Source organism: Crotalus tigris, unplaced genomic scaffold (genome assembly GCF_016545835.1).
Source record: "Crotalus tigris isolate CLP2741 ecotype Arizona unplaced genomic scaffold, ASM1654583v1 scf7180000017639.5415321, whole genome shotgun sequence".
NCBI lineage: Eukaryota > Metazoa > Chordata > Lepidosauria > Squamata > Viperidae > Crotalus > Crotalus tigris.
In genome coordinates this window covers 2,850,587-2,922,675 of record NW_024096532.1, presented here as the reverse complement: position 1 = coordinate 2,922,675, position 72,089 = coordinate 2,850,587, and the positions used below count along the sequence as shown (strand labels likewise).

Below are 72,089 nucleotides of genomic sequence, written 5' to 3'. Positions count from 1 at the left end.
TTAGGATACTGTTGCATAGACACAGGATTCGGGGGCTGTTGGTCTGATTTTCAGTGAACTGTGGTTTATTTCAGCATAAGAAACTTCATCAGGTGTTTCCTCTATGGGAAAGTTTAAGAACTGCAGAGGAGAAAAGAAAGAAACGGAGAGTGCAGTGTTTCTGCTAATGTTTCAATAGAAGCCTTTAAGTATACTCTAAAAAACATTAAGTGTGGCCTCTCCTGAACAGCTAACTAATGCTGGGGTATCCATACTTAACCAAGAGCCAATTAGGTCTAGTGGTTAAGGCACTGGACTAGAAAGCAAGAGACTCTGAGTTCAAGTCCCATCTGGCCATGAAAGCCAGCTGGGTGACCTTGGGCCAGACACTCCCTCTCAGACCAGACACCCTTATGTTCTTTGGTGTCCCCACATGCCAAAAGAGGTGGTTTTATGTTATGATATCATGTCACACGTTTTGTCACTTGCCTTCATGTTCTTCCAATAGAAACCTATGGCTGGCTTGGCTATTCAAAGTAAGCAACAATTTAAAATATTATGAATCAACAACATTCATTCAATATTCATTGACAGCCTGTTTGGTATGGTAGTTGGGATGCTGGTGTATAGATGCATGTATGTGTGTGTATGTGTGTAATTATGTATAATTATACTCACACACATACACACACATATACACACATATAATCTCCTTCAAGAGCTTTACTGATGGCTAATTTTCTCAAAATGCTACATGAGGACTCTTGATCACATGGTTTCTCCCAGTCATCCTCCTAATTATATGATCTGGAGTTATACAGGAACTCATTTTGATTTCATCTTACAAAGGACAGTGTAGAAAGCAGAAGTGGCCACATGCTTTGTTCTGAGTTAGCAAATTTAGTTGCACATTCTCATCACTAGGCAGAATTTTACCCCCCCCCCCAATAATGAATGCTTAAAAAAAACCTTCCAGGGCTGAGCTCATTAGAACTTTAGCAGATTAATCATGTACCTTGAGGTGGCTTGAATATTGAAAACCATTATTTGGTGATGTGTTGGAGAAGCAGATTTGGAAATTAAGTATGTCTTTCAGTAGCCATTTTTGGCCCTGTGATTGATTAAATGCCATCAACTCTTAGTGACCACATGGTGCACCATCACTGCTGCAGTTAAGTCCATCCAAAGTGCTGATAGAGATCCTTTTTTCTTTCCTTCCACTTTTCCCAGGATTTCTCAGTAAGGTTGGGTTTTTGCATAATATGTTCCAAACATGACAGTTTGAACATGATTATTTTGTGATTTAAGGCTCTGGATTGATTTATTCTATGATCCTTTTGTTTTTTTGTTTTTTGGGGGGGCTGTCTTTGATATCTTCAAGAGACTTCTTCAACTCCAACTTTTGACCAAAGTTGTTGTTGTTGTTAATTGCGAAGTCATGTCAGACCCATCACGACCCCATGGACAATGTTCCTCCAGGTCTTCCTGTCCTCTACCATCTTCTGGAGTCCATTTAAGTTCACGCCTACTGCTTCAGTGACTACTGCTGGAGTCTAGCTTGTAGGATTTTAAGCATAACTTTACTAGCATGTGAAATGAGTGTAATGGTGCGATAGTTTGGACATTCTTTGGCATTGCCTTTCTTTGGAATTGGAATGTAAACTGACCTTTTCCCATCCTGTGGCCACTTTGAGTTTTCCAAATTTGCTGGCAAATTGAGTGTAGCACTTTTACTGCATCGTCTTTTAAGATTTTGAATAGCTCAGCTAGAATGCTGTCACCTCCACTAGCTTTGTTGTTGCTCAGATTTCCTAAGGCCCGTTTCACTTCACATTCTAGGATGTCTGGCTCGAGGTCAGTGATCACCCCATTGTGGTTATCTGGGATATTAAGCTCATTCTTGTATAGTGTTTCTGTGTAGTTTTGCCACCTCTTCTAAATCTCTTCTGCCTCTGTTAGGGCCCTGCCATTTTGGTCCTTTATCATGTCCATCTTTGCATGAAACATTCCCTTCATATCTCCAATTTTCTTGAAGAGATCTCTGGTCCTCCCTATTCTGTTGTTTTCTTCTATTTCTTTGCACTGTTCATTTAAGAAGGTATTCTTATCTCTTCTAGCTATTCTCTGGAATTCTGCATTCAATTGGGTGTATCTTTTTCTTTCTCCTTTGCCTTTCGCTTCCCTTCTTTCCTCAGCTATTTGCAAAGATTCCTCAGACAGCCATTTTGCTTTCTTGATTTTTTTTCCCTTTGGGATGGTTTTAGTTGCTACCTATTATACAATGTTGTGAATCTCTGTCCATAATTCTTCAGGTACTCTGTCTATCAGATCTAATTCCTTAAATCTATTTGTCACCTCTACTGTATATTCATCAGGAATATGATTTAGTTCATACCTGAGTGGCTTAGTGCTTTTCCCTACTTTCTTCAATTTAAGCCTAGATTTTGCAATGAGAAGCTCATGATCTGAGCCACAGTCAGCTCCTGGTCTTGTTTTTACTGACTATATAGAGAAGTGGTTCTCAACCTGTGGGTCGGGACCCCATTTGGGGTCGAACGACCATTTCACGGGGGTCACCAAACAATGCAGTCTGCCATTTCCCCCCCCTTTTCCTTAGCTGTGCTACTCCCTTTTATTCTATTGGTTTTTGAAAGCCAATAGAATAGACTCTCTTGACTAGAGTCTAATTCTACTGGCTTTCAAAAGCCAATAGGAATTGTCCAGGCTGTCTCTGCCCTGCTGAGCCCACCAAAAGTCCCATTCTGCAAACGGTACTGCACCAGTTGAGTAGTCCTCGACTTACGACTGGTTGAGTAGTCCTCGACTTACGACCGGTTGGGGGTCGTGGCATTAAAAAGGTTGAGAACCACTGATATAGAGCTTCTCCATCTTTGGCTGCAGAGCACATAGTCAATCTGATTTCTGTGTTGACCGTCTGGTGATGTCCATGTGTAGAGCCGTCTCTTGGGTTGTTGGAAAAGAGTGTGTGTTATGACCATCGTATTCTCTTGACAAAATTCTATCAGCCTGTGCCCTGCTTCATTTTATACCCCAAGGCCAAACTTGCCTGTTATTCTGGTTATCTTTTGGCTTCCTACTTTAGCATTTCAATCTCCCATGATGATAAGAACATCATTTTTTGGTGTTAATTCTATAAAGTGCTGTAGGGCTTCATAGAACCAGTCAATTTCATCCTCTTCAGCACCAGTGGTTGGGGCATAGATTTGGACTACTGTGATATTGAATAGTTTGCCTTGGATTCGAACTGAGATCATTCTGTCATTTTGAGGATTGTATCCCAGTATTGTTTTCCTATTCTTTTATTGACTATGAAGACTACTCCATTTCTTCTGAGGGATTCTTGCCAGCAGTAGTATACCTGATGGTCATCTGAGTTAAATTTACCAATTCCTGTCCATTTTAGTTCGCTGATTCCGAAGATGTCGATGTTCAGTCTTGTCATCTCTTGTTTGACTACGTCTAACTTGTCTTGATTCATGGATCTTACATTCCAGGTTCCTATGGAGAAAAGATCTTTACAGCATCGGACTTTCCTTTCACCACCAGATATATCCACAGCTGAGCGTCCTTTCAGCTTTGGCCCAGCCACTTCATTCTTTCTGGTGCTACTAGTACTAGCCCTCTGCTCTTCCCCAGTAGCCTACTGGATACCTTCCGACTTGAGGGGCTCATCTTCCAGTGTCATATTTTTTTGCCTTTTAGTGCTGTCCATGGGGTTTTCATGGCAAAGATACTGGAGTGGTTTGCCATTTCCTTCTCCAGTGGATCACATTTTGTCAGAACTCTCTGCTATGACCTGTTCGTCTTGGGTGGCCCTGCACGGCATAACTCATAGCTTCATTGAATTACGCAAGCCCCTTCGCCACGACAAGGCAGTAATCCATAAAGGGGACCAAAGTTAAGAAGCATAAATACCCTTCCTATTTCTTCAAAGTCCAAAATTTACTTCCATAGAATATCAAAGAAAAACATTGCCTGCACAATACTAGATACATCAAGGACCAGGATAACCTTTTTCTAAGGCTTTCGTTGCTCCCCTACCAAGTGCTGGTCTGTGGGATATTTCTTGACCGCTGGTTCCTTTATTGCTAATAGTTGATTCTAAAAGGCAGAAGCTATCCACCACTTCAATATATTTCTTGCAAATCTTAAATCATTTTTTTTCATTGTACTCCTTGCCTTTCATTATTACAGCTTGCAGATCATTTGCATTCTCAGTTACCAGAAATAAGGTTGCCAGCATAACACAGGTTATTGATGTTTCTTCTTCTAGTTTTAAAAACATCTTCTTCCAATCCAACCTCCTTCAATGTTTATTCAGCACATAGGTTTAATAAATAAGGAGATGCTATACAGCCTTGTCTCATTCCTTTGCTGACATTCAAACTTACCTCGAAACTTGCACACTGCTTGTGATCAGTTAATACAGGAGTCCCCAACCCCTGGGCCATAGTCCACAACTGGGCCGTGAGCTGGCGCACAAACATGCGTGTGCAGCTTGGCTTGCACGAGCGGCGAGCCGACACACATATGCAGCTGAGCTTACAGTTGAGCTGCATGTACATGTGTGTACATGCCAGCCCGCTGCTCATGCAGCTTGGTTCCCTTCTCCCCGCCCCCAGCTGGGCCGTCCAACTGCAAAGGTTGGGGACTGCTGATTTAGGAGACCCAGTAAAAATATTGGCCTAATATGAAATGCGAAGGTTTTCTTAAGGCCAAGATACTTTCCTTTGCCTTTTGTGAACCCTCATTTTAAAAATGAAAATTAGCCCTGCCATATTGATTTACGACTGATACATTGACATGTTGACAGTTACAGGACTAGTGTGCCGATAATGTTTCTTACCGTCTTCGGTAGTGCATTGCTTTCTTTGGTAACAGCGTCTGTAAGTTAAAGAGATCTTGTGAAAAATCCTTCTTTGGCCTATTTTCAATGCTGGCTTATTTTCTACACCCAAGCTCCTGGTCTTAACTGTTTTGGCTGCATATATTCTGTATTAGGAGAATTCTGCAATCAAGCAGGTACATTTTACATTGGTTCCTGTACTCCACAGAAATGCAGTGAATTTTCCACACCATTCTGTTCCCAACCTTTTATACCTCCTGCAACCTGAAAAGTGGACCAAACTCACATTACAGGCAATTCAGTATCAAAATATAGATAGTTCATTTAGTGATGATTCAAAGTTATAATGGCACTTAAAAAAGGGACTATGACCATTGTGCCCACTTAATGGCCACTGTAGCATCCCCATGGTCACGTGATCAAAATTCAGATGCTGGGCAACTGGCATGTATTTATGACGGTTGCAGTGTCCCAGAGTCACATGATCCCCTTTTGCGACCTTCTGAGAAGCAGTCAATGGGGAAGCCAAATTCATTTAACAACCGTCTTACTATCTTAACAACTGCAGTGATTTAGTTAACAGCTGTGACAAGAAAGATCGTAAAATGGGACAAAACTCACTTAACAAATTTTAGGCTTAATTGTGACTAAGTTCAGGACCACCTGTACTGATTCACCCAAAAATGTTCAGTAAGGGGGTTCCTTAGATTTTCTTTTACAGCGATTTAAAGTATTTGTAATATCTATAGACTAATCCAAGCTATAACAGCAAACAATAGCTGCAAAATACAATAATTAGATGATAATAGCAATCATGTTAAACTACCCGGGATGGTTACCTGCACAAACTTCCTTCCCAAATCAAGTCAGTTTGGAGCCACTTCTACTTCTCATCCCAAGCTTTTCCAAAGAGGCCAAATGGAACTGTCCATATGCGTTCTGCAACCTATTTCCTTGCTGTTATAAGGACTAGAATTTTATTTCATTTTTAAATTTGTCTTTCTCACACAAACTGCACCTTTGTATAGGTAGTCCTTGACTTACAACAGTTCATTTAGTGACTGTTTAAAGTTATAATGGCACTGAAAAAAGTGACATGACCCTTTTTCACATTTAGGACCATTGCAGCCTCCCCAGGGTCATGTGATCAAAATTTGGATGCTTGGAGACTTCCGGTGGCGTAGTCTCAGCAGTGCGGGGGAAGGTGAACGGTCTCCGTTCCCAGAACCCGATTATTTCTCGTTTTGGGGACCTTTCAGAGCGTGAAGAGCCTGGAGGGCTTAGCGGACTAGAGGGAAAGTCCAGAGTGCAGCGAAGTGAAAGGCGATCACTGGCTGCAAAGAAGGACACCCCTATCAAACTAACGTGAAAGTGTCTGCCATCGCGCTATGGCGGACCCGAGGCTGCGACGATCCAGAGAGCACAGGGAAGAGAAGATCTTTACAGCAGATTGTGACATTGGCGGATTATCCTGAAAACTGCAAGGCTGATGTTCGTTTGGAAAAGTGAGTCCTGACTTTTTGGCTAAAAGGGATCTCCAGCAGGGGAGCGGGCGGCGACTCGGCGGAAGGAGCAGTGATTCAGCAGAATTTGTTCAAACGCTAAAGTGGCAAAGGGGGAAGGGCAAAAGTGTTTGAGCTAGCGGTGTGGTGGTGAGACAGGCAGACATTTGGTCAAAATCTGAAGGAAAGGAGAAAGCAAAGAAGGAGAGAGATCAGGTATACAAGAGCGACAGGAAAAGAAAGGAGAAGAAGAGAAGCGATGAGAGCAGACGATGGCAAACCATGATGGCAAGATTGGTTTGAGTGGACAAAAAACATAGGACACAATATAGAATTAGAAGATTGGGAAAGAATTTAGAACAAAAACTACACCGTAACTAAATCTGATGCATATAAGAAAAATCAGTATAAAATGCTATACTGCTGGCACTTAGCCCCAGCAAGCCTGGCGAAAATGTACCCGAATCAAAGCCCAAAATGTTGGAAATGTAACCATCATCAAGGTATCTTCTTTCATACTTGGTGGCCATGTCCCGAAGCGAAAAAATACTGGACTAAGATACAAGGGTGGCTACACGAGCTAACAAAATGCCAAATAGAACTAAACCCAGAAACATTTCTCCTGGGAATTCTTAAAAAGAAATTTGATAGGGAAATAAGATATTTGATTCTACACATATTAACTGTGGCAAGAATTATGTTTGCGCAATACTGGAAAGAACGCAATATATCACCAGAGGGACTGATCATTCAGAAGATATATGAATGTGCCGAAATGGATAAACTCACTTTAGAACTAAAAGAAAAAGATGATTCGGAATTTTATGCGGTTTAGGAAAAATGGTATACATGGATAGATAATAGAAACAAAAATTGGAAATACACATAAGGTTACTGTGAGTTAGATATTGAATGTATATAGTGTATATATTGTATAGAATGTTGATCCGAAGTATATAAAAATGACACAGTCTGCTGAATATGTACTAGAGTTGTATAAAGGAAAATAGTAATAAAAACTATTTAAAAAAATGTGGATGCTTGGCAACTGGTTCATACTTATGACAGGTGCAGCATCCTGGGGTCATGTGAACAGCTTTTGCAAGCTTAAGACAAGCAAAGTCAATGGGGAAGCCAGATTTACTTAACAACCATATACTAACTTAACAGTTGCAGAGATTCACTTAACAACAGTGGCAAGAAAGGTCATAAACTGGGGCAAAATTCACTTAACAAATGTTTCATTTAACAATAGAAATTTGGGGCTCAGTTGTAGTCATAAATTGAGGACTACCTGTACTATGAATAGGTTTTTAATCAAATGAGACTCTTAAGCAACCAGAGAAGTGTAGCCTTAATCTCAACTGCTGTAAAGCAGTCCATATCCAAGGGAGTCCTTGGTGCTCCTTTTGCTGGCACTGATGATGTTACCTAGTCTGAATAATGAAACGTCTGCCAGAAAACAACCAAGTTCATTTCAAACTTAAGCGACAAATATTCACCTCTACCAACCCACCTTGCTTACCTTTTCTTCTTCTTTTGTATAAAATGAGGATAAGTACCAATAGGAGGACAGCCAGAAGGAAAAGGAATACAGCAGTGCTTGTCCATAGAGTTATTAAGGATGCAGCTGTAAAGCCATAGACATCTTGATTAGAAGGCTAATAATGCTATCTAAGAAATGCATAGTTGTCAATGAATGACTACCTATTGTGATCTTTTTACCAGTCCAGCCCACCCGTTGGTTCATCTTCTCAACTTAACAGCCCCTTAAAGATTCCAGGCAGATAGCAAGGAAAACAAAGATGGCCTTTTCCAGTTTATTCATTTTATTTAAATCCTGCCTTTATTTTGTACAATTCAAGGCAGAGTACACATTGCTCTCTCTTTCCATTTTCCCATAAGAACAATCCTAAGAAGTGGGTTGGGTTAAGACAGATGGACTGGTGCAAAGTTACCTAGTTGGCTTCTGTAGCTAAAGAACTAGAACTCATAACCAGTTTAGTTTCTAATCCACTATCTTAACCACTACAACAAAATAGCATTTGAACTTCTCCACTCATCAGCTCATTACCATCAATCATCTACTGGGAAGAATACTAGAACTGCCTGTTGGTTTTGAAATCCATTTTATTCTACTTTACAGACAATGTGACTTTTAACAATTTATACAAGTTGCACAGCTGTGTTTTTCTTAATGTGGGGTTGAATTGTGGAGTCCTAGGTGCTCTCTGAGTTTGGTTGTTTGATTCAAGATAAGAAGGATTATGAATTCTATTCTATTCTATTCTATTCTATTCTATTCTATTCTATTCTATTCTATTCTATTCTATTCTATTCTATTCTATTCTATTCCAGAACACATCCTCTCCAGCAGCCAACACTGAGATAAGCAGGGATTAACCCCAGACAAACCATCAAGCAAAGCAGAAAACAATACTCTAATTAAAAAAAAAACTATTAAGAAGAAAATCACCCACCCACCAAAATAGGCAGGGCAAGCTACTGAAGCAATCCTTACATTCACTCATGCTGATGATGTTACCTATAGAAGTTGGGTAATGTGACATCTAAACAACCAGCCTCAGAGAAGGACTCCGAGGACTCCATTTATGTTTCTTTCTGCATTATTTTTCAACTAGAAAAACTTTTTCTGCTCTTGGCACTCTTTCATGCCTGGAGGTCCATCTGAAGCTGGTCATGTGATCAACTTCAGGGGTCAGGTAGAGCCTGCAGCTAAAGCTATTGCAGGTCCTACTGTGACCAAATCCCTTCTCCTTCACCCTCCCTGCAAAAGGGAATACACACCTCAATCTCTACCACATTTTCTTGAGAGCATTTTCTTGTCATTGGTAAAATAATTTGAACAGGTGCTGTCAAGGGATAACTCCTCCTCCTCCTCCTCCTCCTCCTCCTCCTCCTGCTCCACCACCACCACCACCACCACCACCACTATCATTAACTAAACCTTTTCATTTTAGGTTAACCCAAGCAATCGTTGCAAGCTGTGCACTATTTCATTAATAGCCTATAATATGTACAATTTTTATGATCTGTTATAATCTGGTGATGGAATAACTCAGCAATGCAGATAAGCCTCTGGTCTTTGTCTACTCTTTCTTCTGCGTTTCTAGCTCTTTTTCAGTCTCTTATGTTTATTAATTTAATTTCCATTAGCCTAATAAAAAAAGTAGAAAGTCTAGCTGTCAGCCTATATGTCGATATTTCTGTCTCTCTACCTCTGCTTGATGGCACCCACAAAACATTTCAAAAGTCCCAAGGTAGACACAGGGCCACCTACTCCTGCTCATATTCAGATGTGTGTGACCTCCGTGTTGTGCAGACAGTGTGTCCGATATCCCATTGCTAAGAGATCTGTTCAAGGTCTTCCAGAAATCCAGTCTGTCTCTGATTCACTGACAGGGCAAATGGGGAAAATGAAATATGCTATGTTGACATCCTACCTTTCCAAGGCCTCTCCAGTGGATCACTTGGCACTGACCAGACAAAGGAGCTGCTTTTGCGATGGTACTGGCAGGTATAATTTTGTGCCTCTTCCGACCTCATCCAGTGGAGAGAAAAATTCACCGCCTTTTCCCCTGACTCTGCAGCCTTGTAATCTATCTGCTGCCTTGATTTCAGAAGAGCAAAAATCAGATCTGGTTCTGTCCCCTCACACCGTATGGAGATGTTTGCTTCTGCAGCATCTTGTTCTACATTTATAATCTGCATGGAAGGCTTGGTCAGGCTGGGATCTAGGAGGGGGAACGATTCAGTGGAACCTCAGAGACCCTTGTAGATCAGTATCTCCACTTTCATTCAACCACAAATAACATTTCTCCCTTTTCACTCTTTTGGCAATGAAAGGATCCTCCTCTCCATTCTCACATACATATTTTTTTTTCCAAATATTTATAAGAAAGCCTATTTATTTCTTCCCCACTCTGTTATTCTAGCCAGGTGCCCAAATATGCCTTATATTACATTCTGTGTCTTCAAAGTGATATGCTAAACAATTGAGCTTATAGAGAAGAATGGCATCTGTAAAAGCAAGAAGATGTTAAAATGAAGCTATAGATGCTCAGTGCACCTTCTTCTATCAGACAATCAAAGTAGGGTTAAGGCTAGAGCAGCAGTGGGCAATTAATTTTCCTGGAGGGCCATGTGAAAAACTGGGACTGTTGTGGAGGGCTGAACCAATAGGGCTGTGAAGGTGTATAGGCACACATGCGTGAACATAAACTCACTTTTTATGACTCTGTAATATTACATCCTTTCCTGGACCAACAATCCCTATTCATGGTCACTCATGCCCTAATCCAGTGGTTCTCAACCTGTGGGTCGGGACCCCATTTGGGGTCGAACGACCATTTCACGGGGGTCGCCAAACAAGGCTGTCCGCCATTTTTCCCCCCTTTTCTTTGGCCAAGCCCCTGGCACCCGGTGATGTATAAGTGGTTGGGGGTCACCACAACATGGGGAACTGTATTATGGGGTCGCGGCATTAGAAAGGTTGAGAACCACTGCCCTAATCACCTCCCGTCTTGACTATTGCAATGGACTCTACGTGGGGCTGCCCTTGGAAGAATCTGGAAGCTCCAGTTGGTGCAAAATGCAGCGTCCTCAGTGTGCACCTGTATTACCTCTCCTGTGGGAGCTGAATTGATTGCCAATTTGCTTCCGGGTGCAATTCAAGGTGATGGTTGTCACCTTAAAGCCCTTCACGACTTGGGATCAAGTTATCTGAGGGACTGTCTCTTGCCAGTCACATCTACCTGACCAACTAGAGTGGCCTTCACAATAAAAGCCATGCAGTTGTATTGTATGCAGGGCATACATTTACATTTAATTTCTAATTTCCAATTGGCCTCATGTAGGCTGGACAGAGACAGCTAAAGGGCCGGATGTGGCGTAGGATGACACATACATATCCCTGCCACTCCAACTGAATTTTTGTGCATCTAATAACCTAATTACGACCATGATCCATGAATGCATGTTTGACCCAATTAAAGTGGCTTGAGCTGACACTACATGCTAAGAATACAAATATTAAAAATAATCAAGCTTCATTCATTGAGTTAAAACTTTTTGCGTAAACTCAACTATCCAATCACAGCATTTCCAAGAAGGACTGGGAGATAATTAAGATGATTAATTAGAAAAGAAGCTTTATATTGATGTTGTGGTTATTTGTAGAAATACTAGAAAAATGTTTATATTTAATATCTATCAAAATATCAAGAAATGTATTAATTTAAGGTTGGCAAAAGAGAACATCGTTGAAAGAAGAAAAAAATCAAGGAAAGCTGCTATGTAGAATAGATTATGGAATTATAGAAATTAATTGTTATTGATTGTTTTTAAATATAAATCCAGACAATACACTGTTTACCAAATATTAAGGTGACTATGTTAAAAATAATAAAATATATTTTAAAAAAGAAATAAATTTGCAAAGAATCCAAGCTCAGGGAAGCACCAAGGACTCTATTTATGTCTCTTTCTCCACATATGTGGCTTAGCAGACAAATGTCCCAAAGATGCTTTTTCACAAGGCAACTGGACTTTCTTGTTTTTCTTTGAAGACGTTTCGCTTCTCATCCATCTTCAGTTCTGATTGGATGGTGGGGAATGGAATGATTTATATTCCTTGCAGACAGCTGGTCATTTGCCTTCTTTTAGAGAGACGTTGAGGCCACCTGGAGGTTTATCTGTGTTGCATGGCACAACATGGGAGAACAAACACATCAGGACAAGATTCAACCGTCCATCTGCATCTAAAAGACAAGGACCATTCTTTCGAAGAGAGCAAAGTCCACATTTTGGATACAGAGGACTGCTGGTTTGAAAGAGGGGTCAAAGAGGCCATCTGTGTCAAAACTGAACAGCCCTCTCTCCACAGAGGGGGAGGGATCTGACATCATCTACCTCCAGTCTACAACACAGTCTTTTCAGCAGTTCCAAGAAGGCTCTGCACCTGATGAAAGTTAGCCCAGAAGGAAATATTAAAAAGGGCAGAAAAATATATTTTTCCTCAAAAGGACTTTTTAAAACCAAACCTGGCCCCAAATCTATCTCTCTGCCCCAAGCAAGACTTTATCCCTAAACAAATGCAGATGTAAAACCATCAGAAAGTTGGAGCCAGAGCAATCAAGAAGACAAAAGAGAAGATCTGCATACCCCACCCAAACTCTAGGAGTCAACCCCATCACCTGGGAAGCAGGATATGATAATAGAATTAAACCACAGATATCAAGGCCTAGACAAACACTCAGAAACAGCCTCAAGGTTCATGCCACAGGAACAGGAAACTATTCCAAACAAGGCTAGAGGGGGTATAAAAGCCTACTGCCCCATGTGCTCACTCTTCTTCGCCCTTCCTCCTCTGTTCCTCTCTGTTCTTCTCTCCTCTGCACTTTCCTGAAGAACCATCTTTCTGCGATAAACTGTAACCTTCTTCCCAAAGCAGTCACCATGTTTGCTTATTTATTCCCGGCTTGGATGAACCAGGATGAAGACTTTACTTCTAACAATTTGGCACCCCGAGATGGGACTCCAAGCTAACCTCTCCAATGGACTGAGACTGGTAAGCCCCATCTTGCCGGCAGCAGACCCCCTTGTGTCTGTGGATGGGTTTCCCAGGCCTTGCCCATGTGGAGCTAGGGTAGTAAAGGGAGTTTTGAGAGTTTGAGCTCAAGGGCTGCTTTGGAAAGAAGATGAAGGTGAGTACCTCTAAATTTTAAGTTTAAAGCCCAGGGGAACAAAGAAAATGTGTGCATTTCTGTTTGGGTGAGTGAGAAGACTTTTTTTCCCAATCACAGTTGGATTTTGCTGCTTCTGGTCTTTCCTAGCCGCAGAAAGGATCTGTTTAATTGGCAGAACCTGGAAAGCATGGGGGTTGGCCAGAGCACAGAACCTTTTGTTAGGGAAAAGGGAGAGGCTGTGTGAAAATGAAATGGAATGAGTGAATGAAAGAATTGGATTTGGGCAACTAGCTGGTAAGGCCCTGTAAGCAAAGCAAAGTTAGGAAATTAAGCCTCAGGAAGGGAGCGGCCACTTACCTCCGAGAGCAAGTGGAGGTGCCCACGGACATTAGAGGCGTCCGTAAACAGTGGTGTGAAGCCGGCCGGTCGAAGAGTAGCCAGTACCTTCTAACGAGGAAACCAGAAGTGTCTCTGCAGACCCCTTTTTGGTCTGAAAACGTGGCAGGATCCCTCAGAGGAGCTGTCCCACGAACTCTGTGAGGGATCCAGAGTGCTCCGTGAGTCCCATTTTTACCGGACTCACAAAGAATCGTGGTGGAAGAAAGAAGTCTCAAAAGGAGGCTTTGACTGTGTAGTGCCCTTTAGCGTCAAGGGAAAATCTCGTCAAATAAGAATGGGAGATTCCAATTCAAGGGCTAAGGTAGGTTTCCCAGTTGAAAGCTTGCTCGTAGCCTGGGACAGGAATCAGCTTCCTGTCCAGGCCGGAATGGAAAAGAGGTAGGTAAAGAAACTATATGAAAAAAAAGAAAAATAGACTTCGACTGTGTTAGGAAAGAAGTCTCACAAGGAGACTTCGACTGTGTAGCGTATGAAAGAAAAATAGACTTTGCTTAGGGCCTTGCTGGGAAACCAATTTGGCTAAATAAAGGTACTTAAAAGGGAAAATAAGAAATAGTGATTCTCTCTCTCTCTCTCTATCACTCTCTCTCTTCTCTATGCAACCACGTGGTATGCTTAAAATATGTGCCTTCCCTAACTTGAGTTATCTGAAATTTATGGTGGGAATGACTAGGATGAGTAAAACTAAGACTTCTGTTCTCTTGTCTTTGTGTATATATGTTTGTCAAAGTCTGTGCGTGAGAGGTAAATGTGACTGTTAACTGTTTCAAATCCAAAGGAAAAAGAATTTTAAAGTCTGCTAGAAATTCTGCTTAAAAATAAGCCACAAAAAGGAAATACCTCACTCTGTTTGTCTGGCCAACAAACAGAGTGAAGAAAAAAAAATGTGTTTGTTTGTTTGTTTGTTTGTTTTCCTCTTTCTCTCTGTGTACGCTAAAGAATAGCCTTAAGTTACCAGGAGGGATTGTTTTAAATTTATCTGTTGGAAAAGTTTCACTTGCATTTACTGTATGTGTTTTATCTATCCTTTTCCTGAAAAATGTGTGTCTATCTACAAGAGCATTTTGAAGTTCAAGTCTGATTGTGTGGGGAAATAATTTTCTTAAGTTACTTTTCTTATCCTATCACTTACTGGTGAAACTACTTTGAAGCTTTCTGAAACATAAGCATTTCTCAATCTCTAAAATGATGTGGTCTATTTTAGAATAAATGTGCACATATTAAAATATTAGGCTTTTAAAATTATTTGGAGTTTTCAGCATTCTCAAGCTGCCTAGCATTTTTTTTCTCCTCTTCCTTTCAAGTTGCAAGTTCTTGTCCATAATATGTTGCAAATGGTCAAGTTCAAAGGTGAAACCTTTCATTTTGTTGTTCCCCATTTGTCTATGTTTAATAACTGCAGTATTAATGCCCTTTTCAAACTGCCTGCAAGCTACCCCCCTTCCAATTCTTTTCCTGCCCTTTGTTCTCCATACCTTTTGTCTGCCTCTCCTGGTAGAGTCCACCCAGAAAGCAGGGGGGGGGGGAAGACCTTGTTCTTGTATCTTTCAGCCCTGAAAACCTCTCGCAAGCCTTTGGAAGCAGAACACACAGACCCAGATGCTGCCTCCATCCATTTGAGCCATGGAATTGAGTTTTGAATCCAGCCATCCACTAAAAAGCCACCATGCAATCTGAGTGGGGAACATCTTCCCAAGTCCTACCATTTACCCAGATGCCTGTGAGAGCTGCAGAAGGAAGGTGGTGCCATGTGAAGCCTCAGAAGAGAAAATTAGACTGTGGGGGGAGGGTGGAAACTCATTGTAAACTTTTCTTTCTTGCCCCATTTGTATTGTAACAAGCCAGTCGAATGTATTAGTGGAGAGATGGCATTTAGGAATAAGTGGTAGAACAAGTACTGAACACCTTGGACTTCTATCTGGTGGGAGGGAAAACTTTTCCAGAATGTTTGTATTGCCTGTTTTGTAGAAATAGCTGCATATGCACACATACACCATTCACACCATTCAGAGTCTATCCCCTCCACCTACCTTTAGTAAAGTTCCTCAGGCTGATTTTTGCTCTATTGCACCAAAGCTTTGTGGGACCAACTTCCAACAGATTCCAAGGGGAGGGAACCAAGCCCCCTCAGGTAATTTGCAATTCATATGCCCTGACTAAGGAAGCAACAGGAAAAATCCCAAACTTCAGCCCTGAATATCTTGCACTGTTGGGCTCAGATTGGGATTCCTAGAGCTCAGTATGTGCAATTTAAAGAAAAATTTAATAGCCTGGCATATTAGACATTACAAACCTGGATGCACTGAACTAAGAGCTAACCCCTGAAAACGGGCAACCATGTACTAAGGAAAACCATGGCTGTGAAGAATTTTGGGAGGTATGCAAACCTGACTGGAAGCTAAAGGTGATATCCAACATTTGAAAATGATTGGCACAGAATATTGGATACTATAAATTTCTTTTCCACCTAACAAAATTTTGCCCTGACTTTTAGAACTTTATGGGTGCAAGCTCCCCTTTTGGGAGCCACTAAAGGGATCTTTTTCTGCTGCCTCCATTAATGTCTTATTATTATTATTATTTTGCTTAACAGTTTAAAAGCTTGCCTACCAAGTTTAAAAGCTTCCCTGACCAGATCAATTTTAATGTTGTGCCAATAAGTGTGTCATAAATTTACACACTTAAGGCACAAAGCGGGGGATTGATGAAAGTTAGCCCAGAAGGAAATATTAAAAAGGGCAGAAAAATATATTTTTCCTCAAAAGGACTTTTTAAAACCAAACCTGGCCCCAAATCTATCTCTCTGCCCCAAGCAAGACTTTAGCCCTATACAAATGCAGATGTAAAACCATCAGAAAGTTGAAGCCAGAGCAATCAAGAAGACAAAAGAGAAGATCTGCATACCCCACCCAAACTCTAGGAGTCAGCCCCATCACCTGGGAAGCAGGATATGATAATAGAATTAAACCACAGATATCAAGGCCTAGACAAACACTCAGAAACAGCCTCAAGATTCATGCCACAGGAACAGGAAACTATTCCAAACAAGGCTAGAGGGGGTATAAAAGCCTACTGCCCCATGTGCTCACTCTTCTTCGCCCTTCCTCCTCTGTTCCTCTCTGTTCTTCTCTCCTCTGCACTTTCCTGAAGAACCATCTTTCTGCGATAAACTGTAACCTTCTTCCCAAAGCAGTCACCATGTTTGCTTATTTATTCCTGGCTTGGATGAACCAGGATGAAGACTTTACTTCTAACACACCCATTTGCACCACTCAGGTGAAGACATCATCATCATCATCATCATCATCATCAAGTTGGAAGGGACCTTGGAGGTCATCAAGTCCAACCCCCTGCTCAGGCAGGAAACTGGTTGTCCAGTTTCTTCTTTCTTCTTAAAAATTTCCAGTGTTGGAACATTCACTACTTCTGGAGGCAGGTTGTTCCACTGGTTAATTGTTCTATCAGGAAGTTTCTCTTTAGTTCTAGGTTGCTTCTCTCTTTGGTTAGTTTCCATCTGTTGCTTCTTGTCCTGCCTTCAGGTGCTTTGGAAAATAGCTTGACTCCCTCTTTGTGGCAGCCCCTGAGATATTGGAACACTGCTATCATGTCCCTCCTCACCCTTCTCTTCATTAAACTAGACATACACAATTCCAGCAACTGTTCCTTATGTTTTAGCCTCCAGTCCCTTGATCATCTTTGTTGCTCTTCTCTGCACTCTTTCTAGAGTCTCAACATCTTTTTTACATCATGGTGACCAAAACTGGATGTAGTATTCCAAGTGTGGCCTTACTAGGCATTGTAAAGTGGTATTAACACTTCACGTGATCTTGATTCTATCCCTCTGTTAATGCAGCCTAGCGTTGTGTTGGCTTTTTTGGGTAGCTGCAGCACACTGCTGGCTCATATTTAAGTGATTGTCCACTGGAACTCCGAGGTCCCTCTCACAGTTACTACTATTGAGCAAGGTACCCCCTATACTATACCTATACATTTGGTTTTTCTTGACATTTAGTTGCCTAAATGTAGAGCCCTTTTTCACCATTGAATTTCATTTTGTTAGATAGCGCCCAATGTTCAAGTCTGTCCAGATAAGCCTCCAGGCAGCTTTAATGACTCAGTAAAAGAATGCAAATGACCAGCTGTCTGCAAGGAATATAAATCCTTCTATTCCCCACCATCCAGTCAGAGCTGAAGAAGCTTCTTGGATGAGAAGCAAAACGTCTTCAAAGGAAAAACAAGAAAGTCCAGTTGCCTCCTTTGGGACAACCATGACCTGGATGACTGAGAATCTCCATAAACACTTAGCAGACTAGTCTTCACACTTCCATAGTAGAAGTGATGGACACATGCACATATTACACTGGTGTTGCATCAGACGCCCCTTTCTTTTGACTCTACACAGGCTGCTTTTCACACCTATTTGTATAGTGCAAATGACATTGGCGGCAATTCTTTCTCATTCTGATTTTTCTTTCTTTTTTTTTTAACTTTGCTCATTTCAGCATCTCATCCTCTGGTTGCCTCAAATGGTTCAGGATAAATGCTCCCCAGTGTTACTTATGGTTCTTATTCGGGGACTTGGGGTTTGGAAGATAGCAGGGATAGGGGGAGAGCAAATTCCTTACCTATTACTTGCAGCTGCAGAGGATCACTTAACTTTGAATACATAAAGGGATTTTTTTTAAGCTGATAACAACAACTGTAGTTCCCAATGTCTTCCAATTTGACTCCCGAGATGGAAAACTCAGCCAAGGAACTGTTTGGTTTTGCCCTTTGGGATGTTACAAAGACTGTTGACTTATAGAGGAAATAGTTCAGATCATCTTCTGGCCCCTGGCAGTAGATCTGGACATTTGTACCAAGCATTTGCTGTCTCTTTGGTTCCAGGTAGATGGAAGGCTTGTGGGCCATGGGATCTGAAGGCAAGAAAATATCAGATAAAGAGCAAAAGCATTAGAAGCACCAAACGGTAAGCCTTAAAAATGGCAAGGACCTACAATTTCCTCCTCTTTTAGATTTAAGCAAAATCTCTAGTAAGACTCGTATAGCTGGGGAGGAATTTGCTGAATAGGAAAATAAAAACAGAGAAATAAGGATGACTAAACGAACAGCTTTCCTGAATCTGGACAAGGCTTCAAGTTCATTGTTAGCTTGAAAATAATTTTGGATTTCCTCTGAAATTTTATCTTTAACCTCAGCATTCCATAACAAACTCATCAACTCCAGTTAGACATAATTTCTCAGACTTTCACTCAACCCACTCACTCTTTCCAAGCTTTGTTTTGCCATATGTTCATTCCCTCTGTATGACCAAACCACCTATTTCTTTCATAATGGTCTCTCAATTGTGCAATCCACATCTTTTCAGTGTTCATTCATGCATGCATGCAGGGTACCTTGGGCCAATCACTGGGAGACTGTGAGTTCTAGTCCCTCCTTACCCATGAAACCAACAGGGTATCTTGGGCCAACCACCAGGAGATTGTGAGTTCTAGTCCCTCAGGTATGAAACCAAAAGGGTATCTTAGGCCAATCACAAGGAGCCTGGGAGTTCTAGTCCCTCCTTAGGCATGAAACCAACAGGGGATCTTGGGCCAATCACCATGAGACTGTGAGTTCTAGTCCCTCCTTAGGCATGAAACCAACAGGGGTTTTGGGCCAATCACAAGGAGCCTGGGAGTTCTAGTCCCTCCTTAGGCACAAAACCAACAGGGGATCTTGGGCCAATCACCGGGAGACTGTGAATCTTAGTCCCTCCTTGGGCATAAAACTAACAGGGGATCTTGGGCCAATCATTCACTCTCAGCCCCAGGAAGAAGGCAATGGAAAATCACTTCTTAAAATCTTTTCAGAAAAATTGCAGGAACTAGTCCAAGCAGTCATCTGGAGTCACAAACTTACCTGAGGGCCTTCATTCTACAGCATGAGCTGTTGCCATACAACACGGGAAGATCACACTATGATTATTACATTTGTATATTCTTAGATGTTCAAGCAAATAATAAAACATTAACTGAATTGCAGATGCATGAAGAGATGGAAGAAAAAGAAAATTCAAGTGCTAATATTATTTGTATTCTAAGTACAGAAAATGCAAAACACTGAACTCTCTTTTGTAAAGCAATTATGAAGAATAGGAATCCATTTCTTACCTGTTATATTGATATATATTTTATTACTGAACTCTGAGTATGTGTCGTAAGAGTATATTCGATAGTCACAAAAATAGATCCCTCCGTTTGATTCTAGGGCACTGAGAATAAGGGATCCAGTCCCTCGGTTCCATGCAATTGGGATTGCTAGTTGTTCTAAAGCCCCTTTTTTGAAGAAGGTAAAGAGTACATCTTGGTAATCTTCCCGTTTGCACTGGATGGTGACTTGTTTTCCTAGGTCAACCAGGCCACTGGGGATCGCTGAAATAGAGGGGCTGGGATAGAATTGTGCTGAATAAGAGGGGGGAAAATGAGATTTTAATATTGCAATATTTGCAACAGCCTGAGTCTTTAAAGTGGCAGATATTTGCATTCCAAGAGGAAATAAACAACTATGGTTCAGTCAAAGCCCACCTGGGGAGGGAGGCAAAGAATCAGGGTAACAACTGTGACTATCAGCTGATCTAAATTTCTCCCCTTTTTACCTGTACCAATGAAATGTTGTAGCTCAGGGTTGAAATGAAGGGTCCTTAGTGTTCTCTGAGTTTGCTTGTTTTCCTGTAGACATTTCATTACCCTAACTAGGTAGCATCATCAGTGTTAGTAAGGAGAGCTGTTTGCTGTCAGTTTATATTCTGGTGTCTTGCCTGCCTGTAAGGGTGGGTGGTCTTGAGGATTTCTTGATTGGGCTGTTTACTAATAGCTCTTTGGCAGTTTCTTGATTGTGGTATTGTTTATTTGATTGTTGACCTGAAGTTGGCCTTGGAGTTAATCTATGCTGATCTGAGTGCTGATAACTGGTGGAGAGGTGCTGGAGTCTTTTTTCTCTTTTGGGCTGGTTGATTGTCTCTTTTGCATAGTCTATAGATGTTATCAATGTCTATGTGTTTATTGATGGCTGATTTGTCAGAATGCAGGCTTCTAGAAATTCCCTGACAGTTTTGGACTTGGCCTGGTCACATTTTCCCAATTGAAACTATGGTTAAATCTGTCTATATGTTGTGAAATTAAAGAATTTTCATCGTACATCAAGAATATCTCAGAAATTGCAAGTAGACTACTACAGCCACATGGAATCAGCACAGCACACAAGCCAACTAAAACCCTTCAAAACTTCCTAAGCAAACCAAAAGACCCAGCAACTCCAGAAGGAAAAAACAGGAATCCTCCACAACATACAATGTAAGAACTGCAACAACCACTATAGAGGACAAACAGGCAGAAGACTGGCAGAAAGCATCCATGAACACCAGCTGGCAGTCAAAAGACATGATGAAAATTCTTTAATTTCACAACATATAGATAGATTTAACATCTATAGACTATGTAAGAAACAATCAACCAGCCCCAAAGAGAAAAAGACTCCAAAGAGCCATTAGTAAACAGCCCCACCAAGGAATCCCTAAGACCTCCCCCACCCACCCAGACAGACAAGACACCAGAATATAAACCAGGGGTAAGCAACCTTGGCTCTTTTATGACTCATGGACTTCATCTCCCAGAATTCCTGAGCCAACTGGCTAGGAATTCTGGGAGTTGAAGTCCATGAGTCATAAAAGAGCCAAGGTTGCCTACCCCTGATATAAACTGACAGCAACAGTGCTCCTTACTAGCCCTGATGATGTTACCTAGTTAGGGTAATGAAATGTCTGCAAGAAAACCAGTAAGCTCAGAGTAATACCCAGGACCCCTTTTTACCTGTGTTGAGCATGAAATGAATGTAGAAATATTATCACAGCTGCCAAGTTGCCTTAATGATCCTACCCTGGAGACTGCAATTCATTCAAAAGACTTTGATCAGGCAAGGGTTAAATGAGCACCTTCTCAATTTTTTTTTTTAATTTTTTTAAAACTCACTTTTTGCTCTCAGTAATGGAATGGATGGCGATCAAGAAATGAAGCTCGATCAGTGATCACTTGGCCAGTGATCCTCTCCTTTCTGGGCAGAAGAAGAGACAAAAACAGGACCACCACTACTTCCTAGCATAGTTCTTGGTGTCTTGAAGCTTATCTCATCTTAGATAATGCCGCCCCCCCCCCCTTTGCATCTAACCATGGCAAAATCCTTCCTCAACAATGGCCATTGCCTATTTGTCTCCAGGATACTGACTTCAGTTGGTGAAAGCTACAAGTCACCTGTTGCAATAGTAAATTGATGGTTTCCCCCTTATTCTGATCCCAGCCACGGACAGCCTGTAAAGACATAAAGTCAGTTTGGCTTTGTTTGTTTTTATTTTATTTATTAAACAAATTTATATAGCCACGCAACTGTCTCTGGGCAGCTTACAAAATGTAATCACCCGCTACCTTTGGAGGACGTCGAATGACAGGGAGCAAAGAGCAGTAAGGTAGATTAGACACCAGCAATAGGATAGCAAATTCATGCCAGTATAATTTCCTGCTGGCTTAAAGACAGGCGGAGAGTTCTAAAGTATAATACATTCCCTTAAACTTTCAGGGATGAACAAATCCATGAAAATTTGTGTTTTCTTTTCTCACTTTGTGGGGACTGAGGCATGGGAGGGGCCAATATAGCAGCAGCCACCTTGAGAAAGCTTCTTAATTTATCAGTTGATACTCATGGCTAAATTGGGTGCTAAAAGGTAGTGGGGCTTGCACTGATGATGTTAGTTTGGTAATGAAGCATCTGCAAGAAGCCCACCAAGCTCAGAGAGCAGCAAGGATCTCATAGTTTAACCTTGAGCTATAAGTATTTTTTTCTATTAATAATTCTATTTTCCTTTATTTGTATGAAAAACATGTCTTTCATACATTGTCCTGTCTTGAGCCTGAAATTTTGAAGGCATTATTTCTGAGTCTCCCTCCCCACCCACACATGGAGGTATTGAGGTGGTTGGAAAAATAAGGAGGAATAAAAGTACAAAGAAGAGCAACAAAGATGATTAGGGGACTGGAGGCTAAAACATATAAGGTACTGTTGCTGGAATTGGGTATGTCTAATTTAATGAAGAGAAGGATGAGGGGGGACATGATAGCTATTCTCCAAAGCACCTGAAGGCAGGACAAGAAGCAATGGATGGAAACTAACCAAGGAGAGAAGCAACCTAGAACTAAGGAGAAACTTCCTGACAGAACAATTAACCAGTGGAACAACCTGCCTCCAGAAGCGGCGAATGCTCCAACACTGGAAGCTTTAAAGAAGAGACTGGACAGCCATTTGTCTGAAATGGTACAGGGTTTCCTGCCTGAGCAGGGGGTTGGACTCAATGACCTCCAAGGTCCCTTCCAACTTTATTATTATTATAAATGGATTACAGCTGAGGGGAGGATATTAGCTGATAAATAGCAGACCCTCAGCCTGCTTCAGTTTGGAATGATCTCTTGAGACCTTGGCAGGAATCAGCCTTGGGGAGAAAATGGCATTTTCCATCCTTCCCGCATTTTGGAGAATGCAGACTTTGGTTCCCTTTTTTACATCTAGAAAAACAAAGGAAGTCCTTCACATCCCCTCACAACTGAGCCCAAAATTTCTGTGCTAAGTGAGATATTTGTTAACTGAGTTTTGCCCCATTTTAAGATCTTTCTTTCCAAGTTGTTAAGTGAATCACTGGAGTTGTTCAATTAGTAACATGGTTGTTAAGTGAATCTGGCTTTCCCATTGACTTTGCTTGTCCAAAGGTTGCAAAAGGGGATCACGTGACCCCGGGACGCTGCAACCGCCGTAAATATGAGTCAGTTGCCAAGCATCTAAATTTTGATTACATGATCATGGGGACACTGCAGCGGTCATAAGTGTGAAAAATGATCATGTCACTTTTTCAATTCTGTTTCAACTTCAGGCAGTCACTAAACGAACTGTTGTAAGTCAAGGACTACCTGTAACTAATTTAATCTCATTGACGAAAGCAGCACGGAAGCACTCTTACCTCGCACATAGATATCAACTGTCTGGCTGAAGTATGACCACATCGAATCTGATCGATATATACAACGGTATTGCCCCTGGTGTGATTTTTGGGCATCGATAATATGAAATTCATACTCATCGTGGTCTGTATGTTCACAATTTATTTTCGCATTTCCTTTGTATAGACAGAAAATGAACGTCCTTTTTACGTTCCCTTCCTTCTTGCAACTGATGATTATATTCTGCCCCACAGCAACTACGTTACTGGGATTCACTGAGATGGAAGGTGGGCGATAAGTTTGTCCTGGATAAGAGGAGAAGACAAGAGAGGTTGTAACATGGAGATCCTGAAAGCAGTTGTTTGTGGAATCTGGAAGAAATCCGTAGGTTATACTTTTAGCCAACAAATAATATTTCATGTGGTGTGTGAGGGCTATATATGAAATTGTGCAAAACTTGAAAAAGCAGCAACATGTCCCTTACTCAGTAACTCACAGCACATGAGTTGCCAGAGAGAGAGAGAGAGAGAGAGAGAGAGAGAAGGGGAGGGAGGGAGGGAGGGAGGGAGGGAGAGAAAGAGGGAAAGAGGGAGAGAGGGAGGGGGAGAGAGAAAATGAGAAAGGAAGGGAGAGAGAGAGAAAGGGAGAGAAAGAGAGAAAAAGGAAGAGAGAGAGAAAGAGGGAGGGAGGGAGAGAGGGAGGGGAGAGAGAATGAGAAAGAGGGAGGGAGAGAGGTAGGAAGGGAGAGAGAGAAAGAGGGAGGGAGAGAGAGAGGGAGAGAGACAAAATGGTTGCACTAATGTAAGATACTGTAGCTGTCTGGAAAAAAAAATGGGGTCCCTTTGGTTCAAAGAGTAAATCCCAATGGACTGGGGCGATCTCCCCCCCCCATATTTTGGAAGAGAGACTATCTTCCATCTTGGTTTTGGGTGCACAGGATGAACACAGCCCTCTCTCCTCTAATACCTTGTTTTGATTTTAGACATCTGCCTCCTGAGAAAAATTCCACTCAACCAAATCTTAGGACAAGTAAGTCTAAAGAAGGAACAAATCTTAGGACAAGATTGAGTAATGAGTTTTGGAAACTCCATCCACACAACTCCTTTGGAATTGAGGTGACAGGGATACCCAGAGTTCTCCCTTTAAGGAACTTGGCTCTGATCATCTCTCTGCATTCATGCAGTGTCATTAGATGCCTCCTTGCAGAAAACAAGACCCAGGAAAGGTGAACCCACCATGAATATGCATGACAGAAGGGAAGACCACAACATGTATTTCTCATTTTGCATACATCCAATAGTTGTGTGTCTAATGAGACTCACCTTCAGCCATCCACCTATGCTGGGTCAGCCACCATCCTGAAAAAAAGATGATTCCATTAGTGTCAAAATATCTGAGCAGCAGAAATTGATACTGGATCTTTGATCTTGGCACCATGTTGCCATCCCTACTTCTATCAACTGGCAATACCAACCCAGGAACAGATTGAAAATCAGCCTCATGCTAAGATTTTTGTAGGCAACAGATCTTCCGGTTTCCTAGGTCTTCTGTCTTGTCCCATCCAGTTGCTCAAAGGAACCTCTCCAGTTGATGCTGAAATATCACAAGAATCCCTGGAAAAGATTTTGTCCTGCACACACAGTCCTCCAAAAGCAGTTTAATTCAGACAACAGCCTCCTTATTCTGCCTGATGATTCTCTAAACTTCCACACTTATGAGAGGAAAAAGAAAGAAAATAGAGGAAGTGACAACAATCTATGGGCGTGTTGAAATGGAGGAACTGAAGCATCATTTTGCATCAGACTCAGAGCTTTACGGCTCTGTGACATTCCCTTTGAATTGGGGAAACAAGGGGGAAAAAACCTTAAGGTCCAAAAGTGGAATATCAAGTTTTCCTCCCATTGCCAGCAGATGGAAAAAAATAGACCTAGAATCATAGGGCTGGAAGGGACTTTGAAGGTCTTCTAGTCAAACACCCTGCCCAAGGTAGGACCATCCTGTACAAGTCGATGTCCTCCAGCAATGGAGCACCCACAACTCCAGGAGGTAAGCTGGAGATCATCCAAGGAATGTTGACTGGTGGGAACCAAGAGATGTGCCTTCTCTGCCATAATCCCTGCCTTTTAGAATAATAATAATAATAATAATAATAATAATAATAATAATAATAATAATGATAATGATAATGATAATGATGATGATGATGATGATGGAAGGGACCTTGGAGGTCATCTAGTCCAACTCCCTGCTCAGGCAGGAAACCCTACACCATTTCGGACAAATGACTGTCCAGTCTCTTCTTAAAGACTTCCAGTGTTGGAGCATTTACCGCTTCTGGAGGCAGGTTGTTTCACTGGTTAATTGTTCTAACTGTCAGGAATACTTTCCCTTCTGCTAATCGAATGACCTCAACCTGTTTGCCTTCCATAAGACTGTAAAGACTTGGTTGTTTGCCCAGGTTTGGGACCCAGAGTATGTTAAGTGCCCTATTTCCTGACTGTATTAACATCCATATTAAGAACTTTACTGAGTGCCTTATCTATCTATCTATCTATTTATCTATCTATCTATCTATCTATCTATCTATCTATCTATCTATCTATCTATCTATCTATCTATCTATCTATCTATCTATCAAATTTCTATATCACCTATCACACTTGCATGCCTCTGGATGGTTTACAAATAAAACAAGTGATATAAAAGCTATAGTTAAAAATAAGTATACTATACAAAAGTGCATTTTGTATTGTTGTAATTGTTTTTACCCCTTATGATATCACTTGTTGAGATAGGTGGCTATAGAAATCAAATAAAATCAAATCAGTGAAGAAATAAATACTAAAATGAAGTGATCTGCACATAGAAACGAAGCCCTAAGAAGATACGGGAACAATATTTTTGCAAGAATAGCTATCATGATAGCTAGGTTCATGTTACATAGAATTAATATAATGTGGACTTGACAATGGTCTATGACCACAATATTCTGACCATCCACTACAAAGAAAGACAGCAGTACGTTCAAGGGTTGGGACTGAATCAGGTACCCTAAACTGGACATGCAAACAGTAGCTCTCTGAAAGATACCTTGGCACAAACTATTTACGCTCGTTTTATTACTTTATAAACCACTAAACCATTCCAGCAAGTGGCCCCATCCAACTGATTTCAAGTCATTTTCAAAAGTTAAATAGGATCAGGTTTAAGTAGGATTTGGATAGGAAAGTAGTTCTTCTTTATGCAGAATATGGTCTGGCACAAATATCTATCTTTTCCCTCTTTTGGAAACATCAGCCTTCAATTTCTTTGTGTACAAATCTCTGCCTCATTGTGGGTGCTTCCTTATGGCAGGGTCCACATGCATTCCTGAGTTGGCTGAAAAAGTATTTAATTCTTATAGCTTCCGCAGCTGATATCTAAGTTGGTATCTTTACTGTACCTCAGCAGTGGGGCTGAGGAGTGGACAGTCCTTTCAGATCTAATGGGGCATAGTTCCAGGACCGCCACTGGCAGATCTGCTGCCTTTCTTTCTCCAATGAATATTAAGCTACTTTCTATAAGGATGGCATGACAGTGAAGGGTTGAGAATCAATTATGGCCCACTTCAGCATGTCTTCCATCAGCCACCGCAAACAGAAAGGCAAATACAAGTTTGAACATCTTCATTGGTATATTGTCCACGTCCTGACAGTAGCCGGGAACCAGGTCAGTAATTAGCCTTGAGACTTGAATTCCAAAAGTTTATGACTTGCTTATGACATGAGCTGTAGGGACCTGCTACAGGAGAAAAGACATAGAATTGAAGAGACAAGGAATTCCATGAGTCAGAATGTCAAGCTGGGGGTTCGAAGGCAGGGCCAGGAGCATGTGTGAGAGGAACCCTTCTCTGGAGTATGGGAGTTGTGTCCAAGACTGGCCAAAGGCTCAAAAGAAGCTCTTAGAGAACTCCAGGGTGCCAAATAAGCTTGACTGAGTAGCTGCTTCCCTATTCTCTCAGTGCTGACCAACTTAGCTCAGCCCTTTTGCAGCTGCTGGGCAATGTGGTTTTGGGCTGGGTGTCTTACCAGCATCTGGTATTCCCCAATCTGAATCAGATCTCACCTCTTGGGGGAATCACTGTTTCCTAGAGCACTCCAGGAGTCTGGCTGCCTGTTGGTTCCTCGGACTGATGGTTGGTGGTATCTGCCTCTTCAGTCTCTGCCTCAGAACTCAGATAGAACCACAACTGTCAGCTCGTCAGGTAGGTCAGATCAAGAAACAGGCATCACCAAAGTTATATTTAACTATTTAACCAGTGGAACAGCTTGCTTCATCACTCGAGGTTTTTAAGAAGAGACTGGACAGCCACTTTTCTGAAATGATATAGGGACTCCTGCTTGAGCAGGGGGCTGGACTAGAAGACCAGGAGGGAAGTGTGTAGTGGGGTGCCCCAGGGCTCTGTTCTGGGCCCAGTACTCTTCAACATCTTCATCAACGATTTGGACGAAGGGATAGATGGGGAACTCATCATATTTGCAGACGACACCAAGCTGGCAGGAATAGCCAACACTCCAGAAGACAGGCTTAAGATACCGAAGGATCTGGACAGACTTGAAAACTGGGCACTAACTAACAAAATGAAATTTAATGGTGAAAAAAGCAAGGTTCTACATTTAGGCAAGAAAAACCAAATGCACAAGTACAGCATAGGTGGCACCATGCTCAATAGTAGTAACTGTGAGAGGGACCTCGGAGTCCTAGTAGACAATCACCTAAATATAAATATGAGCCAGCAGTGTGCGGCAGCTGCCAAAAAGGCCAACACAGTGCTAGGTTGCATTAACAGAGGGATAGAATCAAGATCACGTGAAGTATTAATACCACTCTTCAATGCCTTGGTAAGGCCACACTTGGAATACTGCATCCAGTTTGGTCACCACGATGTAAAAAAGATGTTGAGACTCTAGAAAGAGTACAGAGAAGAGCAACAAAGATGATTAGGGGACTGGAGGCTAAAACATGTAAGGAATGGTTGCTAGAATTGGGTATGTCTAGTTTAACGAAGAGAAGGACAAGGGGGGACATGATAGCAGTATTCCAATATCTCAGGGGCTGCCATAAAGAAGAGGAATTAAGCTATTTTCCAAAGCACCTGAAGGCAGGACAAGAAGCAATGGGTGGAAACTAATCAAGGAGAGAAGCAACCTGGAACTAAGGAGAAACTTCCTGACAGTGAGAACGATTAATCAGTGGAACAACCTGCCTCCAGAAGCAGTAAATGCTCCAACACTGGAAGTTTTTAAGAAAAGACTGGACAGCCATTTGTCCGAAATGATGTAGGGTTTCCTGCCTGAGCAGAGGGTTGGACTAAATGACCTCCAAGGTCCCTTCCAACTTTACTATTATTATTATTATTATTATTATTATTATTATTATTATTATTATTATCATCATCATCATCATCATTATTATTATTATTACCTCCAAGGTCTCTTCCAGCTTTATTCTGATTATTAGTGATTATATTAATATGGGGTATAACAGAATCTTGAATCCCTGATAGAGTTTCTCTTTCCTTCCTTTTATACCCAGGAATCTTGAGTTTCTTCCTCACCCTTTCCTCTCATCCGCAGCTAAATGCCATTTTTGTAATAGTGGTGGATATTTTCTTCAAGGCTTCCTCTGTATTTCTCTACCATATGGATCATCTAGCTGCCTCCTATACCTCACTGAATATTCAGTCAGAATACTTGTGGGGGGGGGAGAGGGCAATGGTAGTTTTATTAGTCTATTATTGGTTCAAGAATAGTCTTGTCTAGTCTGACATAGTATAATAAATGACAGTAATTTACTATAGTTTTATTTCTTTTTTGTAAATAAAAACAAAAGTCTCCAATAAAAATAAGAAAACCTTTGGTCCCCAAGTTTCAGAAACATATAAATCCAATTAGATTAAAATTGTTCTTTTAGTGCTTTAACTCCCCTGGGTAGTCAGTCGCTGCTATTCTTAGAGGGTGGGGTAGAAATTCCCTTCCCTTTCTCCTCACAGCGGGAAAATATACTTTGGGCAGCTCTCACAGGAAAAGAAAATACTTAGGATCTTAAAGAGAAGATCGAATCTCACCCAGTTTCATCCACATTGCTTTAGAAGTGCTTGATGGTAAGTTTGACTTCGGTTATCTGCAGTTTAGTGATGAGCCATATTGCTATGGCCGATCTTTCCTCTGCCAGTTTGGAGGGCTGTCCTGGATCGAGCGGAAAGGCTGCTGCCCTCCCGTGATCAAGCGGGGGTCCCCTCCTTACTTATTGCCTCTACAGGGTGACTTTTGACCTTTCCAGAGTCCCCCAGCAGAATGAAATTGAATTTGGAACATGGAGCTTGCCTTCCAGTGGCTATGGCAGCTGTGATGGCAACCCGGAAGTCCAACTGTATTCAGTAATTTACTATAGTAAAATGGTATGATAGGATAGGGTATTAATATTAACTTCAGTTCTCTTAGTATAAAACTGTTCTACATCAGGAGAGGTAGAATGTTTTGCTGTTGTTTATGATAAGCAGCAACAAAGAGAAGAGAAACCCACACCTGACCATGCATTTTAGGGTAAAAGTTCTCTGTGAATTCCACTAAAAGCAGAGCTGAAAAATGTAGTAGAATGTAATTTTGTAATTCCTATCTGAATAAGGATTTGAGATCACCCACAAGTGCTCCAGACAGTTGCCCCTTGCAAGGAGACAACAAAACAGCAGTCTCTGGTTTAGAGCTTTTAAATAATCTAATCTTTAGATAAGGGAATAACAGGGCTTTTTTTTGTCATAGAACGCACCGGAACAGAGTTCCGGCACCTTTTTTCGATGGATTTTCCAGAATTGCATTCTTTTCCTATTGTTGCCCTTCCTATCCTCGTTTGTTTTTGAAAATGGCCCGTTGGCAGTACAGTGCTAATGGGGTCCCCTTCGGCGCTGCCTGCCTCTTCTCGGAGGAGCCATGAGGCGCTGGAGCACCACAGCCAAAGTGTGATTGGTTGGGTTGGACCAGGTGGTGTAGAAGCTGATAGTGGCAGTGGGAGACATATATCTTTCATGAGAGGGTGAGCGAGCCTTTTGCCTTCCCTTACAGAAGGTGGGATGTGAGGTTAAAAAGAGGCGAAGCGAGAGGAAAGAAAGGCGGCTGGCATGGAAGCTTGCCTGACAGCGAAACTTTGCTGTTTCATTTCCTTGGGTAGTTCAAAGGCTGGGATGTCTACAAAAATCTCTTTTTAGTCTTTTATACTTTATATTCAAACCGCAGAGGGGAAGAATAAGAACAAAGCCAATGTCTTGTGTTTTGGAGGTATTATTATTATTAATAATATATATTAATAATGTATTGGTCAGATGTAAAAGTAGACCTACAGTATGAGGTTTAATCAGATCTATTTATTAAATTGGGTTTAACTTAAAGGTAAATTAAAAATAATCTCTTCACTGACAAAGTTTCAACTTTAATTTGTTTCAAGTCAATATCCATATTAAATTCCAAATGTAAATTTTTCCACCTTGTTTGACAACTTCTTAAAAATAATTCAATCTTTTACAAGCAACCCAATTTTGTTTTATTGGGCCAATTTCATTCCACATAGAAAGCTGACATTTCCACTCATTAAACTAAATGGGTACGTCAGTGGTAAATATCCCAAAAGATTAATAAAATGCCTTCTTGTAATTTAAAGCGACAGTGCATGGTAACATTAATAGTATTAACTTACTTTGAACAAAATCCTAGTCTTATAGATACACTAAAAAATTGAAGGGTTTTTTTCCCAACTACAAAGGTAAACCTTGTAGCGTAGGCAAGGTGGGTTGTATGATGTGAGTTCTGGCACTTTTTTTTTTTTTTTTTACAAAAAAAAAAGCAGTGGGAATAACCGTCTTGCTCAAACCATGATCAGCCACTTTTGGACTGATCGGCTCTTTGGTTTGCTGTTAAATTGATAGAATTTGACCCATAGAAATTTGTGTCCTAAAGAAAAACATCTCTGCTTCAATGAAAAGACTCCATACACTCACTACTGAGAGGAATGAAGCTGTATTTCATATTGTCACAGTCAAAAAATCAGATGCAAAAAGATACACTTGTATATCCCTAGGTTATGAATAAGATCCATTCCTAAGTTTGGCTATAAGTCAAATTAGTGGGTTAAGTTGGAACAATTATTTAGCATCAGTTAGTCAACTGTCTGAGCATATAGCAATGATGGCGAACCTTTTAGAGACCGAGTGCCCAAACTGCGACCCAAAACCCACTTATTTATCACTGGGTGCCAGGTGGGCGTGGCCCACTGGGTGGGCGTGACTGTGGTGGTCATGGTAGACTGGGTAGGTGTGGCCAAGGTGAGTGTGATCACCTCGATGTTGCTTGTGGGGAGGGACGCATGTGGGGGCCGGGCAGGGTTGGGGGAGATCCAGGGGGTCTCTGGCGGGTGGGGCGGTGGGCTCATCCTGCGAGGTGAGGCAAGGCGAGACAGGGGATGGGTGCCATTGTCGCAGGGCAAGACAAGGCAGGGGCTGGGTGGCTGCTGCCTGACACCATTGGTCCCCGCACACAGAGGCCAGCGAGTGCATGGGTACTGGGATGCATCCGGCCACATGGGACCTCAGTGAGTTAGTGGGTGGCTGGTTGAAGAGGGACAGTTAGCATCTCCAGGGCATGGCTCGTGTGCCCACAGAGGGGGGCTCTGAGTGCCGCCTCTGGCACGCATGCCATAGGGTTCACCACCACTGGCATATAGCATATATTTTACCTTTCTGCGCACATGAAACACTTAAGAATCACTCCAAATACACTATTATTATTAAATATAATATGCTATATGGTAATAATTATACAGTAATTATAAAAGTAACTGCATATGGTACTGTACTGAAGAGAGATTATCTGTGTATGTGTGCACAGATATACAAAACTGTAAAAAACATGAAAAACTTTTTCAAAAGAGTTTTGATAGGAAAAAAAGATCATGATTAAAGAATAACACTCTCCTTCCATAGATGCCTTGCCTACTGGAAGGGTTGTGCATGAAGTAATACAATGAAGATAACTGGAGACGCAGGGAAGATGGAGAGATGTTGAAGATGTACTTTTATGAAAACTTATGTTATTGCTCAGACCTCAGTGGACTGGTTGATACCATTGTAAGGGACAAGGGTCTTTCCATGCTTTTTTCAAAACAGAGACCAAATTAGACCTTTCCCAAAGGGAGTTTGTGTTTCAAAGGGAGCTGAACATTTCCATTCTTGAAAATGCGAGACGGAAGTAACTGTTCTCACCCTAAGGCTGATTCCTACAATATTCATAAACCAAAACACTTGTGCAGCCAAACTCATGTGTGTGTTTGTCAACAGTTAATATGTCCCCTTGAGAGAAGACCAAGAATTATATAGGTTAGCAGATCACACGTAGTCCTACCTTGCCTTCTCTTCTGCAAAGAAAGAAATCTGGATAAGATTCAAATGCCTTTCAGTTCTTGATCACCATCAATCCTGTGTCACTGATGGCAAATGGATTTTGGAAAGGTGCTAATTAGGTCCAACTGCCTGACTGAAGAATTTTGAAACAATTGCAATCTCAAGGGTATGTGTATGTGTGGGGAGCTTAAGGCAAGATGGTGGTTGTGACCATATGGTTGAAGTCTTGACCCTTTTCTACATTCAACTCATGCTCAATGAAAGTTAAAAAAGAGACTGGTTTTGATCACCTCATGGTCACAGCTGCTATTTTGATATCTTGATTCTCCCATCAGAAGTCAAATCTACAAAGAAGAAAGTGATTGAATCCTTTATTGTCAGTGCCCAAGAATCAGACGGAGGGATCTAGTCTTCTAACTATGTATTCAACCAAAGCTCTGAAAATAGATACTCAAAGTTTAGTAACAAAATGTACATCAACGTAAGCAGTCAGGACAGGATTCATTTTCTGGCTAATTTTTTTTACAAAAGAAACTTCCTTATTTTTGCATTTTGCAATCTGATCAGGAAATAACGTAATGAACTTTTAAATCTAGAGGAGTTGCAGTCCTGGTTTCAAAAGAAGTTATGTACTCATTGAGGTTTTTATATAAACATGCTATTACTGAGTTCATATAACGTCCCAATTAGAGTTTTAAGTAAAATTGAACTATTAGTAAAGTTGAAGTTAAATTAGCAAGTCTCATAGTACCATAAAGGGGAAAACCAAGTGTTCCATCTTTGGGATCAGACTGAAAGGCCCAGGGACCTCCAGTTATTGCGATCAGCTCAGAGGAAGCCCCTTTGTGAGGGCTGAGTTAAGTGAGTCTGTGTAGGTGCAGGTGAGAGTTTGGATTGCTATTTCCCCATCCTCTGAACCCCTTGAGTAAGAGGCATGATTTGGGGCTGAAAGAACAAAATGAGGATCTTTAGAGTGAGGCATTTGAGGCAATGGGAGGGTGAGATGTTTTCAGCTCCTATGCAACCATTCATACAAATGCAGGACCAGAAACCTGAATAGTTAAAACTAAGATCAGAGGTGGTGGTGGGGGGTCTGACAATTCTGGTAGAATATCTTCAGAAAAATGGCAATCCCAGAATTGCTTTCTAAAGGAAGCTCAAGCATGCATCTTATGTAAATTGTTTGTATAACTTTTAATTAGTTTATTCTAATTCTGCTAACAACTGGAAGGTTGGAGAGACATACAGGTAGTCTTTGACTTACAACCATTCTTTTAGTGACTATTCAACATTACAAGGACATGGAAAAAAAGTGACTTCTGACCGTTTCTCATACTTATGACCGTTGCAGCATTTCTGTGGTCGCATGATGAAAATTTGGATGCTTGGTAACTGGCAGGTATTTATGACAGTTTCAGTGTCACGTAATCGCCTTTTGCCATCTTCTGACAAAATCAACGGGAGAGCCATATTCACTTAACAACAGCACCACTAACTTAACAACCGCAGTGATTCACTTAATAAGCAAGAAATGTCACAAAATGGGGTAAAACTCACTTAACTCTCTTATTTTTTTTAAGGCTCAATTGTGGTGGTAAATTGAGGACTACTTGTATTGAAAAAAAAGACTACCCGTGGTCCTTGACATATGACGGAGCCTGCCCATTACAGCCATAAGTGGTAATAGTTACAAAATGGGCTGACTCAATTTTACAACCTGTTTCTGCGGTGACTGTTAAATGAACCTCATCACCAAAGGTTCACTAAGGACACGGTTTTGCCAAAAACTGGAAGTGCTGGCTTTGGCAGAACTGATACAAAACACCGTCACATAACTATGGGAAACTACAAATAGCTCTAGATGCAGCCATGTTGCCAGGCGTCCAAAATTCAGCCATCCGAACACAGAGTGAGCCCAACCATTGGAACTTTGAATCCGGTTGTAAGTAATGCTTGGGACAATCCTTGTTGTAACCTCGAATGGTTGCTAAGCAACCGGTTGTAAATTGAGGATTGCCTGTAATTCAAATATTGACTAAGAGCATGTAGGAAGGAACCATTGTTACAGATCAGGAGTAGATTTCAATGTCCACAAATTCCTTCGGCTTTGGATGATGATGGATGGCGAGAGTGACATGAGAGTGAAGAGCAGGAGCCTCATTGCTAAAGGCTCCACCATTGTCCTAAGTACCATAGTTTTAAGAGCATCCTGACGATCTCATTTCTGGAGCCCCCAGTATGATCTGGTCCTTACACAGGGCATCTATAATTTACACATGGGGGGGGGAATAAAAATAAGGTATTCTTGCTTGTATTTGACTCAGGAGTCTCCCAAGGTCCTATGACACTGATGCATATAAGCAAGGTTCAGGGGTTTGCCAAGGATTGGTTGCCTGTTGGGTATTCCGCGGCTGGTGATTCAAAATAGCATAGGAGACTTCATCCGGATGTTCTTCAGCAGCAGAGGACTAGAAAGAAGAAGAAAGTCTTAGGAGGCACACTTTCCTTCTCTTTTGCAATGCAAGCACATGAGGTGTTGAAATGGCGTGTGTGCATGAGCTTGGTACACAAGGAGAAGAGATGCTGCAGATAAAAGGAGGAGAAACCTGCAACTTACAATGGGCAGAGGAAGAAGCTTAGTAAGGATCCGTCCTAACTTATCAGGTGGTAAAAAGAGGCAGTGAGATTTGCAAGGTTGATGTAAACCTCCCAAGTACTAACATCCCTCTGAAAGTACAAATTTCCTGCCAGCTCTTTTTACCACCTGAGGAGTTAGGGTAGATCCTTTCTAAGTTTTTTTCTTCTCCTGTTGTTCAGCTGCAGGCAGTTCCCACTTTTACCGATCATTCCCTGGGCAAGATCTCTTCCCCTTTTCTTCCAAGGTCATTCCCACATATCACTTATTAAAATAAAAGAATTCAACTCTGCAGATTTGCAAGATTTATGTCAGCCCTTTGAGGTGGACCAAACTAGAAAACCAAAGTTAGGAATACAACTACTACTTTTATTATAAAATTACAATAAGAGAATTGTGTAAATCTCATTGAGATCCCCCCACCATCTTTGTGAAAATTAGGAAGGGTCAAATCTGAGATGTTTTCTCAAATTACTCTTCTGCCTTGTACTCAAATTTCATTTATCCGACGACTGTCTTAGTTGTGGCTCTTCCTCTTGTTCCTCATGGCTATCCCTACTGCCCATGATATGCAGTGATTCTTCAACCACTCATAACCTACTCTCTATTAGGGACAGAGGGGTTGCAAACAGAAAAATCTTGTCCTCTCTTTGTTCATCATCTGTTTTGGCTACTTGTTTGCTAATCCTTTTGATCTCACTTTTGACTTTTGTTCCCAGGTATCCCCAAAGGGAGCATATACTCTTTCATCCTCTTTCCAACAGGATGAAAACAGTGGTGGGATTCAGCTGGTTTGCACCTCTTCGGCAGAACTGGTAGCTAATTTTTTGTTGCCCAGGCCCAGAATGGACTTCTGGAAGCGGCATCCACACAGAGAACTGGTTGTTCATATATTTGAATCCCACCACTGGATGAAAGTACTAGGTTTATCTGTCCCTGTCATATATTTCTTGTAAATACATCTCCTTTCTGTTCATTAATCAATGCTCAGGCCATATTCCTGTTCTTAGGACCTTCACATGCTTCCACATAATGCTTCTACTTCCATCTTGGAAGAGAGAGCTAGAGAGCTTCCATTTTTACATGGAATAGAATGAAAACTTTTTGGCCTCAGAGAAATCAAATCAAATTTTCTGGTTGCTCACTGTCACAGGACTGTACTTACATACGATCCCCATTTTTCCCAGTTATATAGTTTGCATGAGATAAGGAGAGCTAAGTCAGCCTCCAACAAGAATGGTCAGATCTAGCCTTCCTTCTGTTAATTGAGCAGGTCATTTCTGGGGTCAGAGAATTCATAGGCCCAGGAATGTCTTCCCATTCACTCTCATGATGTAATTATGAATTTAATGCCACCAGTTTCATTAAGTGGAGCAGTTTCTGAAATTCTAAGTCACACATGCTCAACAATCTTCAAGCTTTTGTGTGTCTTTCTTCAAGCACACTCCCTAAAGCAGGGGAAAAAGTAAATGGTTTTAATAGTTAATGTTATCATTTTTTTTTCTTTTTACAACCCTGTAATCCCTCTTATTGGGGTGGAGTCAGAGCTACTGAATGGAGTCGAGCATGTGCTGGCCAGGTGCCCTTCCTGATGCCTATGCAGAGTTCACAGCAGATATTTTCCCTTTGCATCCTGATAGAGAAACATCTGTCACTGCCTAGGATTGAACTTTCAGCCTTCTGAGTGGTAGGTGAATGTTTTTACCTCTAGGCCACTCTTATTGAATGTTATCACTTAATTACAGTTACGGTATTAGGTTTACTCCCTGTGCAGTAATGTTCTCCTTAGATCAAATGAAAACTGACAATTCAGAGGTAACTTTGGAAGGACTAACATCTGTATCTGATGAAATAATTTAGACAAGGAAGGCACAGTTATGAAAAGAAATATCTTACCAGATTCATTGCTGGGTTATCTTTACTGGTTTTGGAATCTGAGGATCAAAGACAGGCATGAGATTCTTTGCCTAATTTGTATTTAATTAAAATAATAGTAGCTGATCCTTTCCAAAATATTCTACTCTTAAAATGCCTAAATGAATAAGTCTCTATCAGAGTTGATTTATATCAAAAAAGTTTTGTGCCAAGGTGGCCCTACTCTACCATTTCATGACCCATCACATTTGCCCTTTTTTATTTTTATTTGTATCTTTTACTGATTTTATTATAATTTATTTGATTGTTGTGAGCCATTCAGAGTTGCTGAGAGTTGCATGGCATACAACATTAATTTTTTTAAAAAAATATTCATTGCTTAAAAACTTCCTCCAGTTTTTAAAATGCAGCTGCTAAGATCTTCATATTATTCCAGTTTGAAAAGCTGATATATCTGGAGGACTTTTCATATGAAGCCTGCAATTAAAACAAATTCTACCCATTTCCAGCTTAGGTCTTTGCACTTCAAATTTACAATTTCCTTTCTGGTTAGATTTGCTTGCACCACTTCATTAACATTAGACATGAGATTAAGTCTGTTCTGCTTATTCAAAATGTTAATGTTTTATCTTGTACTGCTGATTTATTGCTCAATTTTCTTAATTTTGCATTTCTCTTTTGTCAGATGGCTTCCTTTGCTTTTAAATGTCTGGGGTAAGCCATTGTAAACCATTTTTAAAACATGTTCATATGTTGAATTGTAATGGTTATAATACATTTCTTCAATTTCTTTAAGCCACTTTTTTTCTTAATTCAAGGAGTATATACAAGCTTAATTCAAGGTGTATATCAAGGAGATATACAAGCTGTTTCCCTTGGGTTAGAAGAAGATCTTTCTGGTCCAGTTATCAAGTTTTCAGATTTTATTACCTATTGCTAGCAAGCTTTAAGCTTTTTTTTAAATCACAAAGTCTAAAATGTGCTTTACCTCTCTGTCTGATACTATGAGCTATCATCTTTTAGGGAGAAGCTTTTTATGCTTTTGATGAAAATGAAGGCAATGCAGTAATTCCGTGAGCCTTAAATACCATGGTTGGTTATTGTTCATCTACTTCTCTATAACCATGTTTATTACAAGATCATCACTTACTTTTTCTCCTTTTCCTGTACAATACCACAGTCAGCGGCAACACAACCAGGAAAGCGCTCACCCCAATGCCTGCCCATAAATATGGGCTAAGAATATCTGTAAAGCCAAAACATTTGCATTATACTGCTCCTCCTCTAGACATCCATCTCAACGCTCATGTAGGGTTTCCTAGAGGTTCGTCCTCATCCTTCTGGAGATGAGACAGGTTGAAACTGGCACCCTTTGGAGACAAAGTATGTCCCTAAATTAGACTTATGGTCTTTCCACACCTTCTGCTGACAGAGGGGAAGAAAAGCTACTATGATTCTTAAATCAATGTGTTTGTTTTCCTCAATGGAGTCCTTTCTCCACACTGCTTTTGTCCATGGCTCCTGGTTCTCAGTCCATCCCATGCTTCTCTTTTTCACACACACACACACACACATAGACACAAACATAAATTCCCTGCGTCATCATTTCACATCATGCAGCAGACCTAGACTTTAAGCAACCATATGAGTCAAACCACTTGAGTAGATCTTTCCATATCCCTTTCGTCACACAAACACTAAAAATATCTAATGATGCCTTTCTGGAAAGTTTTGCTCCTAGTGTTTGTCCTCTATCAGACTCCTTACTTAATTCACGGACACAAACATATTCTTTCTTTTATCTTTTTTTTTATTTAGCTTTCTGAAATAAAAAGAATGGACTTTCATCCAACTGTCTGAAGTTCCGCAGGGACAAGCCTGTTTGCTTAGGCAGAATTGCCTTTTCTGGAGCCCTATAGATGTACTAGATAACACCCCATCCCCCCAGTCTTCAGCTAACACATTTGGAAGCTAATATGTTGGGCAATGTTAAATGAAGGAATGTTGCCTTTTTCCAGTTTTCATGCCCATGTTTTTCTTCCCACCACCTTTCTATATCAAATCCAGAAAACAATAACTACTATAAACTAACACGACTCTTCTACAATGTTTATAAGCTGCAGTAAATGAATTTCGTAAAATTAAAACAAATCATTCTTCTCATCAGCTGTTATGTATCTTTTAGCTCTGCAAACTAAATCACCATGTCCTAGTTTGATTTTATAGGAGAATATAAATATGATATGTCCTCATTAATGGATAATTTAGGATGCTTTTTAGATATTGCTGAAATAAACTTTTGAGCATCCTTTCTTACAGACACACCAGTTGTGGCTTCTGCATTGTGATTCAGCAACCTCTGCCCCTTACAAGGACAATGGCAATCTACTAGAGAAACCATCTCAGGCAGTTAAGTAGGAGGGATTTGCTAGAGAAACCATCTCAGGCAGTTAAGTAGGAGGGATTTAAAAATGGAGGGGAAACGAGAAAATTCTTTGTTATAAGCATTTTAAAATAAAGTAACTGAGACAGGGCAAGTTAATGGACTTATGCACAATTGTCTAAGGTAGACTTGAAGTTGCCTAGCTAACTGTTCTTGAAGGACAGGTACTCCTGACATTGCTTTACTCTTTCCCATCCATAGCTAAGGATGCTTTAAATCTACCTAACTCAATATTGAAGTAGTATTTTCACCTTGCTACATGTACCGTATGTGGCACTTTTGTAGCAACTGTGGTGATGATGGTGAAATGAGGACTGAGACCTTCTGAGCTCCTAAGGGCCATTTTTGGCTGCTAAGAACACCTCCCCTTTTTTCTTTCAGTCACTGGTGATGTCTCTCTCTGTCCATTTTAACTTTTTGGGAAGAGGTATTGGAATTTTGCTTGATCTGTTCTCATAATATGCTAATAGGCGTTATATAAACTTCTTAACTCCTTATCTCCCGTAGCTCCTTATTTGCACAGATCTAGCCATCTCACATGCTAGACACATGACACCCCTCAAAAAAACCCCTCCCATGGCCCTTGGGTGACAGATGGTTTGTGGGGTGGAGAGTGCGGGTGAAGCAATGAGTCCACCCACCAGTGTCGGTCAGCTGGTTTTAGATGGAGCAAGTGGGCAAGAGAGTGACCTTGAGAGACAGGAAGAAGAGCTGCAGATGGTGCAGCTGGAATTTAAAAGACATCTCAGCCCACAGAAGGGGGAAGGAGCACGGGGAAGCACTTCAAAAGGGACCCTCCCTAGTTTGCCAGAGAGAAAAAGGAAAAGAGGGGAGAAATACTTTTCAGCCTTGCAAGATTCTGTTAATGTAACCTAATAATAAAGATAGAGCTAGTACTCCTGTTTGTTTTTCTTCTCTGGACTACCTTGCAGGGATAACAATGAAAGTCTGAAAATATATCTCCCCTCCAGAAATCCTATACAATAGGTAGGCTAAAATCAAATAAATAGATAAAGTACAGGTAATCCTTAACTTGCAATCATTTGTTTAGTAACTATTTGGAGTTGTAATGAGGCTGAAAAAAAAATCCAGTCCTCACACTCTCAACCACTTCTTGCACTTATCATTGACATATCACCCTCATGTGATCCCAATGAGGATGCTTGGCAATCAGCTGGCATATACGACTGGTTCCAATATCCTGTACTCATGTGATCATGATTTGCAACCTTTTGGGGGCAGTTCTGGCAAAAAATTTAGAAGAGTGGATTTGAACTTCTGAGTATGGCATTAACGATCATGGAGGGTCACTTAATGGTTATCATAAAAATTGTGGTAAAATCAGGTCTGACTTGACTTATGACCACAATGACTTAGCAAAAGAAATTCCAGTCCCAACTGTGGTTATAAGTTGAGGACTATCTATAGAGGTAGAAAATGGAAAATCAGAGCACAGGAAGGAGTGCAATATATGCAGTGACGAAGGAGAAAACAGGAGTTTCAGATTGTTCAGCCATGAAAAGAGAAGTTTTAAGTAGAGCTTCTCAAATTACATGAAGGGATATCACATAGAAAAAAGTCAAAACCTGTTCATTTCATTCCAAAATGCAAAACATAGAATGATGGAGCTAAGTTATAGTAAGACAGAGTTTGGCTGAATGTTAGTAAGAACTTCATAACAATAAGAGCATTTTAGCAGTGAAAACAATGAGGTGGTAGGACCTCCTTTATTGGGTGTAAGCTAAGACAGTCATCTCACTGAGGTAATTTAATTTGAATTCCTGCCAGGGGTGTCAAAAAAGAAAAGATGGTGATTGCGCCAGTGCAACTGAAGCCCACTCTCTTGATGTGTGTGTGTCAGTATTGTGAATACATACAAAGGAGTAGGGCTTGGATTGCATTGTTGCATCACCAACTTTCCTGTTTTGACCAATCCTTGCAAACAAACCTGATTTCAGTATAGAGCAAGTGATTGATATCAAAGGCACCAGTGCAATTTTTCAACTCTGGAATTCTGTGAATCGGAATTCAATTCAGATCCCACTCATAAGAATTCTTTGCAAAGATCAAGAGACGGCCAATGTGCAGGGGACAATCCAAATAAGAAAATGGTAGGAAATGGATATGAAAAATTATCACTAGGAATGTTGAGAAACCATGAAATCCATTTAAGGAAGAAAAGCAAAGGCCACATATAGAGCAGAGTAAACAGAAATAGAATTCCATCCACCATTAAATCTGCAAAAAGATCTATAACCTCAGGTGTTTTCCATTTCCATCCTACTTTCTGTAAGTTCTCAATGTGCTGGAAAGTGACCACAATTAAGTGCCTTGGGGCCAGTCAGGCTCTATGCTCTACAGTTTTAGCAATGCTGCAAAGCAACATTTCTTAGCAACATGCTTGATTCCTAGACTATATTTAGACCTGCATGTAGGTCCGAGAAACACAATTGGAAAGAGTGATTGAAAATTAATAATTTGTTTGGAGATATATCCATAGGCCCACAGGAAAAATCAAAGGAAAACTGTATGGGGGCTAAAAGGGTACTGAGGAAGCACTGCCCACAATTTGCTACTTGGGAAATGGACATCTTCTGACTAGTCAAACCATCAGGGTGGCTATTTTGAGAAGAAGCAAGCTCTCAAGACAGCCATCTTGGAGACTGCCCAGCACATGCTTGCTTTTCTAGATATGCTCACTTAACCCCACCCTGCCCTCTTGGTGATTTAGCACCAGTCTCTGTCTCTGCAAAATGTTCCACCAGGGATTTCTGGGTGGATGGATTATACCATCATTCAAAAAATAATAATAATACATATATCTCATTGATTGGTGGCAAAAAAATTGGAGCTGTGTTAGGGTTGGTCTATACCTCAAAATCAAACTCAGATTTTGCAAAATCCAACTCAGACCTGAGCAATTTTATCTCTGTTTACCATAATCCTCACAGCAGCCTTGAAGATTTTAATCAGGCTCTCCTTTTCCCAAAGGCATGGTTGAAGATCTGTTCTTACCCCCAAGGATAATTAACCAAAGTTAAAACTAACTATGCTTAGTATGTTGTAGCTGCTAGGTTTATAATTGGTTCAACAGGTTGTGTCAATGGAGTTTGCATAAACACAGTCCTCATTCTTATTTATGAAGGACAAAATCAGACCATTTTTTAGCCCCTGGGACTCTGTTGAGAGATTCTCACCTGAAGCATTGGGTTTTCCAGGTGTCGTCTCCATGGTGGGATTCATTATCTCAGGATCTAAAAACAATCAGGATTCAAGAAAGGAATTCCTTTATTTCTTTGGATTTCAACAATATTTCTTGTGAAATCTCCTAGCAAATACCAGGGTTTTTTGCACATTTGCAACACATCTTCATTCATTGGCAAAGAAAGGAGAATTCCCCCCAAAACAATGGGGATGGAAGCCCAGCAACACTCTAAACCAAACGTATGAACCTCTTCCATCGAGCAACAACAGTGAATAAATCTAAATCAGTGGTTCTCAACCTGTGGGTCAGGACCCCATTTGGGGTCGAACGACCATTTCACGGGGGTTGCCAAACAATGCAGTCCGCCATTTTTTCCCCTTTTCCTGAGCTGTGCTACTCCCTTTTATTCTATTGGCTTTTGAAAGCCAATAGAATAGACTCTCTTGAATAGAGTTTAATTCTATTGGCTTTCAAAAGCCAATAGGAATTGTCCAGGCTGTCTCTGCCCTGCTGAGCCCGCCAAAAGTCCCATTCTGCAAGCGGTGCTGCACCAGTTGAGTAGTCCTCGACTTACGACCGGTTGAGTAGTCCTCGACTTACAACCGGTTGGGGATCGCGGCATTAAAAAGGTTGAGAACCACTGATCTAAACCATCACCAGCAGATTTTCCAACAAGTTAGGGTCTTTCTGTTATGGGCACACTTCCATGTCTACCTAAAGCTGGTTACATGATCAACTTCAGAGGACAGGCAGGGCCCATAGCTGAAGGTCCTGCAGGTCCTGTCTTGACCCGTCCCTTCTCATCTCCCCCTCCCTGAAAAAAGGAGTACACACATTGCCAATACTCCCACCCCTTCCCCTCCATGTTTCTCTGGGAGGATTTCCTGGTCGTTGGCAAAGCAATTTCAGCAGTTGCTGAGGGATAACTTTAAAATAATATAAATTGCCTCATTTTATGCTTAAAGGATCACTGCTAGCATTCACTATTGGAGAAATATCCTAAAATATGTACAATCTGGTGATGAAACAGCTCAGGAGTACAGACAAGCCTTTGGTCAGTATTGCAGTATTTGTCTCTTCACCCTCCTGCCTCTCTATCTCTTCTTGGTCTCCTGAACATTAATTTTATTGATATAATCTACTAAAACAAGAATTGTCTATCTCTTCTTGCCTCTCTGCCAGCTTTCATATTGATCTATCTTTTCCCTGTCTACCCTGAAACATTTAATGGACCCCAGACAGATACTGGTCTAATGTTTTATGACAATCAATCTGTCTGATATCGACTACTAAGGGTTCTGCCCCAGTTTGAGCTCTTCCAGAAATTCAGTCCATCTCAGATGGGGCAAATGGAGAAAAGGAAATGTGCTACTTTGGTGACTTACCTCTCAAAGGCAGCTCCAGTGGTTCACTTGGCACTGACCAGAGAAAGGGATTGCTTTCTTGGTGGTACTGGCAGGTATAACTTTGTGCCTCTTCCAACCTCTTCCAGTAGAGAAAAAAATCCACTGTCTTTCCCCCTGACTCTGCAGCCTTGTAATCTATCTGCTTTTTTGATTTCAGAAGAGCAAAAGTCAGATCTTGTTCTATCCCTTCACACCGTATGGTGAAGTATGGATGTTTTTTTACATTTAAAATCTGGATGGTAGGCTTGTTCAGGCTGGAATCTAGAAGGGGGAAAGATTCAGTGAAATCTCAGAGATCCTTGTAGACAAGTACCTCCTGCTTCATTCAGCCACCAGAAAATCTCTCTCCCTTTTCAGTCTTTTGGCAATAAAAGGATCCTCTTCTCCATTTTCAGATATATATTTTTTTCAGATATTTATAAATAAGTTTATTTATTTCTTTCTCAGTTCATTATTCCACCCAAGCACCCAAATTTCCCTTATCTTACATTCTGTGTCTTCAAAGTGATATACTAAACAATATTAACTTACAGAGAGAATAGCATATATAAAGCAAAAAGATATCAAAATGAAGTTGTAGGTGCCGTGATGTATGTACGCAAATGGATGCATTGTGTCACAAGGTCAGCAATATCTAATACAAAGAGGTTAGTTACCACATTTCTATTCTGACATCATCATGTACATGTTAACACTCTTTGTCCAACCCAATGGATGACCAAGCACAGATATGGATTTGGCATCTCAAAGGCCACAAAAGAACTTAATTCACATCAGGTCAAGCTAATGAACCAATTTTAATCTAGATCACATCACCATGGACACAGAAGGGAAATCTCTTGCAAAACGCATGAATATTTTAGTTGAAGGAACTTGGCTTTCCATTCAGGCATTATAAACCCTAATTTCTTGTACCAGTGATCTGAGTGGTATACAGAGTGCTCCCTCTTCTTTCCCCTTCTCAATAACAATCCTGTGAGATATGTTGGTTGATAGAGAGCAAACCAGGAACTTTATTTTTAGGTTTAATGGAAAAAGATTTGGAGGGGTTTTTTTTTTGAACTTTGATATCATATATGTTGAGAGCAGCAAGATTACATTATACACAAAAATGGCAGTACACTTCAATCCCCACAATGGATGAATGGTTGCAAAAGCTGATGGAATTAGCAGAGTTGCCTAAATTGACTGCTTTGATAAAAGGAAAAAAACACAATTACTTTGGTTTCTACTTGGAAACCGCTTCTGGACTTTGTCCTTGAGGTAGAAAAAAAAGAAAACTTTAATTTGGGGTTTTACTGATTAGATAGATTTGTTGTTATAGAAATGGCTAGTTTCTACTATTATGTAAAAATAAAAAGTTGGAGTTTGATGTTACTTCTTATTCAACGACACCAAAGGGAGTCAGAAGTCAATGTCTTTTCTTTCTTTTTCTCTTCTTTTCTACACTTTTCTCTTCCCCTTTCCCTCCTCTGTTTTTCCCATTATTTGCTTTTGTATTTTATATTACAAGCTAATAAAAAGGATAAAATACAAAATGAAAAAAAAAAGATAGAGAGTAATTTGTCCAAAATTATCCAGTGAGCTTCTCTGGCAGGGAAAGGAAACATTGGGCAGATGCAAAATTGTGAAACTCTTTGTAGTGAAAATCAAAAAAGGACAAAGCATACATCACCTGTTAGGTTCAGATAGATTTTATTGCTGAAGTCTGAACATTCCCTTCCATCCAGGCATGATCTGCAGTCGTATTTGCCCTCGTGTGACTGGGTGAGAGGGGACAAGAAAAATGCAGCCTGATTGGATTGTGCCTGCTTACGTGCCTTAGTTTCCATTGTATAACTTGTATATCTGGTGAGATAGAACATTCCATGAAAATTATACTCAGTCCTGCAGACGATGGTGACGCCTTCACCCAAAGCAACTGTCCCACTGAAGTTGGCAGATATCAAAGGCTTGGGAAGAGTTTGGCCTGGATAAGAAAAACAAACAAACAAAAAACAAAACAGCAGAATAAAACCTGAAAGGTGCAGCATCTGTTTATCCCAGTCCACAGAAATGGAATCACTAAAGGAACAATCAAACTCTTTCTATGTTTGGAAGTAGTACTTTCTTTTATGGAGAGTGCCTGATATTTTTGGGAAGAAATGATTACCAAGCATTTAACCAGAGAATACTCCTGCAACAATATCTATTTTGTTGCCATTTATTATCAAAGATTTCAACACCCAGGTTTTTTTTTTAAAAAAATATAATCTATGCCCAACTTCTGTTATTGGTCAAAACCAGCTGGTCTTTCTTTCTCACATGAACTGCTTTTTCAGCCCTGAATTCTTTTTGTGGGCTTGCTTTTTCCTGTGCTAATTCTTTTATTTCCTCTTTCTTTATAATAGAGACATTTCTAATAATGGTAAGTCAAGCATTTCAAATTTGAAATCTGCTTAGTTCAAAACAGACTGATCTGCCTTTATAGTGTGCGATTTTGAACTTGAAATCATGCATTTGGCTTTGAAATGTTTTACATACCCGTCATTTGCTCTCCTTGAAAGAAAATTGTCTGAAAGTGAACAACCCCAAGACAGGTCACTGTAGAAATTTTTCCTTTGTGCTTAACTCCCTGAACACAGTTAAAAGAAACCATAAAATCGAAAACTCCAATTGAGCAGTGATATACATGGTGAGATACATTCCCAGAGGGATGAGGAACTTTGTGCAAAACCCAGAAAAAGAACATGAAGCAATAAGGCAATTATATTAGAAGTGAGAGATCAAGAAATAGGAAAGAAAATACAACTAAATCAGCTTTATACTTACAGAATTCAATATACCACTCTATATATTTCTGCTCCTACAAACCTGCCTTGCTTTCATCACATCCAAACCAGTTTATAAATGATATTGCAAATTATACAAGTAATTAAAAGCAATGTTATTTCTTCACATGCAGCTGGGATTACACAAAATTATACTGGAATTTCGCCTCTATGCTTAACTCTGGAAGACAATTGAAGTGCTCTGTAGAATCTGAAATTGGCAAGACTTCCCTTGATCTGGAGTGCTAACCTATGAACACAAATACATACTCATTGAGCGAAGGAACTTTATGCAAAGCACAGAAAAAGCAGATTAATGTAATAAGCCAGGCCAACAGAGGTAGGAGATAAGGAAAAGGAATTTAAATCAGGTTGACCACTATATGATTCATTATACTACTGTCTCTTTTTGCTCTTGCAAACCACTTCCCTTGCTTTCAATAAATCACTTCATAAGGATCTTTGTTCTTTAAATGTACAGTTTTCACTTATTCAGGATCTAATCAACTCCATCTAACCACAATTCCTTCTATTTCTTCCCTTCCTCTCAATGGAAACTTTTGCTCGTCCTTCTTTTCTTCCTTTTGTGATTCCATCCTCATTCCTTGTCTCTTTATGGTAAAACCTCAGTGTGTTTCATACTGTGTGCAACGTGATCACTGTAACAAATAGAATTAGGATTTGTTCGTTGTTGCCCACACCAACATCCTTGAAAAGGGGGGCAGAGGCTCACTCTTGTACAAAATTGCTATTTTGACTTCTTTTGACATTCATTCTTCAGGGCAAGCCATATGCTTAGTTTCTCCCAGGACTCACACCTCATAAAAGCTATCCATCCATTTTCCATCCTTAGGAAACTGTTGTGAATGAGAAAGATGGGACAGACTTCCGGTTTGCCAGGCAGCCACCATGGATGGCTGGGAGATTTGCTCTCTCTCTCCCCCCCCCCCCCGTTCAGTTTTGCATCGCTGGGGGCCCCTGAAAAGGGCCGAAAGTCACCCCGAAGAGGCGACCACCAAGGAGGGGCTTTCGCTGGATCGTGGGAGAGCAGCAACTCTCTCCTTAGAAAAGGCAATCCCTCCAAACTGGCTGACGAAAGGACCGGCCATAGAAATATGGCTCCTCCCTAGGCTGCTAACAGCTCAAGTCACATTACCATCTAGAAACTTCAAAGCAGTGTGGAAAGGACTGGGTGAGAATTACCTCTCTTACATCCTAATTACTTAATTACCTGCATAAGCTGCTAAAGTACTTTCCCCCCTGTGGAGAGAGAAGGGGGATTTTAGCCCTCCCTCCAGAAACAGCGGAAATTGAATATACAGGGGAGCTTCCCCCCCCTTTTTTGAAAACTTTGAAAAAATAAATGGATCCCAATTAGAACTTTATTTCTTAAAGCTTGTGGATTAAAAGATTTTTGATTATCTGCTTTTTACTTTTAATTTTTATTCGAAAGTCTGGGTTTTTCTTCTTAAAAATAGAAAAATCCCCCCCCCCCAAAGGATTACAATAACTTTAAAGGAATTCCTTAAACATTGGGTGACATTTTATGGCTAAACCTGAAATTGCAATTTATTATTTTTAAAGAAAAGAGACCTGGCTGACAGTTTAGGAAACAAGATAAGATTTATCTGGTAACCTTGAATACCAGCTGTGAGAGTTTTAGCTCTGTTTCTTATTTATTGGGGGGGGGGGACTGTGAAAGTTTTCAATTCAACTCATCACTATGGAAGTCCAGGAACAGAAATGCAAAAACAAATCTTTGCTATGTTGAAAATAACTGACCAAACTTACCAAAGTGTTCTTAAAGCTGGCTATGAAATAAGAGCTTTCGGGAAAAAAAATCAGAAAGCATATGCAAACTCAAACTTTGATTGTAACTAAAAACCTATCTATACAGAATACAATAGAAAAAAGCAAACAATTAAATACTATGACAGAAGACCTAATTGTCCAACAAATACAGACAATAGAAAACTCAGAAAAAAATCTGACAGCATGGATGGAGGAAAACACCTGCTATATAAATCAGAAGGAATTTGAAGATCAAGATAAGAAACAGATGGAAGAAAAGATAATTCAGAAAAACTACGTCAAGAGGAGAAAATAAAGAGATGATCTGATAGTCCTGCCAGACCCCTCAGCCTTCCAAAAATGGCGACTGGATGGTCATCTCAATATGACATAATATATACAATAATACAAGAAATCTTTGAGGATCCTGAAGCAAGGACATGGAAGATGATTTGGCAAAGGAAAAAAGCCAGAATAAGATTGAAGAAGAATGGAGTGTGGGCATATTTAGGAAGTTTAAAATAGAATATACTTTAGTAGACAAGACCTGTATTTTGAATATGAGATATTGTTGTGATGTGAAGATAAAGAAAAATGTTGGCTAATTAAAGCCTAGATGCATAAATATCAAGTTAAATTGAAATATTGAGGTGTTTATAAAGGTTAGATAAAGATGATTAAGACTTATGTATGTTAAGAGTGATGTAACGTAATTAACATGTTTTGGTGTAGTGATAAGAATAAAAATTATGCTTAAATATGAGAAAGTGGATATAAGGAAGAATGCTGAAATGGGAGAAATTTTGGTTATTGAATTTATAATATTTGGAAATTATAATGAAAATAAGAATGTTATATTGTATTACTAATTTGTTGATATAGAAGTGAGATAGATAAGATATATATTCAAAATATTAGATGTTGGGGGGAATTGTGACAAAGGGAATTGGGGTCATTTAAATTTTTTTGGAAATGATAAATATTAAAATGCAAAATTAAAGCTGGGAAAATTCATAAGGTTATTGATGGTCTAAAAGATGGAATGTTAAAATAAATAAGACATAAAATTATTGATAAATGTAAGAAAGCTATTAAGTAGCTGATGGATAGAATAAGAAGTATACTAATTTAAACAAGAGACAGTATGTATTAAGGGAAAAAAGAGAGGAAATATTGGCTGTAATAGTTGGAGATTTGTATTAATAATACCTGTATGTAATGGAATTATTGTAACTCAGATATCACGTTGCTTTTCAAAGATATAATTGTAACATTGGAAAATTAATAAAAAGTTATATTAAAAAAGAGAAAGATATTACACAGTTCTGAGGAAGAAAATTACGCTTTTTGAAAGAACAGTAAATCAGTTTCCGATTACAAGGGAAAAGGAACAGAGTATAATAGAATTCTTTTATAGGAATTTTGAATTGTGGGGTGAGAAAGTTTAGGACTCTAGTTCACTGTTAGGATCTTGTGAGCAAATAGGAAAAACTGGATGAGTTTGATTGTGTAAGCGAGCTGTTTTATCATTAAAATATTCTATGTGTTACAGAGGCAACAGTGATGCTAGAAATAAGCATTGTTTCTTGTTAGTAAATGAAGATATATTGTTGAGATTAGGTGTCAGTTACTTTGTTCAATTGTCTTAGTCTTTTTTTCTCTCAGGACCTTACACTTTTTCTCTCAGGATCTTAAACTTTTTTCTCTCAGGATCTTAAACTTTTTTCTCTCAGGATCTTAAACTTTTTTCTCTCAGGAACTCTTCCCACTTTTGAAAATTTATGAAGGACCCCAAAGACTTTTTATTTGCATGGGTTATACTTATTGATATTTACCCCACTTCCCACTTCAGCTACAACACTTTTTATGAAGATACACATAATTTTCTACTTGTAATAATTTTTCACAATCACTTGCAATTCTTCACTCTACTGTATTTACTTCATCAAATACAGCCCGCCTAGTTTTGGGTGCATTAATTTTCAGATTAACACTTCCTGTTTTATCAGACATTCTTTCAAATATTCACTGCAAATCATTGAGATTGTCAGCCGACCACAAGCTCTATCATTTGAAAACTGCACACAAAAAACTATACACAAAACATCAAAAGTGCAGCAAAGATATACACAAACACCACCGCAACTTCTTTCGAATTAGGTTCTACCCAAATATATATGCATATATATCCTAATGCATATATATCCCGGCAGCTCAACTTGAGCATCTGATAATCTAATTAAGTAAACTGAGATCAATGAACACATATTTAATTCATTTAAAGTAGCTTGACTGACACAACATACTACAGTACAAAAGACCAAGAAAAAAAATTAAAAGTAGCTGAACTTCATGTATATAGATGCAATGGCCAACTTTAATGGAACTAATTAAGAATTTTGTGACAATTCAGCATTCAATCATGGCCTGTCCAGAGTTGCTCAACAATGAAATGGGCAGCATATAAATAAATAAATTACCAAGAAAGACTGGGAAAATTGTTCCCCCAAGAGTCTGAAAAACAAGGGATTCCTCCCAAATTTCACTGCAGAAGAGACTTTTGAAATAAATTTCTTGAAGACCCTTGTGGCCAATTCTTAGGATTAAAATATTCATCAGTGGAACTGACTGCTTGTTGGAGTGCTCACATTGTGCCTCTGTCTAAGCTTAAATCCTCCAAGGGCAAACAATTATATGGCCCATAAGCATCCAGAAAGCCACCTCCAGAACCTCCCAGCATTTTGGGAAAGGGGGGCAACCCTCCCCCAACTTATTGACTCACCTCTAGAAGTCCAACACTGACTGGCCAACCACCACCCTGCAAAGAAGATCAGGCTGTTAGAGACACAGAGGAACCAAGAAATTGGAAGCAGTGGTGAGTTCCCCCCACACCTCTATCAAACAGCATATATGATTCTCTTTCCCTTCCAATTGGTCAGATACCAACCAAAGAAAAGGATGTTAAAGGATAACTTCATCTTCAAAGTTCCCTCAGTTCTACAGCCAGGATAGTCTTCTCAGCTCTTCTCATTTGCAGAAAATGGTCCCCACTGAGGATTTGTACCTCCAACACAGACTGGGTTATGTAAATGTAATTTCCAACCATGACCTCTGTGAGATCTCACTTTGATGTCATTCACAGTCAACAGGCCTTGTCATTTGCAAACCACATCCCCTTTTTCTATTGTCAAAGAAGCATAAAATGTACCAAGGGGAAGGAATGTACAGCAAACCCCACAGCTGGGAAGATTTTTCAAAATGAACCAGATAAGTTAATGATATTTTTCCTCTTTAGCAGTTTTCTCATGAAAAGAATTGTGACTTCTGGAATGGAGAGCATCTGGCTCCATCCTCTGTGAGACCTATTCCAAGGTGGGTGGGATGGTAACAAGCACCCACCTTGGGGGAAGGAAAATTACACACTGAAAAACATGAACAATTGCACAATGCATGTGGAAGCCTTTAAGCTTGCGATTTCTATTGCTAAAGAAAACCCCCAATCATCATTAACCCAAGAAAGAAATGTGGGTGTGAAGAATACCTGATGTGGCATTTCTGAAGAGTATCATACCCAGCAGCAGTAGCATGAAGGATCAAGAATGACACATCTTGGCAACTATCATTCAGTAACATCCAAAAGGCCATATAGTCCCCAGCCTCTATCATAACAGTTGGCAACCAGCTAGCAGTTGCAGTGTTTTTTTTTCTCAGTTTTTAAATAAGTATATCCTAAATTGATTTATTTTATTTATTTAGAAGATTTGTATTGCTGCCTGCTCACACATGGTGACTCAAGGCAGCTTACATAAATAAAAAACACCCTATAAAAAACTAAAATAACAAGAGGAAGAATCAAATGATATAATAGCCCCCCACGCTCCACCCCGGCAACAACACACATTAAACAAGCCATTTGCTGGGCTCTATCCCACTCTAAGTTCCCCATGCCCGCTGACAGAACCAATTCTTCAGTGCCTTCTGGAAGAGTGTTAGAGTGGGGGCCAGTCTAATCTCTGAGGGAATGATGTTCCAGAGAGAGGGAGCCACCACGGAAAAGGCCCTTCATTTGGATCCTGACAGATGCATCTCCTAGGGGACAGGACCCGCAACATTCCTTGCCTCCCCACTTTAGTGGGTCAGGTAGATGTGACTGGCAAGAGACAGTCCCTCAGATAACCTGGTCCCAAGCTATGAAGGGTGTTGAGTCCGTCGCGAAATGGCAAGACACGAGAAACAGTTGTAGTTCTCAGGAAACCTTTATTCATCAGTTCAGCTTACATTGGAATATGGCGGTAACGCCCAAAACTCTCGGCCTCCTTGTATAGGACTTTCCCGGGTCAATGTGTTACTTTTCGCGCGCCAGTACTTGCGCATGCGCACAAGCACTGGCGACAGCCTGTCTGGTCCCGGGCAGCTTGCACCTGCCCGGGACCGCCTGCAATGCCCCGAGGCTGCTTGCAAGGCTCAGGACATAACACCCCTTTCCCCCGGGCTAAAACTACGACCAATGCCATAATAACAAACAACCCATTTTCTTAATGCAGTGCTCTACTCCCCCATTGTTCCTACTCTTCTACTGACTCTTTTTAGCCAGTAGTGTTATGTAGTCCTCTAAGTACCTAGGAGATTTCCTTGCTCTCTGTGACCTCCTAAGCTCTGGGTGTCTGGCAGGTGCCCCCTGACTGAGGGGTGACGTGTGCCTGTTTCCCTTATCATGCCTTGGTGCCTCCCAAGGACCGTGCCCCAATGCCTGGCCTGCTTGCTTGCCCACCGGGCTCGTCAGGCCAGGGCTTCTTCCAGTATATGACCTGGTTGTCCCACCTAGCTGTAGGCTCTCTGGCCCTTCTAAGTGACTGTCACTGTTGGGCGTTTCTGTAGAACCTCCTAGGTCCATCCAAGACCTGTCAGGAGGCTGTCTATCCCCTGAATCCCGTTCTGTGTCCGGGCTTGTGTGGGGTTCAGTACTGTCCCAAAACTCAGTTGTCCCCTGAGTGTAGTCAGAGGTGTTGTAGTCGGGATTTGGTTCCTCGACCACCTCCCTGTGTGTTTGCCCCCTTCTAGGGACAGGGTTCAAGTCAGGCCAACTAGGAGGAGTGTGTGCCAGCTCTCTTGCAGGGAATGGATTGTTGGGATGCTCCCGGGGATTCTCTCTGACTGGAGTACTGAGTGATGTGGGTGAGAAGTGATCATGCCCCCGGGGTGACTCCCTGGCTGGAGTAGGCATTGATGCCTGGGTTCTAGTTGGGCTCCATGACTTCCTGTTGGGAGCAATTGCGGAATCTCGGGATGGGCTGATTGTGGCTTCCCCATTGATGATGGGCATCATTCCATGCTCCTCCCTTTGCCCAAAGGGATCCCCCTCCCCCCTGGAAAAGACCCAGGAGTCTCAGCGGGAAGGTCCCATCTAGGGCGAAGTTGGTCAATGTGCCGACGCAGGACACGACCGTTGTCCAGGGATACCTTGTAGGATAGAGGACCTGTGACCCTGGATATAGATGTGGGGACCCATGTATGACCAGGCCCGTAATTACGAGTCCAAACCGGGGCACCCACAAGTAGTTGCCTAGGTGCCCTGAGGTGTGAGACAGAAGGAGGCAGTCTGTCCGGATGCAACCGGTCAAGCTTGGTAGTCAGTTTGCGCCCCCAACGAAGTTCAGCTGGGCTTCTCCCTGTAGAAGTGGACGGTGTGGTGCGATAAGAAAGGAGGAAGTCAGCCAACCTGTGATGCCAGTCCCCGTAGGTGAGCTTCTTCAAGGCGTCCTTGGTGATGTGAACCATGCGTTCAGCCATACCGTTGGTGGATGGGTGGAAAGGTGCAGAAGTGGCATGATGAATCATGTTAGCCTGCAAGAAAGCTTGGAATTCGGAGGAAGTGAATTGAGGGCCGTTGTCAGACACAATGACGTCTGGGAGCCCGTGTGCAGCAAAAATCCCCCTCAGTACCTGAATAGTCTTTGCAGTGGTGGTGGAAGAGACAGGTACAACCTCAAGCCATTTTGAATGGCTGTCAACGAGGACCAAGAAGAATTGACCCTGAAAGGGCCCAGCGTAGTCAATGTGCACCCTAGACCATGGAGACTGTGTTTCCTCCCATCTATGCACAGGAGCTTGGGGCATTTCAGGGCGTGAACGTTGACAAAGGTGGCAAGCATGCACCTTAGCTTCTATGTCTTTGTCTACCCCTGGCCACCACAAGTGGCTGCGTGCAAGAGCCTTCATTCGAACAATGCCAGGATGACCCTCGTGGAGGGAATCTAAGACCCTAGTCCTCATTGAGGTGGGAATGACAACCCTGCTTCCCCAAAGCAGACAACCCTGAGAGGTGGACAACTCGTTCCTTTTGGACCAGAAACTCTGAAACTCAGGACTAGGACAGTGCTCAGGTCATCCAGACAAAACCCAAGAAACGACACGTGAAAGTGTGTGATCTGTGTCTGATTCAGCGGCTACATCCCTGGCATTCAGAGGGGACTTGGGCAAGGCTTGAATGAAGAGAATATTGATGGCTGGCGTGGGGTCAGCCTCTATTACCAGCAGGGGTAATCTACTGAGGCCATCAGCATGGCCCATTTCCTTCCCAGGCTTGTGAAGTAGGGAAAAATCATATGCAGACAAAAAGATAGACCACCTGAGCATCCTGGGGGAGATGATTTGGGGAGTCTGTTTACGTGTGGTAAACAGTCCCAGCAGAGGCTTATGGTCAGTGAAGACCGTGAAATGCCTACCATATAAAAAATCATGGAATTTTTTAATTCCTGCAACGACAGCTAAGGCTTCCCTGTCTATTTGAGCATAGTTGCGCTCAGCTGAAGACAATGTTCTGGAGTAATGTGCAACAGGAACCTGAGTTCCATCAGACCTGAGGTGGCTCAGAACAGCACCTACCCCATAAGGGGAAGCATCACAAGCGATGCACACAGGAAGGGACTCATTGAAGTGAGCAAGTACACTGTTAGAAGTGAGCAAGGCCTTGACCTCATTGAAACTAGCCTCATGTGTTTGTGACCACTGCCACACTGCCTGTTTATCTAATAGCCTGTGAAGAGGCTCAGCTACACTAGCCTTGTGTGGAAGAAAGGAATTGTAGAAATTCAGAAGGCCCAGAAAAGCCTGTAGTTCGGCCTTAGACTTTGGCCTAGGGGCTTGCATAATGGCTTTTAGTTTGGATTCAGCAGGATGAATCCCAGCAGCATCAATTTTGAACCCCAGAAACTCAGTAGAAGGCACCCCAATTTTACATTTGTCCTTCTTGAGTTTGAGTCCCGTTTTCCTGAACCTTAATAGGACAGCCCTTAGCCTTTCAGCTAGAATGTGTGTGGAGTCTCCTGCAATTAAGACATCATCAAAATAGGGGCAAACCCCTGGTATACCCCGTAGTGTGTTTTCCATTACGCTTTGGAAAATCCCAGGAGCGACATTTACTCCAAATTGAAGTCTCTTTACCTTGAAAGCCCCTCTGTGGGTCACAATAGTCTGAGCTATAGCAGCGTCATCATCAACAGGCAGCTGTTGATATGCTTGAGCTAGGTCAAGCTTTGCAAAAACGAGCCCCTCCTTGAGGGAGGCCAGGATATGACTGACCACAGGAACAGGGTAGGCATGTTGCTGCAATGCCTTATTTAGAGTGCATTTGTAATCAGCACAGATGTGAATGTCCCCATTTGCCTTAAGAGGCGTGACAATGGGGGTCTCCCATGGACTGGAGTCAACTGGTTCTAGAATTCCTTGTTGGATCAGTTTATCCAATTCAGTGTCAATTTTACTCTTTAAAGCAAAAGGGACCCTTCTTGCTTTAATTCTAATGGGAGTGACAGTGGGGTTTAGCTTTAAGGACACAGGAGGTCCTTTGAACGTGCCCAGCTGGGGGCTGAAAACATCTGCAAATTCTTTGCAGACTTCCTGTAGGTCGAGTGTTTGTAGGCTGTTGAGCCCTGTGATGTGTATTCCCAAGGCCTCAAACCAATCGAGTCTTATGAGACTCGTTCGTTCACCCCCTTGTGGTCTAAGGAGCCGAGAACTGCAATAGAAGATCTTTGCTAAAGAGACTATCTCATTTCAAGACACGTTGAGGGAGATAATGGCCGAAGAAGCAGCCGGTGGAGCTGTTAAGGCCTTGCAGCTCTCCAAGAAACTTCCTTGCACGGAGGCCATCCACCACGAGGACATTGAGAGAGTTGAAGATACTGACTCGGACCACGAAGTCGATCGGTTGCAGCAATCCTCGGAAAGAAGGCCTCAACAGCAACATGACAAGGCAGTTTTCTTCTCTCGTTGCATCGGGTGTGGAGGCTGACACAAATGGGCTGACTGTTGGTTTGACACAGCCACTTGCTGGGCGTGTGGCAAGCAAGGCCACATCGCCACTGTTTGTTTGGGGCACAGAAAAGAACATTCATCAGAAGAGTTGCCTCGGAAAGGTACCGGTGTCCCCAGTCAAAACAGGGTGGGTTTTTGCGTGAGTAGAAGGAGCGTGTTTATGACAGGCGCCCATCGCCCACCTCAAAGTCAAGTTGCAAGGGTTCCTTCTGACATGGAGTTGGACACAGGTTCAGCTCTATTGATAATCTCCCAAAGGACACTTCAGCAGATTTGCAGTTGAAGCGGCAAATGAGTTAAGCTCAAGCTGTCGAACCTCGTCTTAACCGATTTCCAAAATTCCTAGGTAAACATCAAGGAGGAGGTCACACTCAGGGTGCAGTTCAGGAATTTCGAGGGACCCTTGGAAGTCATAGTTGTTGAAGGCAACCTCACAAGCCTAATTGGACTCGTTTGGTTTGATGCTTTGGGAATTCAGGTGAGTGGGTTTAATAGCTTGCAAACATCGAGCCTCTCGGTGGTGTCTAAAGAGTTTGCTGATGTTTTCAGCTCAGAGTTAGGGGCGTACAAGGGGTCTCCAATTGCACTATGGTTAAATCCTTCAATAGCACCAATAAGGATTAAGCCTCGTTGGGTGCCTTTTGCCCTAAAGCAGAATCAATGCAGAGCTGGAGAAGCTGTTGCAACAAGGCATTTTAGAGCCAGTTGATAGCAGTCCATTGGAAACTCCCATAGTCATGCCACTTAAGGCCAACGGAGAAGTCTGCATTTGTGCCGACTATAAATGCACGTTAAACAAAGCTCTCCAGCAGCACTCCTATCCGGTACCTGTAGTCAGCCATATTTTGGCATCTCTACAGGGAGGTCGCATTTTCACCAAATTAGATTTGGCCCAGGCCTATCAGCAGCTGCCGGTGGATGATGCTACAGCTGAGGTTCAAACCATTGTAACCCACTGGGGAGCTTTCAAGATGTGAAGGTTACAGTTCAGGGTTAATGTAGCCCTTGGCATTTTTCCGAGCATAATGGAGCACATGCTCTGCAACATTCTGGGTGTATGCCCATATTTTGATGATGTCCTCATAGCTGGGGAATCAGTCGAAAACCTTGCTGATAGGCTCCGGGCCATCTTGCAGCATTTCCGCGAAGCGGGGCTGAAGCTCAAACAGGAGAAATGCAAAATTGGAGTAACATCCACAGAATTCCTGGAGTTTTGTGTAGATGCCAGAGGCATTCATCCTGCTGAATCTAAGCTCAAAGCAATTCAGCAGGCACCCAGTCCCAAGTCGAAGGGAGAGCTTCAGGCCTTCCTGAGACTCCTCAATTTCTATCATGCTTTGTTCCCCCACAAGGTCGCAGTGGCAGAGCCGTTACACCGGCTCTTGGACAAACAGGCCTCATGGAAGTGGACAAGTGTACACAAAAGGCGTTTTGCTGCAGTTAAAGCATTGTTGTCCTCAAATGAGGTGCTAGCTCATTTTGATGAGCAGTTGCCATGTGCATCGCGTGTGATGCATCCCCTTACGGGATCGGAGCTGTATTAAACCATCTTAGGGCTGATGGAACACAAGTCCCTATAGCATATTACTCCAAGACTCTTTCAGCAGCGGAACGGAATTCTGCGAGATTAGATAGGGAGGCATTGGCCATTGTGCCTGGCATAAAAAAGTTTCATGACTTTTTGTATGGCCGCCACTTCACGTTCTTCACTGACCACAAGCCACTTCTGAGATTGTTCACTACGAACAAGCAGACACCCCAGATTATCTCTCCTAGAATGTTGAGGTGGTCAATATTCTTATTTGTTTATGATTATTGTCTGGTTCACAAACCGGGTAAAGAAATGAGCCACACAGACGGCCTTAGTAGGTTGCTTCTACAGTTACTAGAATCAGAACTCTGCTCCAGCCAACCACATTCTGTCTATCCAGGATTTGCCGGAGTCTCTCCTTAATGCAGGGGATGTAGCTGCTAAAACAGCTTCAGACAACACATTGAGCCACGTGTTAAACTGGGTGCTCACAGGATGGCCGGAAATGTGTCCTGGCCCTGACTTTCAGAGTTTCTGGAAAAAGAAGCATGAGTTATCCACCTTTAAGGGTTGTATTTGGGGGCAGTAGTGTAATAATCCTGACCTCACTGAGGACTAGAGTCCTTGATTCTCTGCATGAGGGACATCCGGGCATAGTCCAGATAAAGGTGCTCGCACGTAGCTACCTCTGGTGGCCTGGGCTTGATAAAGACATTGAGGCGCCTCATTTGCCAGCAGTCAAGGCCAGAAATGCCACATGCTCCTGTGCATAGATGGGAGACCACACAAGCCCCTTGGTCAAGGATCCATATTGATTTTGCTGGCCCTTTCAGGGGCAACTCTTCCTCATTGTTGTGGACAGTCACTCCAAGTGGCTAGAGGTCATTCCAGTGTCCACTATGACTACTACTAGGACCATCCAGGTTCTGCGGGGCATCTTTGCAATGCGTCAGCTCCCAGATGTCATAATCTCAGACAATGGGGCTCAATTTACTTCTGCAGAGTTTCAGTCCTTTTTAAGAATGAATATGATTAGGCATGCCACTTCGGTTCCCTTTCACCTGGCCTCTAACGGCCAAGCAGAACGCATGGTCAGAACGACCAAGGAATCCTTGAAGAGGATCACCCATGGCAACTGGCACCACAGGTTGGCAGATTTTCTATTCTGCCAATGCACAATTTTCTACTCTGTCAATGCACTTCTATGGGCAAGAGCCCAGCTGAATTAAGATGGGGGCACCGTCTGATCACAAAGCTGGATCGCTTACATCTAGACAGGGTCGCGTCACAAGTGCCGCAGCCAAGGCACCGAGGCACTTGCAAGTGGGTGATCCGGTTTGGGCATGCAACTATGGACAAGGGGCACTGTGGGTGGTAGCTGTGGTTTGCAAGGTGTCAGGGCCATTCTCATATGAAGTGGCCCTGGAAGGCAGTTGCGTGCTCCGCAGGCACATTGACCAGTTGCGTTGGAGGTTACTATGCCATCTTCCGCTCCTGATTCTGCTCTCGAAGGGGAGGAGGAACATGATTGCGATCGTGCATCTGAGTCTCTCAGCGAAAGCGGGACCTTGCGATTGGCAAATGGGGGTTTTGCCAAAGAGGCTGCTCCTAACTCAGGCACTGTGCCCATGGGACATTGCTCTCAATCGGTTTTTCATGCGCTCCTGCTTCAGGCATTACACCCACAGGACATTGCTCTCAATCGGCTTTTCATGCCAATCTGGTGGATTCTATTTCACTACCATGGAACTCTGGCTCAGGCCTACCGGAACAGGCCAGCCACAGAGAAATGGACAAGGCTTGGGCCTACCAGAACAGGCCAGCCTTCACAAATCGGCTTTACCCATGTTGGATGGGTCACACAGCCCCGGTCTGCCGAGCCTGGCAGGCGAGCTTGCAGATCAGGAGCTAGCAGCAACTCCGGGACTTTTGGAGCAGGTGAAAGACTCACCAAAATTTTTAAAGTACTACGTAAGGTTTTTTTTTTTTGCAAACTTAAAATGCTTATGTATTTTTATTGCAAACTTAAATGCTTATGTATGTTTCTTTGAAATTTTGAATGCTTATGTAATTTCCTTGCAAACTGAAATGTTTAAATATTCTTAAATATTGAACAGTGTAATGTAATGATTATGTACCACTGAGTGATATTGTGCTTTTTGAATGTTGTAATCTTTGAACAACAAACAATGCTTTGTAAATGTCAAAGAGCCAGGGGGAGGGGTGTAATGTACTGAGTTAAATTTATGAAGCAGGTGGCTAGGATTTGTGCAGGGACTGTTAGTAGACCATGTGGCCTGCTAGCCAGACTTGCTGTCTACAAGGCTGTTTATTATGCATTTGAGCGGGAGAATGCTGTGCTCTAATTGGCTGACACCGCCCAGAGCTGAATGTATAAATAGGGGTGGAGCAATGCTTGTTAGTTTCTGTTTTGACTCATATTGGTGCCTCTTCAATGCTGAACCAAGCAGAAAACAGAACAGTATATATCAGCCAATATTCTGAATGACTTCAAGAAATTTATCCCTGCAGGGTAGAAATTTACCTGCTGTAGGGTAGCTGAGCAAACACAATGCCTCCAGCTGTGGTCTCATTCACACGAAACAATGTTTGAGCAATGGGAGAAAGAATTTGGACCAAGGGAATCAATTCACCTCTCCCAATCACAACAACTGGGTCACTTAGCTCTGACTGCACAAAGTGATTCCCTCTGTGGTGTCATTGTTCCCAAGTTCAGTTAGGATGAAAGGAATTCAGTAGAGTCTCCATATTGTTTTTTCATTTGTGAATGTGTTAGTTTCCCTGACTTGCACTGATTTTTCTTGACAGATTTTTCTCTGATCCTGATACTTAATAGTGATATCAAGCCTAGATCTCTATGACTCACTATGATCCTTAATTTAGAGAGTTGAGGGTGTCTTTGTAAGAAATGTATTGACTCATGTGATTTTTATTTAACCTGTATCTTTTGTTTATTTCAATTCACTTCACAGTGTGCATTTTTTTCTGCATGTATCCAGAGTTGAGTGTTTTCAGAAGCCATTCTTGCAGACACAGACATGGATACTAGTACAGGTAATCCTTGATTTACAACAGTTCATTTGGTGACTGTTAGGTACAATAGCACTGAAAAAAGTGATTTATGATAGGTTTTCACACTTATGACCATTGCAACATCCCCATGGTCATGTGATCAAAATTCAGACACTTGGCAATTGACTCCTACAGTAGTGGCCAAAATTGTGGAAACCTTTTGGGAAAAGTGTATTTTTGATGTTTGGTGGCTAATAACACCACTTTTTTTTTCAATTACGTATCTGTACTGTATTCTATGAAAAGTTATAGCCAAATAACCAGAAAAAGGAAGCACAACTTGCTTAAGTTGATTTCAGGTAGCTTTCCTTCATCTGATTGTAGCCAATGAGCATGAGTGTTTAGAGAGCCAATCAAGTGTCATCTTGTTTTGGCAATGAGCCAATCAGATCACAGTAGGATTCAGTTATTGATGTCATGTATTGAAGCTGAGAGGAGGACATTTGTCAGTGTATTATGTGATCGCTATCAAGTTGGTTGGGGTTTTTTTGTGTTCTTTCATTTAGTGAGCTTGTAAAACATAACAAAATTAAAGTAATGGTGCAAAGAGTTGACTGGTTGCCTAGAAAGCGATGTAAAATAGTATTATTAAGTAAACAAGGCTACAGTTATGAAGAAATTAGAAGAAAAATGGGTGGAAACTTAACCAAAGGTGGCATTTCTACTGTACACTTTTCCCAAAAGTTTTCCACAATTTTGGCCACTACTGTATCTATGACGATTGCAGGGTCCCGGAGTCATGTGATCGCCTTTTGCAACCTTCTGACAAGCAAAGTCAATGGAGAAACCAGATTCATTTAACAACCATGTTACAAAATTAACAATTGCAGTGATTCACTTAACAACTACGGCAAGAAAAGATCATAAAAATGGGGCAAAACCTACTTAATAACTGTCTTGCTTAGCAACAAAAATGTTGGGCTCAACTGTGGTTGTAAATTGAGGACTACCTGTAGCCATACAATTCAGCATCCTTGAAAACTAACTTCCTTCCTTTCCTTTCCTTTCCTTTCCTTTCCTTTCCTTTCCTTTCCTTTCCTTTCCTTTCCTTTCCTTTCCTTTCTTTCCCTTCCTCTTAGTGTCCTAAGAATTATTGTTTCCTTGCTCCTAGATAAAATAACCCAAAATGAAACACATAGGACAAACAAATAAAAACTTAAAATGCATGATTATATACCTGCACATGCATACATGTGATTATTTACATAGCTTCATCCATATATAAAGAATAATGCTTTACAAACTATAATAAAGAGGAAGAGTTTTATTGCTTTCACAGACTTCTTACAATGTATTAGAGAAAAGTTCTCTTTAGTTTGGGACACAAAGCCATCACAAGCAGGGGCATCATCACTAGATTTCTGGTAAGTGGATGCCACCTTGTGTCAATCAGAAAATTTTTACTTGCAGATTTTGAACACTTAAAAGGACCTTGAAACAATGAGTGGTGTGGTGGGCTAGAGGTGGAGCTGTTGCCTCACAATCACAGATATTTCTCTCTCCGGCTGCAGACAGAAAAGCCCAGCTCCCTTCAGTTGCCCTGACTCCACCCAATGCAAGGGATTGCAGGGTCTTTAAAAGAAAAAGAAAAAATAATATTATTGAAAGATGGTGTAATTATTTACATTTCTTTGCCAATTTCCCTGCCTGATCTGCCCCCCCCCAACCACCAAAAGCTAAGACAACATTGTCAGCTAGAGGAACCCCATCCATCCACAATTTCACATACACTGAGGATCCAGGAACAAAGGTGTGCAGAGGCTGGTCACTCTGACAGGTGTAGCTTCCTATACGGTATTTAAGGTCATGGCAGAGAACTGTATCGCCTAAGCCTATTTAGCTTGATCTGCAGTTTGGTGTGGATCAGTCAGTGAGGAGAAAAAAACAAATCTGACTTTTGGTTTTTTATGGGGTGGGAGGGATTCTCAACCTTAAATAACAGAACCCTTACTACTATTGAGCCAAGTACCACAGGTACTCCATCGGTAAACAGTTCCAATTCTGCATTTAGCAAAGGTTGATTTTTTTTAGGTCTGGGTGTTTGGAGTAGACCATATCTAGATAGATAGGCAAGATCCTCAGTCAAATTTTCTGTTGGCATTAAAGAAGCAGGATTTGGTTTACTAACAAGCACAAGTTTCATGTCCCGTAGAGGTAGGGAAAAAATACCTCGGTATTTTGTTAGTCAAGTGGCAGTGAGCCAATGACTTCCTTTGATTCACAAAATTTCTTTCACAGCATGAATCACTCTCACTTCCATTTCCTTTCCAAAAGTTGATTTCTGTACCTCTTTAATCAATCAGCACAAGCTGGCAAACCTAAAAGTACTGGATTTAATTGGTTAGAAAAATATGCCACAGGACGTTCCCAGCTTCCTAATTTCGAAGTCAAAAACTCCATTTGTAATCCCCTGCCTTTCATCCACAGAGAGGTAGAATGGTTTTCCAGGTCAGGCAATGTTAACGTAGGAACTGACATTAGAGCTTGTTTAAGTTGACAAAAAGCTTGATCACACTGGGTGGTCCACTTAAAAGATTTCCTCTTTTCCCCCCAACGGCTTCATAGATGGGTTTTGAAAAACTCCAAAATTTGGAATCCAAATAGGACAAAATCCTGCCACCCCCCCCCCAAATCCCCTATGTTGATCAGAAGTGGGATTCAAACATGTGAACAACTGGTTCTCTGTGTGGATGCCACTTCCAGAAGTCCATTTTGGCGTGGACAACAAAAAATTAACTACTGGTTCTGCCGAAGTGGTGCGAACTGGCTGAATCCCACCACTGATGTTGATGTTGGGTTTTCGGAGGTACCGTATTTTTCCATCTATAAGACACACCCTTGTATAAGACACTCTGGCAGGCGAGTTTCTCTGCGAACACGGCAAATCCAGAAATTCAGCCAGCTGATGATCTTGCCCCCTCTCTCCTCCCATTAGTGGCAAGCCCACAGGGGCTTGACACCTGCACCAGGCGGCATGGCAACCCACACAGGCATGCCCTGAACTGCGGAGGTTACCATTATTTTTCCGTGTATAAGATGCACCTGATTTTTGAACAGGGTGTTTGCAGGAAAAAATAGTGTCTTATACACAGAAAAATCCAGTATGCTGAATATTTTTCTAACCGAAGAGGAAAAAATAGTGGCTGCAGGTAAAGGGACATCTCATGTACCAGGGAATGATAGAAACTTATTATTCCACCTGCAAGATCCTATGTGGGATCTGAGTGTCCCAGCAGAAATAAGAACGCTGAAAGAATACAGCGAGTGGTTGCAGCTTTAATGACTGTTCTTTCCAGGAAGAAAAATCTAGGAAAAAAATATATGAGACTAAGCAAGTGCTTGATAAGATGCCAAATGTATTTTTGAACAGGCTATGCAAGAACATGAGACAGCATTCAGACTTTGATCCTGATGTATCTGAGAATCAGAATGTGTTGGGTATGTTGTTTGTGGGAAACAGTTGTGAAGACATGAGAAAAAAAAATTGAAGAGGCTAGAAGGTACAGGGGCTCTTCCAGTCAGCCAGGTATTAGAAAGTGCTTATAAATTGTGAACAGAAATAAAGAGAAAGTGAAACAGGAAACAGTACACACAAACAGAGAGCTCTGGTTTTGGAACAAGCTTTACAAAGTAGCAATAGTAAAAGCAATAGAACTCAGACTTATATACTACTTTGTAGTGTTTTAGAGTCCTCTCTAAGTGGTTTTACAGAGGCAGCATATTGCCCTCAAATATCTGAGCCCTGATTTTAGCGAACTTAGAAGGATGGAAGGCTGAGTCAACTTTGAGCTGGTCAGCATTGAATTTCTGCCAGTCGGCAGAGTTAATCTGCAGCACTGCATTCTAACCACTGTACCACCATGGCTCAATACAAGAAGTTCTCCACTTATGACCACAGTGGAGCTGAACATTTCTGTTGCTAAGTGAGACATTTGTTAAATGAGTTTTGCCCCATTTTATGACCTTTCTTGCCACAAGTGTTAAGTGAACTACTGAAGTTAAGTGAGTAACACGGTTGTTAAGTGAATCCAGCTTCCCCGTTGACTTTGCTTGTCAGAAGGTCGCAAAAGGGGATCATGTGACCTGCAACCAACATAAACAGGAGTCAGTTGCCAAGCGGCTGAATTTTGATCATGTGACCATGGGGATGGTGCAATGGTCATAAGGGTGAAAAACGGACATAACTTACTTTTTCAGTGCCGTTGTAACTTTGAACGGTCATTAAATGAATGGTTGTGAGTCATGAACTACTTGTATACAGGAGCCACTGTCTGATGGTATATCGAAAACACTTGAGGACACAGGTGGCCACTCTGGGGGTCCCTGTTCCAATAAAGGGGTACATGATGAGGGCAACTTGTGCTGGGGCTGTCCAGTTTGGTGGGCTGTTTACTGGTGAAAGGAGTTCCATGAGAACATCGGGCAAGACACTCAAGTAATTAGGATTTATGAGACGGGTTCATAGGAAAAGAATTTCCCTTGTTTGGAAAGCTTCCATTATACATTATTCAATGGCATATGTTCAATAACTCCAGATTGTTGCTGACATTTAAAAACAACTGAGAAAACCAAGGTTGATCAAATTTCTCAGTTGGCCTGATGTTAATCTTGGTGTTAATCTCTTCTCATCTGGGTGATGATTGCTGGTGGGGAGGTGTTTGAGTCTTTTTGTTCCCTTTTTTGGCTTGTTGATTGTCTCTCTTTTGCACAATATGTAGATGTGGTTTATATTTCTGTGTCAATAGAGTCAGCAGAGCCCCAATGAAGGAACTGCCAAAAAAAAGCTAATTGTTACCTGGTTTGAGTAATGAAATATCTGAAAGAAAACAACCAAGCTCAGAGGGTAACAAGGAACTCTCATTTCAATCCTGAGCTGCAAATATTCCCCTTTATTCCCCACAACTGAATATTAAGTAGATGATTTAATATGGTGGGGAATAGATAACTTTTAGGAAACAAGATTACATTTAAATAGATAAAATGTGTATTTTGGATATTATGGTTTATTATGAAGGGAAATTTTGGTTACCCAAAGTCTGAAAATTATAAATATCAAAGGTTAAATTGGAATATTGATAAGAAATTAAAAATTGAGTAAAACTCAATAACAGGATATGGATTGTTTAGGAAGATTGAATGTAATTAAGAAATGTATAAGCTAAAAATGTATTGATAAATGTAATAATGATGTTTTTACTGAGTTGATATAATTAGAAATGTACCAACCTGAATATGAAACAGTAATTGTTAAGGGAAAAAGAGAAGAAATATTTGATATTGTAGCCTGAGATTTGCACTAAGATTCTGTTATTGAGCTATTGGTTAACCCAGTCACCACGCTGCTTTTTAAATATTCAAATGTAAAATTGGAAAATTAATAAAATATTATTTTAAAAATTTCCCCTTTCTTGGAACTTGATGTGTCTTTGTCAAGTTTTTCTATGCTCCCTCATGGGCCGTAGAGTACAAGTCCAAAATAATCATTTCCCCCCTCACTTAGTTAGTCCTACTAGCGTAGGGGTAGGCAACCTTCGCTCTTTTATGACTCGTGGACTTCAACTCCCAGAATTCCTGAGCCAGCATGGCTCAGCTTGGAAACCTCTCTTTCCCCTCAGCATGGCTGGCTCAGGAATTCTGGGAGTTGAAGTCCACGAGTCATAAAAGAGCAGGGTTGCCTACCCCTGTACTAGGGCATGCACCTGTTGGGTAACCTCAAGCTCTGCCTCTGCTTTACTGTAAAAGAACCCCTATTTTTAAATCTCTGATAGAAACATCAACAGAGGAGGTATTTCGGGTCCCATTCTCCAGCCATGAAGTCCCGTCAGTAAATCAGGTTTCCTTGCTGGGATTAGAGAAGTTAAATGGGGGATGAGGGTGTGGGTAATCCAAAACCAGAGCAAAAATTTATGCTGCGTGCTTCGTTCAAAAATGGAGGCAGAAAGCAGATCTAGCCTGTAAATTCTCCCATCTGATTTCAGAATGGGCCAGGAGGGGCTGTTAAAAAATTTACTGGTTTATTTAGAATACCTTCCTTCTCTAAGTTTCAGATAATTTCTGTGATCCCTGTTTCAGCAGCTTTAGGTCTGGGACAGGGGTCTCCAAAACAGGCCCTTTTATGACTTGTGGACTTCAACTCCCAGAATTCCTCAGCCAGACATGCTGACTGAGGAATTCTGGGAGTTGAAGTCCACAAGTCATAAAAGGGCCAAGTTTGAAGACCACTGGTCTAGGATATTGTTTCTAGGACAGCGGTTCTCAACCTGTGGGTCGGGACCCCATTTGGGGTTGAACGACCATTTCACGGGGGTCGCCAAACAACGCAGTCCGCCATTTTTTTCCCCTTTTCCTTAGCTGTGCTACTCCCTTTTATTCTATTGGCTTTTGAAAGCCAATAGAATAGACTCTCTTGAATAGAGTCTAATTCTATTGGCTTTCAAAAGCCAATAGGAATTGTCCAGGCTGTCTCTGCCCTGCTGAGCCCGCCAAAAGTCCCATTCTGCAAATGGTGCTGCACCAGTTGAGTAGTCCTCAACTTACGACCGGTTGGGGGTCGTGGCATTAAAAAGGTTGAGAACCACTGTGCTAGGGTGTTGCAAGGGGCATGGTGATCTCTACCTGTGCACTAATATGTGTCCTGCGCTGGTTATGAAGGGCTTGGTGAACCCCTGGAACCAAAGCCCCTCAGTCAGAGGTTTGTGAGGCAGACAGGGCTGCAGTGGAGATCTGCTTACCCAAAGGAAAATGTTTTAAAAAAGAAGTTTCAGTTCCAGTATCTAACAGAACTTGCTTAGGATCATTGTGAGTTCAAACAGAAAGGCCTTTAGGGTCTGCCAAAATGTTTCCCCCGTACAAATAATCCTTGATTTACAACAGTTCATTTTATCACTACTCAAAGTTATAATGGCACTGAAAGAAGTGACTTATGACTGTTTTTCACACTTATGACCATTTTAGCATCCCCATGGGCATGTGATCAAAATTCAGACAACTGATTCATATTTATATTTATGACGGTTTCAGTGTCCCAGAGTCTCGTGATCCCCCTTTTGTGACCTTCTACAAGCAAAGTCAGTGGGGAAGCCAGGTTCACTTAACAATTGTGTTACTAACTTAACGACTGTAGTGATTCACTTAATAACTGTGGCTGGAAAGGTCATAAAATGGGGCAAAATTCACTGAACAACTTTGTCACTTAGCAACAGAAATCTTGGGCTCAATTATGGTTGTAAGTCAAGGGCTATCTGTACTGTCTGTCAAGACCCATGTTTATTTACCTCAGCAGCCAGGCAGCCTTGAAATCAACTAAGGCAGGGGTAGGCAACCTTGGCTCTTTTATGACTCGTGGACTTCAACTCCCAGAATTCCTGAGCCAGCTGGCTCAGGAATTCTGGGAGTTGAAGTCCACGAGTCATAAAAGAGCCAAGGTTGCCTACCTCTGGACTAAGGGATTTGAGATTTCAGTTTCCTCTTCCTCTTTTACAGCCAGGACTGAAACTTTCTTTAAAGCTTAATTAATTGTTTCAGTTCCTGCCTGAGCAGCAAGAAAGGCTGCTCTTCCTCCTTCATCTTCCCTCCATTTTCCTCCTCTGATTCAGCCCTTCCTTGCTGATTTCTTTCTAAATGCTCAACCCCTCTCCTTCAAGCTCCTAATAGAAGCCCATCCCATCTCTCCCTATTTTCTCCCAAATCTCTTATCTTTTGCCACATTTGTACACCTTCCTTTCCATTCTCAACTCTCTGCCCCTGGTTGCCCCACAACTTCCTATTCCTGTTGTCTTCTCCTCTTCTTTCCCTCTTCTTTTTTTTAATTACTTACACCCCCCCCCCGATCCTTTACTTTACTGTCCTCTCCAACCTTAACAATAGCTCTTTGCTTCTAGCAGGTCGCTTTCCAAAATAGCTCAATCTAATGGGTAAACTGTGTGAGAAGTCAGCCCCCCCCGAAAAAGGAAATATTAAAAAGGGCAGAATATTATATTTCCTCAAAGGATCTTAAAATGGCAGAAAATCATGCCCAGTTTTCCTTAATAGCCCAAGTCTCCCTCCCCCATGCAGAAACCAGCTCTGTAGAAATGCAGATATCATAATCCTTTCAGAAAGACTGGCACTGGAAGCTTAGAGCTGATGGGATTAGAAAGACAAAGATCCCTAGAATCAACAATCCCTCAGACCCAAAAAAATTAACACTGGACATAGTCATCAGCCACAGCCCCAGGGAAGCAGGATATGACCTTTGGGACATAATAGAATTAACCCACCACAATCATACCAGAAAGGCACAGATTCAGGTCAAAGTTCATGTCACAGGAACAACTCCAAACAAAAGCTCAAGAAAGTATAAAAACCTACTACTCCATACTACATGTGGTCAGCTTTCCCAGAGCCATCTTTCTGTCTGGCTCTCCTCTTCAATAAGCTACAACCTTCTTTCTAAAGCAGTCTCCATTTTGATTACTTCCAGCTGGGATTGGACTCTGATGAAGATTTTTCTTTCAACAGCTGCATCTACTTGCCCGATCCAGAATCAGTCAGGATGCTGCAGCCCACCTAGCACTCCTTTTAAAGACTGATTGCTCCAAGGACACTGCATAATGTCACCCATCATTTACTTCTCATCTGTTATGATTAGGGGGCTATGAGCGGTACCATGAAGGCAGAATTCTAAAAAGTCCTCTTTCCCCTGACGATCCTCAGTGGCTTTAAGCCATAATTGGGTGCCATTGATTAAATTTTGAACCATGTTTTGGGGTCCCTGTAAGACACTGAGGCAGTCACCAGGATTGTGGGAATTAGGATTTCTCTGGAAGGGTTGCCATTTGGTGCAGATTCAGAGTATGTTAATATGACCAGCTCAATCTCTTGGTCAAACAAATTGTACTGGAGGCTGAGTTAATGTAGCTCCCATTTCAGGGGATCAGGGGTCAAGGTCCCAAGATCTGTAACAATTTGTTTCAGCTCTCCTCCTGATAAAGCAGTACTTATCCCTGTTCTTCTCATTGCTGGTTTGGGGCATTTCTGCACCTTGTTTCTACTCAGGTTTCCACTACTGTTATTGAAGTCCACAGAAGATTGTTGCTTAATTCCTCAAATGGGTCCTTCCCATAAAACCCCCCCCCCCCACAACCTCTGGGGTTTCATCAAAATCTGAGCTTTTAACAGGCATTGTGGTATAATTATTGCTTTATTTGTCTGCACAGCTCCCCTTGCTTTGCTACATTCTCCACAAGCTGGAAGCTTATTCCTAGCAAAGGTGTGCACAAGGTCCTTTAAGCTTCAATTTTTAATTCTTGCACAGCCTGCTTTTGTTGTCATTCATCTTCCAATCTGTGCTATGATTGGTTGTTGTGGGTATAAAGAGAGAGTTTCCTCCCCCCCCGCCCCCCGCCGCCCGATTTTTTGTTCTGTGTGCTCTGTATGCTGTTTTGAATTAGCTCATGATGTTCCTTTGTTCCTGACACAGGTCTGGTCTGCTGTAAATATAAATGTTAAACATATTTATTTATATAAAACTATAAGTTTGTGTCAGTGTCTCCAACTTCATTTGGACAGCTGCTGTGCAATTCCTCAACAAACAGGAATCCCAACTTCTTAACAAGTGTCTCCATCCCTTCACAACATGCCAAACCCCCATTTTCCCTTCCTTGGGATTCCCCAGTGAAGCTGTCGCCTGGGAGGCAGGTGGTGACAAAGCACCCTTTGCTGGGCATCTCCAACTTTCCATAAAGTGATCATTCAGATAATAAATTCAAAGGGTCTAATTCATGGTTCCCACTGCTGACGCCATTAAAAATGTTACATGCATGCTCCCAAATTCAGCTTATGGTCACTCGCTCAAACACTCATAGTCCTGGAAAATAGCCATACTCAAATCACTTTCAACTGAACATTGAGGCACAATCGGTTCTTTAGAATACACAGAGATCCAATGAATTTAAAAGAACAGCAAAGCTTTGTGGCTACAACATATATACTCACCCGTTCTCAGTGGTGGGATTCAAATATGTGAACAACTGGTTCTCTGTGTGGATGCCACTTCCGGAAGTCCACTCTGGGCCTGGGCAACAAAAAATTAGCTACTGGTTCT

At 41.4% G+C, this 72,089-nt stretch overlaps 2 protein-coding genes across 3 annotated transcripts in view; both read right to left on the bottom strand.

The window, feature by feature from the left end:
* The window catches only part of LOC120304504 (immunoglobulin superfamily member 1-like), a 27,904-nt gene extending 2,733 nt beyond the window's left edge, over window positions 1–25,171 (bottom strand). Inside the window, exons 1-9 of one of the 2 annotated variants that reach the window (XM_039335155.1) lie at window positions 24,948–25,171; window positions 24,796–24,831; window positions 23,494–23,778; window positions 19,607–19,897; window positions 18,080–18,370; window positions 9,813–10,103; window positions 7,874–7,978; window positions 4,847–4,884; window positions 1–120 (exon numbers count right to left, since the gene is read on the bottom strand). The exon at window positions 1–120 is cut by the window's left edge and continues 2,733 nt beyond it. In XM_039335155.1, coding sequence (XP_039191089.1) covers window positions 1–120; window positions 4,847–4,884; window positions 7,874–7,978; window positions 9,813–10,103; window positions 18,080–18,370; window positions 19,607–19,897; window positions 23,494–23,778; window positions 24,796–24,831; window positions 24,948–24,975 — 1,485 coding nt within the window. In that variant the 5' untranslated portion in view covers window positions 24,976–25,171. The remainder of the gene's footprint in view (window positions 121–4,846; window positions 4,885–7,873; window positions 7,979–9,812; window positions 10,104–18,079; window positions 18,371–19,606; window positions 19,898–23,493; window positions 23,779–24,795; window positions 24,832–24,947) is intronic. The other variant, XM_039335157.1, reaches the window with a different exon arrangement.
* Window positions 25,172–34,448: 9,277 nt separating this feature from the next.
* On the bottom strand, window positions 34,449–52,145 carry LOC120304503 (immunoglobulin superfamily member 1-like). The gene is made up of 8 exons (XM_039335154.1): window positions 52,013–52,145; window positions 51,848–51,883; window positions 46,140–46,433; window positions 44,444–44,725; window positions 43,051–43,107; window positions 38,561–38,656; window positions 37,432–37,469; window positions 34,449–35,368 (listed from the first exon to the last, which is right to left on the bottom strand). The coding sequence occupies exons 1-8, from the start codon at window positions 52,041–52,043 to the stop codon at window positions 35,240–35,242; spliced, it is 963 nt and encodes a 320-aa protein (XP_039191088.1). The 5' UTR covers window positions 52,044–52,145; the 3' UTR covers window positions 34,449–35,239.
* Between the last annotated feature and the right edge of the window lie 19,944 nt (window positions 52,146–72,089).

Coding starts and splice junctions, on each gene's coding strand:
- LOC120304503 (XM_039335154.1), bottom strand. CDS start 52,043: ATGAAGTTATCCTTTAACATCCTTTTCTTTG. Junction 46,434..51,847: donor TCAGTGTTGGACTTCTAGAG/GTGAGTCAATAA, acceptor TTTCTTATCCAG/GCCAAACTCTTCCCAAGCCT. Junction 35,369..37,431: donor ATAACCCAGCAATGAATCTG/GTAAGATATTTC, acceptor TCTTCTTTCTAG/TCCTCTGCTGCTGAAGAACA.